The 72089-nt window shown below is 38.0% G+C and overlaps 2 protein-coding genes and 2 pseudogenes across 3 annotated transcripts; 2 read left to right on the plus strand and 2 right to left on the minus strand.

The window, feature by feature from the left end:
* Nucleotides 1–2311: 2311 nt before the first annotated feature.
* LOC127652619 (chromobox protein homolog 1-like) lies at nucleotides 2312–16663 on the plus strand. Its single transcript, XM_052138864.1, has 6 exons — nucleotides 2312–2522; nucleotides 6501–6603; nucleotides 11953–12112; nucleotides 13163–13334; nucleotides 13432–13526; nucleotides 15196–16663. Exons 2-6 carry the CDS (start codon nucleotides 6546–6548, stop codon nucleotides 15338–15340), a joined length of 630 nt encoding a protein of 209 aa, XP_051994824.1. The 5' UTR covers nucleotides 2312–2522; nucleotides 6501–6545; the 3' UTR covers nucleotides 15341–16663.
* A 171-nt stretch (nucleotides 16664–16834) lies between these two features.
* Nucleotides 16835–23533, minus strand: LOC127652603 (piggyBac transposable element-derived protein 4-like; annotated as a pseudogene).
* A 4181-nt stretch (nucleotides 23534–27714) lies between these two features.
* On the minus strand, nucleotides 27715–34331 carry LOC127652600 (endoplasmic reticulum membrane sensor NFE2L1-like; annotated as a pseudogene).
* A 5485-nt stretch (nucleotides 34332–39816) lies between these two features.
* On the plus strand, nucleotides 39817–59633 carry LOC127652621 (coatomer subunit zeta-1-like). 2 transcript variants are annotated; one of them, XM_052138865.1, is made up of 10 exons: nucleotides 39817–39905; nucleotides 41970–42038; nucleotides 44011–44095; nucleotides 48132–48223; nucleotides 50952–51007; nucleotides 53335–53412; nucleotides 55617–55668; nucleotides 56889–56927; nucleotides 58076–58108; nucleotides 58859–59633. In XM_052138865.1, the coding sequence occupies exons 1-10, from the start codon at nucleotides 39888–39890 to the stop codon at nucleotides 58904–58906; spliced, it is 570 nt and encodes a 189-aa protein (XP_051994825.1). In that variant the 5' UTR covers nucleotides 39817–39887; the 3' UTR covers nucleotides 58907–59633. The 2 variants fall into 2 exon arrangements, with proteins under 2 accessions (XP_051994825.1, XP_051994826.1); XM_052138866.1 differs by lacking the exon at nucleotides 58076–58108.
* Nucleotides 59634–72089: the final 12456 nt, after the last annotated feature.

A 72089-nucleotide genomic window follows, 5' to 3' on the forward strand; every position in this document is an offset into this window, starting at 1 on the left:
TGTTTATCATTAATGTATTCTGTTTTCTAATTAGCAGAATGTTGCATTGTTAACATGGAGGGCCACCGCATTGCTGAGGGCATCTCCGATTCTGTGTTTGTTATTGTCCTCAATTTGCATGTGTTTATAAAGGTTTTTGAAGAGAAAGGATACAAGCACAGACTCGTAATTTCAAACACCCACCATTGCAGCCTCTGCATATGACAATATAAATATCACCCTCAGTTTGTGGACGGTGTGGCTGGTTTGTTTGAGTAATGGGGTAATTAACTCAATCATGACACTCAGACAGATGATGAATTTTGTTAATGCTTCTCCTTTGTTCTCCACTCATTTCTGAGCAGGTCTTTTTCCTCTACATTAACCCGACATGTGCACACACACACAAACTGCATCTTCTGCCACACTATTTTTGGTGTGCTAGGATGCATGGATGCAAATGGACCAATCAGCCTCCAGAGAGATGAGCCCCTTTGCTATGGAAGAACTGCAACAGGGGAACATGAGACAAAACAGAGGCAGTTTCCGATTCTCTGTGCTTGCAAGGTCAACATGCTCTTGTTCAGTTGGGCAAAGTGCACCATTGCAAAACAGTCTGGGGCTCAATTCTCTGACAGTATTTAAAGGAATATTCCAGGTTCAACACAAGTTAGCTCATACACTCAATGACTAGGGTTGTTGATAGTTTTTTCTGTAGCTGACACTGGAGGATACTACAGTTAGAATGGCTAAGTTTTGTAGTATAACAGTGGCCTCTAAAGGTGAAATAAAAACAATCACTGACTGACAATATAGAGCTATTCAGCTTGATGTCCAAATACCCGGAAGAGAATTTGCCACGGTTTCCCTAAAGATTTTCCTATGGGTTTTTATAACATGTTTTTGAACTTATGTGGAAACATATACTCTGTGGTAAACAATACTTGATACGTGGACCTTTTGTTCTACAGCTTAAATTACACCCTGTCATACATCAAACGTGTCTTTTGAAGCCGCATTGGATTACATACTTCTTTTTTAATCACACAGCGGCTTCAAAATTCAGTTAAGACTGTGTGTAATTTATGTTGTAGAAAAAAACGTCCATATATCGTCAAGTAATGTTTACCACAGACCTTATGTTTATAATAAATTCAAAAACCCAAAACCCATAGGAAAATCCAGAGGGAACCCATGGCAAATTAGACTTCCGGATTCAAATCAGCTCTATTCATCCATATTTTTATCCTCACTTCAGTGCAAATTTGGTTATTTTGATTAGATAAATCAAGTGTTCTAAATTGATGAATAGAACGTTTTGACTGTTTGAAAATGTGCCACACTTAAATTTAGAGTATTGTAACAAAGCCAAGTCATAACAAATTAAGTGTCCCAAAATAAGTCAGTGTATTTCAGGCTTGTTACTAGTCCTGTGTTATTCTCCAAAACTTCATGGGTACTATTGGTATTTGACAAACTGCATAATGGGTTTTATTTATTTAAAACTGTTGTAACCTCTGTGTCTCTTCTGTCATAGTAAAGAAAAGTAAGAACATTTTGAAACATTCTACAAATCGATTTTAAAAACTATCAGCCGATTAATCAGTTATAAGCCTTTTCATCCACTTCATTATCAGCATCGGCTAAATCTACTATTGGTCGACCTCTAATTTTAAGTATTACCCACAGTACTTATCCCTAAAAGGGGCCATACAAAATAATTTATTGCTATTTTCCAAAAGATTAGGACCCAATTGTCATGTTTTTCTTAAAAATATTGCTTTTATTTGAAATGTTACAGCTTGTAGAAATCAACCTGTGAAGAAAATAACATTGCAAAGATAGGAACATTTGCCTCAAGGTCAGCTGCCATGTATACTTTTATATAAAATTGTGAGTTGATGCTATCAAGCTACTAAATCACATGTCCTCAGTATTTGCAGGAACCCCCTATTCAATATTTTTCACAGATATTTGATGGACTCATTCTTTGTCCCTGAGTCTCAAATGTTTGTAAAACCTTTTTAGGGTTAAAGCAAACGGGGAAGTGAATGTGGCCAGTCCATAAACATTAAAATACACATAGTTTCAAAAAATGTATCCACAAGCCGTAAACATTATACATTTTAACAAGATTTTAGTGTGAGAAAATCACTTCCTAATCTTATCTGTGTAAAGTTATATCCAGGTTTAAAGGTAAAATCTTAGATCAAGATTGATTTAGTCCTGATCAAAGTAAGCTCTCTAAGACCCTTCGACCACCCTCCCGTAGGTGAACAGCACTGCGAAACTACAGCTCCCACGATGCACTACCCATGTACGTACCCGGGCACGTTCGGTCGGAATTGGCGGGTTGCTTACAGGGGCACTTGCATATCTTACCTTTTGTCTGACCATCCGAGGAAACTCGGGGCGGTAAAATATTAGTAAACGTTTTTTTTTAAAGTTTACATAGTTCAAGCGTTAAGCGACAGTTATAGCTGATTTAGCAGTATTTTCCACCCAAACTGGTGTTATCCCGTCCCTGACTCGTTATTTCACAGGTAAGCGGCGCTGCGCGCGGACTGTGAAAATAACTGATTGAGCGTGTTTGCATTAAGGAATGTGCTTTTGATTTACTGCAGGCGAATGTTATGATCATACATTTCAATCTAACAGGCAAATGCTTGGAGTGTTTTAGGCAACTTCGTGCTCTTGAGATCTCTGTCGGATATTCTTGCAGTTTGTTGTAGTTTTCAGTTCTGAACCAGGTCAACATGGAGAAGTGAGCTACCATGCTTCTGTAACATTAGCCACGAAGGCTAGTCGGTGCCTTGTGTGTAAGGGGTCTATATTAGCCCTATAAATGTCCATTTAATATGTATAAACGCGCTTTAATTTCGTGAAAGCATCAAATGCATTTTTTTCTTTGTCACTTTTTATGATGTTTTGGTACCTTTTATAGCCAAGATTATGCTGGCTTTGGTCAGTCCAGCCTATCAACTTCGCGCGAGACAGAAACGCCTTCCTCATACACTCGGGGCGCGCATGTGTCGTTAAGACTCTTGTGTTTTCCTTTTTAAGATGTACTTTACAACTGCATTACTGAGCTAAGATACATCGTAAAACATTACGTTTCGTCGTTGTTGTTTGTATGTTTTAGTATTTTTTTTTGTTTAGTTGTTTTTGGCAGTAAACCACGGCTGCAGAAAAGTGTCGAACGTTCTAGCGAAGCATCTGCGCGTGCGCGCTTGCCCTTTTCATATAATGTGCTTCAATTCAGCAATTAAATAAGACGATGCGTCTGTATTTAATATCGCATCGATTTCACATGTTAGTTTGCGTAAAGTTGATGGTGGCCCTTTGGTTTTGGTACTTTAAAGCAGTGTTCAAGGTTCAATACAAGTTAAAGTCAATATACAGCATCTGTGGCATAATGTTAATTACCACAAAAATAATTTGGACTCGTCTCGCGGTAACAGTGAGGCACTTACAATGGAAGTGAGTGGGGCCAGTCTATAAACCTTAAAATGCACTTTGTTTCAAAAGTATAGCTATAAGACGTAAGTATTAAATGTCATAACATTATGTTAGTGTCAACTTAGGGATTTAATTGCGTTAGGGCATTTACCAAATTACAGGGTTTACCTGTGTTATTGTCATGACCGTTTTAATATTGGGTATAACTGTACACAGATAGGGAAAATAAATAATATTATCACACGAAAAAAATCATTTGACTTGTAGTGCCTGTCTGTAACAGATTTTTGCTTTATGTAAAATAAATGAGGGAAAAAATATTATGCCACGAATTTGTATTGAACCTGGGCGAGTTTTCACATATAATAAGGGGATTTAATAGTTTTCATACGTTTCGGTGTGGACAAACAACTTTTAGAAAACGATTGAAAAAGCAAAAATGCCATTTTCAAATGTATTTGGATTAATGTGAAAGTAACTTAATCAAGAACATCAAGCCAATTATTAATTTATTTTCAGTTAACATTTAAAACATGCTACACGTTATGTATGGATATTTTTTGTGTATATTTTTATATAGGCTATTCATATTTTTTTTTTTTTGAGAACTTGTAACTCTTTGTCTATGAAAATTATGTTTTTTTTATTTATTTATTTTTTCAGTCTAAAATTAGCTTTATTAATCAGCTTGTTTCGAGCCTTTCACAAACAGATTATTTTTGTGAAAATGAATCAAAGATCATCTCTTGCATAAATGGCCAGGAAAAACAACCAAAAATTTCATTTTACTAGTAGCATAGTGGAGTTCTCATGAGAACATTTCCATTATTTGATAGTCTGACCATTTATGGGCCTACTTAACTGAAGTATAATTTAGAATAATGCCCTGCAGTGTCGTTAGATTAACTGACAAATCGAAAAAATGATTGTTAGATTAATCGATAAAAAATAATCGTTAGGTACAGCCCTACTGTAGAACCATCAAGGAAAAGTGGAAGTGGTTCGACCAAATGGACGCTATCTAGACCGGAGAGCAATGAGAGGGAGAGTGCCCTGGACTCCCTACACTGTTGGTAGGTCCAGTGGTAGCCTTGTGCGGCCAAGAGCTGAGACACTTCTTGAAATACTTTTTCGTTTTGCTCATCACTGACAAGAGGAATGTCTGCACCTCGTTTATTGACCACGGTGTGGTTTTGCGCACAGCTATTTCTTTTTAAAATTCAAAAGTCGCGTGAACAAATGATACTGCTATCGCTGTTGCTAACTTTAAAACTAGCAGGTTGATGTCCTGTGTCGAAAATATATATTTTTTTTATTATCACACATACACATTTATTATCAACTCGGCTGGCTTGGAACCTCCACCGAGGTGGTTCTTAAAAAGTACCAGGTACTATCCACAGTGGAAAACCCCCAAAAGCGAGCAGAGTGGAGTGGAGTTGTACTGTGCAGTGGAAAAGCCCCATAAAAATGTTCAAACACAAATACTGGACTGTTGTCATTCAGCTTCAAAATTAATAGTTGATTTTATCATTTAATATTTATTACAAAGTGCTCTCAATTGATGAACTCACTGAAATATTTTAATCTTTTGATCAGGGCTGTCGATTTAACGTGTTAATTCAGTGCGATTTAATTTTATAAAAAATAACACGCTAAAAAAAATTATGCAATAAATGGCAATGCCCCCGGACCGTAATAAGGAAGATTCCTGAGAAATGCAAGCTTGTAGTACCACCTGTTTACTCCAGAGGGCAGTAAGTGAAACTTCAGCTCTGTAACAATACACAGTTTATACAGTGAAGAAAACACTTCAGTAGGCAGAACAACACAAACATGCGTTACGTTCTTGCGTTCAAAACACTTGGAGTGCAAATCCGAACTAACAGATCTCAAGATGTGTTCTAAGTAATAAACTTGGTATTAAACAAGTTAATATTTAACTTGACACAGTAAACTAAAACATTTATGTTTATGACGCAACTCACCCGAGACGCTACACAAGCAGCTGTCTGACGCAGGTGTACATTGACGGGTTCTTAAACAAGCCCTCATAATAAATATTGGCTGATTGTCAAATTCACTTGCTGTGAACTGTATGCCAATGATTGATCAATTATGATTGAACTTATGATCAATAATATGGTAGTAAACAATACATTGTATTCTAAAGCCACTTTTTGTATTGTCTTATCAATGATTAACTCTTCTGCTACAAGAATGTAATGCATTTTAATTATCTGAATATATATATATTTAAAGATAACTATGTATAATTATTTCATCATTATATATTGAATTATTGTTATGAGGGGCTCTCAGCAAATATTTGTATTTGCGATTAATTAATCGGGACACCATGTAATTCGATTAAAAAATGTAATCGATTGACAGCCGTACTTTTGATAGAATATTCCCCAAACCCCATTACTTCGGAATTGTTTCTGTAGCCCCAATGTTCTAATCCTTGCCCAGTTTTAAAGAGACTGTTAAGACTTTTTGTTTTTTTATTATGTTTTTCTTCTTTTACAAAGTACTTTTACAGCCAACTTGGAAATGTACAATTAGGCCTACTATTAAAAGAAAAAAAAGAGCATTCCGTATGTCATTTCATAGCTATACTGACCACTAACACCATGTTAGTTATTGTCCGGACCTTTGCTGAGAAGGAAATCTAGAGACCAACCCTCTTGGAACTTGAAATGAATACCCCTGATTTAGATTTAGTCTATATATTTTTTTTAAATCATATCAAATTTTTGCAATGAACTTAGTATTCTTATCATTATATAGCTGATACGGTGTGCTTCTGACAGTTTAATGCATTATATTTTAAATGGGCTTATCTGTCATTAATCGGCATGGCTGTTGTGAGCAAATAAAAGGGAGCCTTGCACCATAAATGTTGTTTTTGTTTGAGCCACCAAACATTTATTTTCAGTGCTGTATAGTCTAATATTACCTCTGCCATTGTATTTCCTTCTTTGTGTTATTCTTTTCCCTGATATTACCTGATTCATGATCCCCTCCTCCCCTCTAATCCACACCTTTACTCTATTCAGCACTGTTGACGTTGACAAGGAACTGGAAGGTTCCACAGAGCCCCAATGATGAGCATGAGCCAACCTACAGACACGGCTAGTGATGCTCCCAGCGTCACCGAAGGTGTCTCACAACTTTCTCCTTCGCTCCTCTTCTGTACTCTCTTTGAAATGTGTGTGGTGGAGAGTTTTCCTTTTGCTGTTCAAACGCTCAGATCACCCTAACATATTGCTGTCTTATTACTAGGCCTTGAAATTGTGTCTACTGAATTACAGTTTGTTGGATAATTTTCTATTTAATCTATTTCTGTTTCATCTGCCATGTGGTCTATTGTCTGTCAGTATATGTTAGAAGTGGTTCTGCTGTTGATGATTATGTAAGGTCTGTGATTTGGTTGTGATCTGATGCTAAAAACACAATTTTAAATACAGAATTTGCCGTTTGTCTATTAGTGTTAAACTTATGTGATCAGTAGTAGGCAACATCATACTTTGTTGTTGTAGACCAGGGCCCGTATACACAAAAAAATCTTAAGGCTAAAAGTAGCTCCTAATATAGAAATTTAGGAGCAAAACATAAAAATCGGGGCCATGTAACTCCTAATTTTAGGACTCATAAAATATTCATCTAAGAGTAATTATGAGTCATTTTAATGCTAAAAGTAGCTCCCAAACTCACGACAGCTTAGAAGTCCCCCTGTGGACATCTAAATCCCTAAGAGTGACTCACAACAATCCTAAGCATGGCTGCCGTTGTCAATCCCCATTAAAAACAATATATTAGATATTATGACATATAATAATATTGTAATGTTGATATTGACCTTTAAAAAGGGTATCGCCTGAATCGCGAGGGTATTTTCATTATTGTAAGTTAGACACAGTTACCTCTCCCACAAACTAAACAACCCAATTACACAGGAGATAAAGGTTTTGACAACTCTGCGCTTCCTGGCTACATCAAAATGCAACTGCAATGCGTGGATGAATTGAGAATTTCTGTCATCCATCATACCCGGTGTTTTGATGCTGTTGACGGGATGCATGCTCATTTCATTACATCAGTACAGGATTGAGAAACGTTCATCGACCAAAAAAAATATCAATCCCTAAATATATTATTACCTAAACTAAAATTAGAGGGTTTTGGTAGATATTGGAACTAGCGGTGCATGTTTATCATCAGATGTCTGTAATCTCAAAATAACAAATATCTTGCAATTAATCAGTCAATCACAAATCTAGAGAGCTTATAGTTTTGTTTTGATGGGTTGTGATGGTTCTGGGCCAAACTGGTATCTGCCTAGCTTAAAATGTGATTTGACTCTTTAGGAATTAGGCCTTATGTTTAAACATCTTGTGTTCCGCTGTTGTATAATAGTATTTGTAGTAAGTAGTTTGAGTCTAAAGCTTAAAACCTGGATACATTTTTATTTTTATTACAGAAGCTGATTGAATGTCATCATTATGTGTGGTTTAGTATGTGCTAAAACAGGTTAAAAGTTCATGCAAAAATGAAATTTGTCACCATTTACTCACCCTCATGCCATTCCAAATTCATATGACTTCTGTGGAACACAGTAGGAGATGTTAACCAGAATATAAACTTCAATCACAATTAGGCCTAGATATTGATACAGATTTCAGTACAGATTTGATTTCAATGCACAAGCCATCCATCCATCTTCAACCGCTTATCCGAAGTCGGGTCGCGGGGGCAGCAGCTCCAGCAGGGGGCCCCAAACTTCCCTATCTCTAGCCACATTAACCAGCTCTGACTGGGGGACGCCGAGGCGTTCCCAGGCCAGTGCAGAGCTGTAATCTCTCCACCTAGTCCTGGGTTTTCCCCGAGGCCTCCTCCCAGCTGGACGTGCCTGAAACACCTCCCTATGGAGGCGCCCAGGGGGCATCCTTACCAGTTCCCAAACCACCTCAACTGACTCCTTTCGACGCAAAGGAGCAGCGGCTCTACTCCGAGCTCCTCACCCTATCTCTAAGGGAGAAGCCCGCCACCCTTCTAAGGAAGCCCATTTCGGCCACTTGTACTCGCGACCTAGTTCTTTCGGTCATGACCCAGCCTTCATAACCATAGGGGCGGGTAGGAACGGAAATTGACTGGTAGATCGAGAGCTTTGCCTTTCGGCTAAGCTCTCTCTTCATGACAACGGTGCGATAGAGCTAGTGCAATACCGCCCCCGCTGCCCCGATTCTCCGGCCAACCTCACGCTCCATTGTCCCCTCACTTGTGAACAAGACCCCGAGGTACTTGAACTCCTTCATTTTGGGCAATACCGCCTTCCCTACCTATCGGTTTCCTGCTGAGAACCATGGCCTCAGATTTAGAGGTGCTAATTCTCATCCCAGCCAGTTCACACTCGACTGCCAAGCGATCCAATGAGAGCTTCAGGTCATGGACCGATGATGACATGAAGACTACATCATCTGCAAAAAGCAGCGATGAGATCCCCAGGCCACCGAACTGCACACCTTCCCTACCCCGACTACGCCTATATCCTGTCCATGAATATCACAAACAGGATTGGTGGCAATGCGCAGCCCTGGCGGAGACCAACCCCCACATGGAATGAAGTCGAGTCCAATTCACAAGCTCTCAATTAAATTCCGATTTGAATTCAATATCCTTTCATATGGGTGTATTTCAGTTATAATGTCCATTTTGCTTGAATACATTTTTTTTCAATCTCCCAGTTTACACACCAGTTTACTCCGTTTACATCCATGATAATTTTGCGAGACGAACGTCTAACAGAGTCCGTAAAAAAATTAAACAAAACTATTTCACTCCTGTACAGTAGGCGGTGCTGTTGTTATACCAGTCTCCTGTCCTGATCCCTTCAATCCCTGAATGCTGTTAGTTATCTGTTTTGGCATAACTGTTTCGCTGTGTTCTTTCAATGATGTTGATGCATTTAGAAGAGTATATAATCTGTGTTTTTTATGCGAGTGAGATGAGTAAAGAGCTTAGTCTTTTGCTACAAGTAGGTCTATATTCCAGACTCCTAAACTCAACTTCTATTTTCATAATGCCTAGATTAATGCTGGGATGATATAACACAAGTTACTGTCATATAAATACACGTGAAATAATGTACATTGACAATATCAGGTATAGTATAATATATGATGCGCATATTAAAAGAAATATAAAAGAAAACACTGCTCACTCTTTCTTTATTTAAATTATTATAGCATTGTGGTTCTGCAATTCATTTGTCTAAAACGTTGCATGTAACAACTTTTTATGGGGTAGTTTACAATGAGCTAAGTACAAATTAACTTGCCAAACCTCGCTGCTATTTGAAAGCCATAAGAATATACAGGGACAAAATACAATTGTGAATAGTGTTTAAAAAGAAGTCATTAAATGATTATTCTATTTATAACACCAGTGAGCAAGCTGACGTCGACTGTGGCAAGGAACACAAAACTCCATAAGATGTTGGTTAATGGAGAAAAATAACCTTGGGAGAAACCAGACTCACTGTGGGGCCAGTTCCCCTCTGGCTAACATCATGAATATAATGCCAGTGTTACTTATGTGTAGTGCAAGTCATGGTTTAAATTATGTTATGTTAAGTGTTAAGGGTCAGTGTTTAATCAAAGATTTTATAAGAACTGTAAGATTAATGTCTAATGTCTTTGAAGTTCATCCTGGATTATCTGCATAAGTTCACATACAGTCCTTTGTCCAATTGTCCTTGTTAATTGGCAGATGAAGGCTTTTGTTGGCAATTGATAGTCTATGTATTCCATTATAAGAGTATAATCCATCATGAGACCAAGATGATGCAGGCAGAGATCAGTGAGTTGCATGCACAAAAAGCTAATTTCTCATTGGTCAGTCAGTTTTCATCACAGTCCGAAGAAAAAAAAATAGGACCACTCTCCATAAAAAAAAAAAAACCTTAAGATTGTCGGCGGACAATATGTCGTACACCCTGTGAACAGCGCCATAGGAATCTATTGTTGCCGTTCAAAAGCTCATTCGGAAAGAACAATCGCACCTAAAAAAAAATGTGTTTGGTACTATGAGCAGGCCTTAATGCTCTTAATTACAAAGGAACCTTCTTGGCAACCCTTCTAGGTACGATCCATAAATATGAATTTTAGAAATTATATTTTATCATTTAGATTTTAATCAAATTGGTCACATTTTAGCATTTGAAAATGTTTCAAATTGAGTCTATTCCATCAATTGTCTTGAAATTGCATATAGATATATATATATTTGCTGCAATTTTATTGTTTACTTTTTACTAGTATTTATATTGATATGTAGAACACGTGCTTAATCAGTCTCTTTTAGATTTGCGGCATCAGCGAGTAAGTGCATATAATGAGAGGAGACATGCGTCATTTGTTTTACCATGTTAGATTATTAGAATTAAATGTTTTTTGTTGTTGTTTTTAGTCAACAACTTAATGTAAAAAAACAGAAAGGGTTTTAAAAGAGACATTATTCAATGAAATGGATCCATGAATCTCATCTTTTGACACACAGAATGAGTTAAACAAAACTTGTACTCTCAACCTAAAGGACAACAGTGCTTAATAATTTCGTTATACTACTCAATCACTGGTGAGTGAAATCTGAACATTAACTTGCCAGAGGCTAATGATAGACATTTAAGTCTCATTGCATGAGATTTGGCTGCACATGTGAGTGACTTGAATTATAAAGGGTTGCAACATGGAGTGAAAGATCGATCTTGGGATTTAAGAATCAATATTGTTCAAACAAAGATCAGGATGCATTAGAAAATCAATATTTTTGTCCGGCCCTAGTCACAATTCACTTTCCATACAGTGAAAGTAAATGATGACTGTGGCTAGCATTCTGTCTAACTACTTTTGTGCTCCACAGTCAAATGAAAATCAAATAGGTTTGGAAAACATGATGGTACTTTTATTTGTAAAAAATTTGCCTAACGCCCTGTTTACACCAGACACAAGCGGTGTCGACCGTTAACTGATGTCCAGTTCTATTTTGCGCTGCCGCTCCCACCAACAAGACAAACTATTTAGATTGTTCACTTTGACACGTCAGCTGTGTAGACAGCCTCAAGCCGTTGTGTCAATGGATGTGCCCGGTGTAGACAATATGTAACCATTTAAGTGTTGGACAAGAACTTGATGCCCTCACATTTAACTTTCTTGATGATGATTTGAAGCTTTGTCTGAACCGTTTTCAAAAGTAAAAATCATCATTTAGCACAGTGGTTTTGTGGTAAAATTTTCACACACTGCTCATTACAGCAAAAACACACATGGAAATGTGTCATCTGTTGGCTGACAGACTGGCCTATCTACCTACCTTTTCAAATAAACCCCAAAAATTACTTTTCCTTTTCACACATGGCCCCCTGCAAAAGAGGTATCACTGTTTGAATACTGAATGTTGATATTTTTTTTCTCTCTTGGTGAAACTGAGCCCTCTTACTCTCCCCCACAGACGTCAAGCTGGCGGCCACCGCAGGAAAGAAGCAGAACAAGAAAAAGGTGGAAGAGGTTGCAGAGGAAGAGGAGGAAGAATATGTGGTGGAGAAGGTTCTAGACAGAAGGGTGGTGAAGGGCAGAGTGGAGTTTCTGCTTAAATGGAAGGGCTTCTCAAAGTAAGTATTAAAGAGTTAATAAGTAGCAGCATATATGTCAAATAGTTATTTTTGCTGAAAATATATACATATGATGTATAAATAGGAAATAATTAAAAAAAATATTTTGGTGCAGCCCCCTCCAGAGAAAGAGATTCCAATCATATGTTTAAAGGGGCTGGGCGATATTTAAAAAATGTTTTTGCGATAATTGCTTTAAAAAATATTGCGATATCCGATTGCATCATCAACCCCCCTGCAGAGGGTCGGTAAATGTTTTTTGCTTTATTGATTTTGGTTTAAAAATGTAATTCAGTTATTGAAACACAGAAAAACATAAATAAAAAATACATTTCTAAATTCAAATGGCACTTTAAACAAAACGAAAAAAGCAGTAAAATAGCGAAGTGATCAAAAAATCTTAACCACCTCCCCAAATTCAAACATTTACCATCTGAAACGGCTCTGTTTGCTTTATGTAGGAATCTACAATGCATGCCAACCGCGAGGAAATAAAGTGCATTAAACTCGCAGCTCCTCCCTATATGATCTGAGATCATTTGCCGCATTCTCATTGACGACATTATCCTTGCAAACAGTTTTCAGACAAAGGAAACAGAAAAAAAAAGTGAAAACTCTTATATTCGCTTTTTCCATGAGACAGGCTCGTGCTGCATTCCTCTGAACAAACAGTGAATCAGACAAAGCATTAATGGCTTTTCTGTTGTTTGTTCTTAAAAATATAATAAAGTGTGTTTCTTCAAGCGCACGTCTTTGTGACTAACAGAATTTCTTGCAAAATGACTCGCGCATGAAATACATTTGCTTGTGAACTGGATTCAGCCTTGTTGTATTTTGCGGGTGGCGGATGCTAGTTTCACACCCTGGCCACTGTTTAATATACTGGCGACTTCCAAGATCCATGGTTTTGCCATTTCCTGATATTATCATCATGTGTTTGCAGTCAGCACTGGGATCTTTGTAAGAAATCGTCGATATCCGATTACATCGTCCTATCGCCCAGCCCTAATGTTTAGTTATGTGATTGTGAATGTATGTGCTTTTCCTCAGTGAAGACAACACATGGGAGCCAGAGGACAACCTGGACTGCCCTGATCTCATCGCTGAATATCTGCAGACTCATAAGACAAATGATGACAAGAAAGAATCTAGTGGAAAGAGGAAAGGGGAGTCTGACACTGATGGTGGAGAAGACAGTCGCTCCAAAAAGAGGAAAGATGAGGTTAGACTTGAGATCATTCCCAAGGTGCTGGGGGGGATCTTTAGAGATTGCGGTCTGTAAGTAATAAAATCTTGCATCCTTTCTTAATATTTTACAGCAAGACAAGCCAAGGGGCTTTGCACGAGGGTTAGAACCAGAACGCATCATTGGAGCCACAGATTCCAGTGGCGAGCTCATGTTTCTAATGAAGTGGTATGTAAAACTTAGTTATCAAGACAGTTGGGTGGTCAGTCCAGACTCTGAAACTACCCAAACATCTCTAAAAGCTATGTGCGGACACTAGGTCAGTCCTAAAGATTGGATTCGAAAAAGCTAATTGGAATTGTGTGCAGTGTGAACACAGCCAGTTTCATAATGTCTGACGCTAAACTTTCCTGTAACTTAACTGGTAGAGCATGACACTAGCAAAAGCACATAATGAGAGAAAATGGCAATTTATCTGCAGAAAGTGACTTTGAAAAAAGATAAAAGATATTGAATTTCCGGGCCAATACATTTAACCGCTAATTCACAGTTCATTGTGGTCATTACCAACAAACGATCATTTAAAATTTTGCCTTAACCCTTTAAACTTGAACCTCTTTCTAAATTAACTGAATACTAATCACTAAAAAAAAGCATGGAATCTAGACTTTTTAATCTGACCAACTCTTAACTGCTGCTATTAGGTGATGTAATGTGAACTAACAGTGTGTCTATATTACAGATGTATGCTGATTTGAATGAGAAATAAATGACATTACACTTGCATGAATTGTATGATGCCATTTAACAAGTAACAAGTACTACTCCGTAACAAGTTATCGGCGAAAATATCAGTTCAATAATATTTAGATTTTCCCAGGTTATCGGACAGTATTATATTGTGCACTACTAACAATATGGTATTTTCTTCTGCTAATTTTTCATGAAGTAATAATTGAAAACATGACAAAAAAACATATGTAAGTTACTTGAGGACAATCATTGCTGTGTTTAGGCTTATTACGTCACCCTTCTCTTCATTGAACTGCACTTGCTGCCAATGGTTGCTTGCATCAAACCTTGATGCTTGCATATAGAACAGCCACTGGCTCTGCACCCCCTATATAGACTCACTACATCAACTCTATGTGCCCTCCAGATGCAGGTGAGCGGCGCCTCATGGTGCCAACTCATAGAGGCACAAAATTCACTTCCACCGTTCCTCCCTGGTGGAATGACCTTCCAAACTCAACCCGAGTAGCAGATTCTCTAGCTACTTTCAAGAAACATCTAAAGACACATCTTTTCCGTGAGATCTTGACCCAATCCTACTAATGTATTAATGTCATCTTTCTTCTACCACTGTCTCTCACCTTCTCTACTTGTACTTCGCAATTTAAAACTTTGTATTGCAGCATTTCTCATATTACTGTCTCTTTAGCATATATCGGTTTTGCTGTATTACTCATTTGTATGTCGCTTTGGATAAAGGCATCTGCTAAATGAATAAACGTAAATGTAAAAATATAAATGAAAACTAGCTTGGCTTAACCGTTCTGTCATCAGCTTTGTGCACACACGCACTGATAATTGAGACTGTGTGTCAAGGGAGAGAAGCCACAAGCAGTTACAGATTCTCTGCCGCAAGCAAATAAACCATTATTTTCCCAAATATCAGCGATAATTCCACTATCTGTGTGAATTGATATTTAGATTTTTCCAGTTATTGGCCAATAATATATCACCTGCCGATATATCGCGCATCCCTAGATAAAAGCGTTTGCCAATTGCATTAATGTTAATGTACTTACCAAATGTGATAGGTTGGACTTATTCATTACATTATATTATGTTATTACGTTACTTTATTGTACTCCCTTCTGCCTTTGGTCTACAGGAGAAACTCTGATGAGGCAGATCTCGTCCCAGCCAAAGAGGCCAATGTAAAGTGTCCACAGGTAGTCATTTCATTCTACGAAGAACGACTAACATGGCACTCTTACCCCTCTGAGGAAGAAGAGAAGAAAGATGATAAGAACTAGCCGTGTGAGGGTGGAGGGGTTGACCAGCTGCGGTGGGGCTTGGGAGGGTATTTTGGACATGGTGATGATCAAGGTGGGCAGTTTAAAGATGGGGCAACAAAAGCCCAAAAGCTTTCTTTCACTTTCATAGATCGTAGAAAGCATGCACATCCAAACAAAGTTTTGAATCAAGGTGCACAATCAAAAAATATACATTGGCAGCCAAAAGTTTGGAATAATGTCCAGATTTTGCTCTTATGGAAAGAAGTTGGTACTTTAATTCTCATCAAAAAATCCTCCACGTGCAGCAATGACAGCTTTGCAGATTCTTGTCATTCTAGCTGTTAGTTTGTTCAGATATTCAGGTGACATTTCACCCCACACTTCCTGTAGCACTTGCCATAGATGTGTCTGTCTTGTCGGGCACTTCTCACGCACCTTACAGACTAGCTGATCCCACAAAAGCTAAATGGGGTTAAGAAATATTACACACATGTGTTTCTTTGCCCACTCTAACCTTTTTGTTTTTCTGTCAGTTGAGGACATGTGAGGCATCTATTTCTCAAACTAGAGACTCTGATGTACTTATCCTCTTGTTTAGTTGTACATCTGGCCTTCCACATCTCTTTCTGTCCTTGTTAGAGCCAGTTGTCCTTTGTCTTTGAAGTCTGTTGTGTTTGTATGAAATCTTCAGCTTTTGGCAATTTCAAGCATTGTATTGCCTTCATTCCTCAAAATAATGATTCTAGTTTCTAGAGAGAGCTGTTTCTTTTTTGTCATTTTTGCCAACCCTCCGGGGTCGACAGACGCGCCAGCGCGTCCTGCTGGATTTTTTCGTCATTACAGCAGAATCTGTAATGCTGGATTTTTTTCGTCATTACAGCGGAAACAGTCAATTTGGGGCATACAGATAAGTGTAAGATATCATTAGAGACTATAAAGGGTCTACATTTATTTGTGTACACTCACAATAACAAAACCTTGTGCTTATGTAAAATAAAGAAAATAAAAAAGGTGAGCTGTAAGTAGTCTCTGGGTTCACAAGCATATTTTTGAAACACGTCACAAAAATGAACTGAAACTCTGTGAATACTTATCACACAAACATGAAACATGTCTAAAGAAAGCTTAAGAGTTCCACTTTTAAATAAAACAAATATTCTCCTGCAATGTAATCTGTATGAAACAGCGACGTACAGTTTTTACTGGTTCATCTAATTATCCCTAATGTGATCACACCCACCAGCAGAGCGCGCCATTCAAACGCTATTGTGCTGAGGCGATCAAATCAAATAGTAAACGCCCCCGACTGTGCCTTAAAAAAAACAAAGTCATTCACTTTTCTGCGCGTTTGAAAGACAGCACGATACACAAGTGAGAAAACTCCTGGATAGTGACGAAGAGTTAACATTTTCCTCAGAAGAAGAGCGGGACTCCGATGAACATTTGTATTTTGAAGAGAGGCTTGATCCAGCTGAGAATACAATTTCGGACGAGTAAGTCATTTAGTTTTCATTAGTTGACATGCTATTTTATATAAACATGTACATATTTTACTAGTGGGACTGTTTACAGACTTGCCAGCCAGGATTCAGAGTATTGAAATATGAAATATGTCCTAATAAGCAAGTTTTTATTTACATTTAAATGTATTTAAATTGTATGCTATATGATATGTAATATGATATTAAAATAATATGAATGTTTAGATTATATTTTATCTAGTGTTTATGCTGCCTCATTATCATCAACAATGCTTGTGCTTGCAAATATCTGTTGAGGTTAAATTAGTAAAATGCACTTTAAATATGCCCATATTAGAAAATCAGCATATAATGATTTCTGAAGGATCATGTGACACTGTTCAGTAACGATGCTGAAAATTCAGCTTTGATCACAAATTGCATTTTACAATATATTCAAATAGAAAACTGTCCTTTTAATTGTGCCTTGTTATATATTTAACACAGTTGAGTGTGTTAAGGGACAAATATGTCCACATATTAAACATTGCCTAAAATATTATATATTATTATTATTTTCCACAAATACTGAGTTAAATCTTTTAACCAGCATCAGTCCTCATCATAACTACCAAATATTTATTTAATTTCAGGATTTTAACCCTTTAAATACCAGTTTTGGTGGTGATACCATCAATTTGTATTAGAGGAAAAAACACAAAAATGTAATTATTTTCCATATACTAAATGCAAAGTGAAAACTTTAGCTTTGGATTATCACAGTCATGAATATGTCAAAGATTAGCAGCAACATTATTTTTGGTGCATTTTTATTTTTTGTGCCATGTCAGATTAAAAAAAAAAAACCCAGTTGAGTGTGTTAAGGACAAATTTGGTCCTATTTGAACCCATTAAAATATCAATTTTTGAACCCACTGTCATAATATCATAAAATCATAATTTCTATTCAAATACCCTGTCATTACCAAGCCTTGGGGTAAAATATTTACTTTTTACTGTTTTACACCAGTTGGTACCATTTCTCATATAATTGACATACTGCAAACATCTGTAGTACTGCAAACATTTTCCTTATTTCTATAGGTGAATACAACCTGTGCCTGTCACTAAACAACAAAATTTGCTCTAGAAAGGAAGCAAAACTATACAAGATCACCATGAACATGAATTTTTATTAACTATAAAATTTCTATAAACATAAAACATATTAAAACTTCAATACAATATGGGGTCATTCTACAGCTCATTTGCAGGAGCTGCAGAATTGCAATGCATGCTCCTTACATATGTAAACGCCACATTTTGAGCAGGTGGTGGACACGTTTCTTTTTTTTGTGGGGCAGAAACTGCACCCCTTCCTCCTCTTGTCATGGGTGTCTGCAGACCCACTTGCCTCTGAATTTTCTGCTCTCTGCTGCGATTGAACCATGGCTGCTGCGGATGGTGTGCGGGGCAGGCGCTCTCTCCTCTCCATCTGGGGATACACCAACGTCCTCCCCAGCTCCTCCAGGAACAGCCTCCTTTTGTATATTTGAAAGCAGAGACATCAATTAGATTATAGAAGAGCACCATCGGCCACCGACTTGTCTTCCTTTTGCAGCTGTATGCGCCAACAGCCTGCAAAATAAAAAAAGGTCAAGGAAAAATGGATAACATGTATCTATTTTTGGCCCAAGTTATAAGAGAAAAAAAATGCATGATAAACTTAGAACTAAATATGCCTAGATTTTAGAAAACCACAAAGATATGTATATAAAACAAAAGAGTTACTGTTGCTAATAGCACATACCTGATCCAGGCAGTCGACAGCTCCTTTGCACCGGTTGTAGTCCATTATTATAACAGGCTTCTGGTGCTCCTCTCCACTCACAGCGGGATCGCGGTGCTTGGTGCTCAGCAAAAGCACATTTTTCCCCCGTTTTGGCACATACGACACGGCCGTTGTGGTCTTCCTGAACGCAAATACGGAGGATCTGGGTGGTCGCTCTCTGGTTTGGAGTAGGTGTGGAGGAAGCTCTCGTTTGTTCCTCCGTATCGTTCCAACCAGAGCAATTTTTTTCTTCAGCAGCTCCTCTGCCAGCGCATAAGAGGTGAAGAAATTGTCTGTGGTAACAGTGTGTCCCTCCAGCCCGTCAGTCATGTCCCGCACAACCCTCTGTCCCTGGTTTACCTCGGGAGCGCATCCTGCGGGTTTTCTGCCATAAATCTGCATTTTCCATGCATAAGACGTGGAAACATCACTTGTGACCCAGATCTTAATGCCATATTTTGCCGGTTTGCTGGGCATATACTGCCGGAAACTGCAGCGGCCTTTGAATCCAACAAGCTGCTCATCCACACAGACGTCCACCCCTGGGTTAAAGAGAAGGGGGAGGTGGTGCAGCCACTTATCCCAGATCGGCCTGAACGCCGCCGGCTTGTCATCCCGGTGACGTCCAGGTCGGGTTAGCCTGTCATCAAATCTTACATTTGAACTGAACTTCTGGAAAATGCAGTGGGGCATTGTGGCCCTGAAGATGGGCCGCCTGTATGGTCATCCCACAGGCTCCGGGTGGACTCATTTCTGGACCTGTAGACTCCAGCCAGAATTAGCACCCCAAGGTAAGCCTCGACGTCTTTTGCATCCACATTAATCCAATCGGTCTTTGACTGTCTCCCCTGGAGATTTGTTTGGTCCACAATTAATTTGACCATGTCCTCCGTGAACAGTAGCTGGAATGCAGACCTAGGGTCCACGATGCGAGCTGTTGCGTAATGTGTCAGTCCGGGTGTCATTGTCTTGGGTGGCACGAAGCGGAGCGTCTCGGCGTTAGTGGGTGACCAGTGAAGTCCATTTTGTGATGTCCACATAGGATCGGGTGTCTCCTGTGTGTGATCCAGTTCCTCACTCTGAGCTGGGTCAGATGAGGAGTCAGAATCCGATGTCAGCTGAAACTCCACATCATCTTCTGACGCGCTCTCCGTTTCACTGCCATCAGACTCCGGCTCGCTGTCTGTTGGTTCAGTAACGTAGTCCACTGCTTCATTGATCGTGTATCTTTTCTTCATCTTGTCGAGTTTGAAATTACCGCACCAAAGATGTGCACAGCTTTATATCTTTTGCATCAAACGCACTTGTATGATTTCTCAACTAGTCAAAACAAAAACAAAGGCAGACTTTGTTTTGGAAAGCTCATAGCTACATCTTTGTGTTGCCGCAAGATGAAAGGCGTTATTATTGTCTAAGGACTGACTGCATGGCTGTGTTTGTGCCTCTACGTATGTGGGAAATTATCAATTAACTTTGAAATATAGACTGCTAAAAAAAAACGAAGCTGTGTCAGAGTCTGTGCGTAAAATACGCATGAATCAAACCGAAAGAAAACAATGCAGTAAGAAGTGCTTTCTCTTGCTAAATGCACACGCACACACACACACACACACACACACATACAGAGAGAGAGAGAGATTAAACAGAAATGGAAAAATATGACCTAATGAGAATATTGTGATTTGTCACTCGCCTAAACATCATGTATTATATTTAGGCCCTACACACACACACACACACACTTTTGTCAACGCAGATGCACATTGCTCTCAGACATCCACACATAATTATAAATATAATATTAGATCGATTAGCCATTAAAATGCTTCATAACACAGTCAATAGTGCCCCTAGTGGAAACCAGGAATATAACATGCATTTCTACCCATAGGGAATACCTATGTAGTGACGCCATCTGGTGGAATACACTATATACTGCAAACAGGACCCTTTTGCTTCAAAATGAAACGATGTTTCGACAGAAATCATTATGCATGTATTAATGATGGCCCCGGCTTTAAACGAGGTTTTAATGGGTTTCAATGGGCCATTTTTGGTCTTTATGGTACTGAATGGTGCTATTTGTTTCTACACAGTGTGTGTTATACATATTTTGCAAAATGGGATCAAATTTTTTTAATTTATCCAAAAAGTCACAATTTTGCCAAATACATACCATTTGCATTAAAACAGCCAAAATGGTCAAAGAAATTAAACTGCAAATGACCAAAAATGTCCCTAACAAGGCACAAGGGTTACATTATAAGAAGAGTTCACAAATATCACTGTTTTACTGTATTTTGTATCAAATAAATGCAGTCTTGGTGAGCAGAAGAGACTTCTTTTAAACGGTAGTGTAGGTCTAAAATTAAGTAAAGTCTTTATGTAAAGAAAATATATAGTCAGATTACTTATTTTAAATTAAAACTTTTAAGATGATTTAGATCATTAAGTCTCCTCACATTCATTCTCTTTCTGTCACATTCCTCATTGATAGTCCCAGGGGGCGGTCTTTGTCTCCTCAGGTGTGAATTACCTCAATATTCATGATAGTTCACGCCTCCTCGCATATTACATTTCTAACACTAAAAGTGTCTTACAAAAGTTCAATTAGTATATTGTTTTTTATGAATGATTGATCAGGATGGTTTTCATGTTTAGTGTGTGTTATATGGCCTTATTTCAATGACTTCAAAATTTAGTTTTTTTAAAAGCCACACATAAACGTTATTTTCTCAAAAATACAAACCTGTACATACATGTTGCTCACATATTATTGTAGCCCAGTTTGTGCTGAATACAGTGTTATCAGACTTTAGCCATTAATGTGTTTCTAAGCTACTGAAAAAAGCACAAATGTCAAGGCATCTCAAAACTTCTCCAAGGCCAAAAACACCCTCAGACCCCAGGGTTAAGTCATGCCAGTCTATTGAATACTGTGGCAACTCAAAAACAATGTCAATGTTAAGCTTAATTTAACAAACCAAATATCTATGAACTGGATGATATAATGGCAAGCAACTTTCTAGTAGCAAATTAGCAATTTAGCATGCTTACTCAAGGATAAGGTGTTGGATTGATCAAAAAAATGACTTTTTTCAAATAGTGATGGTGAGTTTTTTTACATCAGTAATGTCCTGACTGTATTTTGTGATCAGTTGAATGACACTTTGGTGTATTAAAGTACTAATTTCCTTCTTAAACTGTTAAATCTGGACATTATTCCTTTATACATTTTGACCACCAGTGTATATCCATAAAAACTAACAACGAAGTCGGCTCACTGTTGCTCCCAAATAAATGTAATGAGCTCACCAAAGAAAAAGCAAACGTGACGTTTTGAGCAACATGCTCTTCATCAAACTAAAATGAAACTTACAAACACACCCATATATGTATACCTGTGTGCATCAATCAAGAAATCGCATGACAGCTTCACATGTCCATATCAAATAGTTTTGATTGTATATACACATTTATTTTTGTCTTCACTTTCATACCATAAAACTCAGACTCTGTTTAGAGCATGATATGCAAAAGTGGAGTCGTCTTCAGTGGACAAGAATGAATGTTTGTCAGAATGCTAACCACCGCAATGAAAAACATGGAAATACTGTATTTTCTCTTTGCTTCTTTTTCTGTTGTTGGATTATGGGAAATGGAGTGCAGTGTGTGTAAATCTTAGTAAACAGACAACCTAATCATACCCAAGGCTCAAACTTTTCCTGTAGATCTGTGAAGACTTGTTCTTTAATTACTTGACAATAATTTTGTGTCCAAACTTTTTTGTCACCTTATTTTAGTAAGGATATTGCTTTTGTATTGCATTCTTGTTTCAGTATTTCAGAATTTATACATTCAATATAGATACAGTATTCTCAAGGTCATATCTTTTGTTCATCACTGATATATATTGCTTATGGAAATATATATATATATATATATATATATGGAAATAACTGACAATTGTTTTGACATGTATTTTTAGTCAGCTGAGTAAACTACATTTCCCATATTAGACTTTTTTATTTACTTCTCGCTGTCGGTGTATATTATCAGTTGTATTACCTTGTGAAGGGGAGATATGCTTTTCTGAATCCAGCTTCACTTGCAGATATTTATGTTGTTTTAGGCTAATCACTGTATGCTGGATCTGGTACATACATATTCATCTGTGATTTCAAATTGTCAAGTTTTAGACCAGGATGTTAGCTTTTTTTCTAACATACCATTTTCCCCTCTTTATTCAGAGGTGTACATGTGCACAGAACAGAATGTACTACACGCTTTAAGGCTTTAATCTTTTTAAATGTTTATCATTATCAAGAATTAATCATTTGTAATGTCTAATGAAGAAAAGTGAATAGGTTTCATTTCAAACTGCAATGTTGGGCTAACATCACTAAACGCAGGGTTCACATGGCCATTGAAAACCTGGAAATATCTAGGCTTGTGGTAAAAATCATGGAAATTGAAGTGGTGAAATAACTACAAAAATGTTTATTCAATCACTATAAAATGTGAAAGTCATAAGGAGTTCCCTGTATACCGTACCGTAGATCAGATCTCAGTAGGATAACGTGGTGTATACATTTAATAAACCCCCTGTAATGTCACGGTTTTAAAATGGAACAAATTACTTGCCATTATTATTTTTATTATTATTAAAATAGTGCTTGGATCACTGTTTGAATGCAGATTTTAGTAAAATATTGTATTAATAGTGGCATTCTATTCTGGTGCACATTGAAAGAGCCTTAAGTACTGTTTGTTGTACTCACTATCTATAATGTGACTGCATTATTATAATCTATGTCTATGTCTTTTTCTTTCTCTCAAAGTGTATCAATTGAAGCATGCTACTTTTTCAATTTCACATTTTCCAGGGGGGAAAATGTTTATTTCATTTTAAAAGCAAATAAAGCCTTTTTTATTCTGTTATAACCCTTTTTTCTTTTTACAAAAAAAAATTACATTAAAGAATTTATGCATTGGAAAACAATAATATACATCTTTTAGTGAAAACAGAAGAGAACAATACCAGCTTGTCCTATTGTAAATTCACTACAAAATATTTAACACGAGGTGCATAAGCAATTGAATATAAAAATGTTTACATTATTTTATGGGAAAAAAACTCTCAACAAAGTCAGCACACTGTTGCTCCCAACTAAATTTAACGAGTTTACCACAGAAAAAGCAAACGTGATGTTTCAATCTACATGCTTTTCATCAGACTAAAACACTTACAAACACACTTAAGAAATCACATGACCATATCAACTACTAAAGCAAGTCTTTAGGGAGTGATCACTATTAATGATGAGAGTACTGTATATAACAACTAACCCTAGTTTCTGTTGATTTTGAAGTTATTTTGTTGAGGCACTCAAGTTGGGACATATGATGAAAACTATTAGCTGATTACACAATCCACTCTACAGCATAAGACCTCCAACTAAACTGCTGTGTAAGTTCGGAAGCTTGCATTTTATAATCATGACCTGAACTACAGATCCTTCGAATTTGATTGAACAGAGACAGGAAGTGACTGTTTTAGATGGACAGGATAAGAAGTCCCATGCAGAATAGAATTTCTGTCTGTAAGTGTTCAATATAGACTAGTCATAAGTCTACTTTGGCCTGCAATCACATAAACATCCAAAAATTCATCTTCTGTTGGTCAAACTCCATTGTGAACTACTGTTAGCATTCATAAATGAGTGAAATTCCAACAGTTGTGACCAAAAATATCATCAATATACATTTGACACACCCTAATGAAATGGAAAAAGGGATGATATTAGTGATTGAATTAAATTTTCTGTTTAAACAAGCCACGAAACGAGGCAAAACTCTGAGCCATCTTGGAACCCATACGAACTCCAGATACTTGTAAATAAATGGTCTGCACTTATATAGTGCTTTTTTTAACCTTAGCTGTGTTCAAAGCCAAAATGTTTCACTGTGATTCATTCACACACACCAATGACAGCAGAGCTGCCATGCAAGGCGCTAGCCTGCCATTTGGAGCACCTTGGGGTTCAGTGTCTTGCCCAAGGACACTTCAGCATGTGGAGTCATGTGGGCCGGGAAACGAACACCAACCCTGTGATTAGTAGCCAACCCGCTCTACCACCTGAGCCACAGCCACCCCAATAAAATTCAGAATCAAAAAGAAAATAGTTGTGTCAAAACCGAATACAAGGTACATTGTTACTGTGCTGATCTAAAAAAGACGCTGATTTAAGACCATCCTCAAATGGCACATTAGTGTATAGGGATTCAATGTCCCTGGTAACCAAAATAAAGGGTAAAGGAGAAGGTTGAATGGACTGTATATTGTTAAAATCCATAGTATCTCTGGTATATGATAGGAGAGATGTTACAAGAGGTTGAAGAAAATAATCAGCATAAGCATAGATTTTTTTCAGTTAGAGAACCAATGGCAGCGACAACTGGCCTGCCCGGAGGTGTATCATTGTAAGTCATGTATTTTGGGGAGCGTATATATAACTAGTGTTACAGGATGCTCAACACTCATAAAACTTTATTCAGACTTGATAATTTCACCTAGATCTAAGAAATGTTTCAGAGTTTGATGGACATGATGTTTAAACTAATTTATAGGACTACTGCTCAATTTCTGGTAAAACGTGGTGTTACTGAATTGTCTCTTAATCTCTTTATCATAGACAGTATGGTCAAGAATTACCAAGGCTCCCCCTTTGTTAGCACTCTGAATTACTTTAGATGTATCAGATTTAAGAGCCTCAAGTTCCAATCGTTGGACTTTAGTTAAATTATTTGTATAGCCTCTTTTGTTTAACAAGTGATGTAAAGTCTTGTTCCACCAATCTACAATAAGTATCAAGGGAAGCATTTCCATATTTAGGTGGAATAAATTAAGATTTGCCCCTGAAAGGAGTAATAGTGTGTGTATTTTGACTTACAGAGAGTCCCGGACTTCTGGAGGTATCTGTAGCAAGAAAGTCTGCTTGATGATCTGGATCCACTGAAGACTGACTAGTGCCTACCAATGTCCGAACACAAAATAATTTTTTGAGTCTTAAATTTGGAAAGAACTTGTGTAAAGGTGTTGATTCATTACAATGTCTAGTTAGTACAAAAGACAAACCTTTACCAAAGGCAGATAAACCAACATCCGAGATGGGTTTACTCAAATTGATGACATTCAACTCTTCTTCATTCTGCAAGCTTGTATATGGTTCTCTTCTTGGAGCTCCTCTTATGTCCTACATTAAATTATTTTACAAAACATTTCACATTGTAAATAAAGTTGCATAACCTATATTTTGTACACATGTACAACAATACATTACAGTAATGCAATCTATTCAAGTGGTTCTTAACTAGGGGGCCTCAACAAAATCTGACAATTATTGAAACCTCTGGAATCATGCAATTGTGATAAACTATTATAATTTATCATCACTCCTAGTTGTGGGTTTTGAAAATGATCTTGGACAGTGGTGGACCTTGGAGTCCAGACAAACAGCTCTATTTCTCTTTTATGGTGGGTCAGAAATCCTTGAAATTCACAACCTTGTTTCTCAAGGATGATTAAGCCAACATTTATCTAAGTCAATGTTAAATGCACATGGTATGAAGGTGTTCCCTATTATGATGTTGCAAACCCTGCACAATTTTAATAGACATGAGTGACATTTCTTGAAGGGCTCTGTGGAATTTACAGTTGTTTATGGCAAAAGGCCATTGTTCTGAAACTGTAAGTTAAGTATTGGATATTTATGGTTTTCATGTGAAGTGAGGCCATGCCAGTAAGCAGTTTTAAAGATACATTAAAACTAGGATTTCAAGGAATTCCTGAGAATTCTCCCATGTATCATAATTTGCTATTTGCTGCTCTTATTGGCCTTATTTGGGTCCATTTTTAACACCCAGTCCCTGTTCCAATTGATGCCATAGCCCATGCAGACCTCCTCAAAGTCCACACTTTGGCAACAAAATGCCACGTAGACTGTCGAGTCCACTCTGGAGTGTGCAATGGCAAGTCCACATCAAGTTAGAGGTCTGCAACCTGACCCGAGCCTGACAGGAACCGAGAACCCGATGGGTTTCGGGCCGGGTTCGGGCCAGTATTTCAAGTAGGGGTTTGGGTTTGTAATTAATGAAAAAATAAACAGGCCTACCGAATTTGCTACACGCACACTTTCTCATGCATGAACGGACGAGATTGGGCTGTTCACACCAAACGTGTTTTTCCCACTGTTTTCCTACCTAAACACATGTTGGACGAATGTATTTTACTGTTGTGCAGTGTCTCGCAGCATCTAGCACAGGACCGGCACTGTTTAAACACTGTGTCAAGTTAAAAAGAACTTCAAATTTTCTTGTCAAGACACCTGCGCTCTGTTTCATTCTTTGTGCTGCGTTTAAATTGTTTTTAGCACAGGTGTCACTAAGGTTAAACGTTCTGAGCAAGTTCAGGCTGTAAAGAGGGAACAGTTACATTGTTTCATATTATTCCAGATTGCTCTGCACCAAGAAAAGTTTCAGCACACAAACGATAAGTCAATGTTTTTTTCCGTTCTGCTACTGTTACAAATGTTGCCTTTATGCTTACATAAAATATAACCTATTGCAACAGTACATGTTAAGAGAAGAAATTATAAAGATAGTGAGTGATTTCGGATTGGGTTTGGGCTTATAATCTCTCCATATCTTTTGGGCCAGGTCTGGGTTTCATTTTAAGGCCTGTGCAGACCTCTACATCAAGTCCATGATTTGGGAAAAGGCTTAATTTTTTGTAGCCCAGTCTGTATTTCCCTCCTCTCCATGTATTTCTTTGCTTAATATGACTTGCCATTCAACTCTGGATCTTGAAATGAACATTATCGTCTCTATGGAACTTCAGGTTCTTGCAAGTTGTGTTACATGGATGATCCCTTGGGTTAAAACCCCTGCCTGTTGCACAGTTCCTTTGAACCATGGAAAACCAGCAGGTAGACTTCACAGCAGAGAGCATTTCTCCAGAGCCTGTTTTCACTGGGCCTTGTAATCTCATTGTCGAGCCTGCAAAACAAATGAACATTAGCTCATCATCTTAGTTCTCCATTTCACTTCTTGTCTTTTTGTCTCTTGCCAAGTTTGTGTTTGGAGTGTAAAACCGATCTGCGTTGTGAGTGAAGCAGTCCCTGTTCTTCTCTTAGTCTCTCATACACCTCTTGATACAGGCTGTTAATACATCGCTTTATTTCCCTGAGTGAGCGTGAGATCTCAGATTTTTCCCTGAGCGGTCTGACATGGTGGCGTTGCAGACCGTCTACGCTATGTTCCAATCCCTGTAAGTTATCTAGCTTCCTTCGTCGACAGTTTTGAGCGGCCATTTTGTTTTTACCCCTGCGGCGTATATCTCTGATAAGCGTGAGCTGAGCCTCATTGAGATACTCATTAAACTCATCAACAGGTAAATTTATGATACATTCACTGGGGAATGGAATGTTCATGGCACGAGCATGTTTCTCATCCCGACTTGACAGATGCTCCGGCACTTTCTCCACAAAAGGGTCATCGGATGGCTGTTTTGGAGATTTCTTCTGGCTGAAAGATTGAGGTTGGTTGTAGGTATGATCATGCCCAATGTGATCCAAATAACTTGTGTAACACATTTTGGTTTGTTCTGGCATGTAGCCACCTACAGCTCCTTCCTCTTCCTTGATATGGGTGTAGCCCACAGCCCCTTCCTCGGGCATCAAACCAGCGGATGGGCTGGAAGGTGATGAAGAACATGAGGACAATGATGAGGAAATAGAAGACATTGATCCACTTGGAAAAGTTGGGCTTTGGCTATAGTCCATGGATAAAACAGAGTCAGAATATGCTTGGTTTTGTTCCTCAAATTGGGAAAGATGTGCCTGGCTAAATCTTTCCAGAGCTAAATCCATTAGGCCAATTTCATCAACCATGGCTTCTTCCAAAAGAGGATCTAAAGGGCTTGATAGGCTTTGTTGCTCATACAAGGTAGGTATATAGGTACTGTTAATTGAACTATTAGTCCCAGGGGTCCGAAGGAGGTCTATGATATCAGAGCTCTCAAAAGCTATGTTTACATTAGAAGATGTTTCTAAAAGGTTAATGTTTTGCATGGAGTTTTCATCCATGATGCTGTTTGTACTGGGACCTTCAGAGGATCTTGACAGTGTGGCTTGATGAAGGCTAACATCCTGATGAATAAAGTTTTCCAAGGATCCAATATTTCTGTCTGACTCACTCATATTGAGGGCAGAATTGCCCATTGATTTAGCTGTATTCATGTCCTGTAAATACAAAGAAGTTAAAACTCAGATAAATAAATCATCGAAACGCTAAAAAAAAGGTTTCAAAACGCTAGTGAACTTGAAGATGGTTGCCATTGTTTACCTGTGACTCCATAATGGCCAAAACATCTTGCCATTGTTGCTCTTGGCTGAATGTGGATTCCTGTTCAGGCAACAACGGCTAAATGAAGGGCCTCTGGAACTGAAGTGTATGTTCCTCTACATTCTGAACATCGGGACCTGTCAGCTGAAAAAACCAAGACATGAGGAAAATGCTGAGCCCTTACATTTCCCATCAGGGATCCATAAACTGTCCTTTCACCCATTTCATGGCGAATGGTTGACCACTCGCTGGGCAAACTGACACAAATTCCTGTTAGGGTTTTTCAACAGGTTCTCCCATTCAGTGATGCACCCACTGAGAATCCTGGATACTTTTTTAAGGTAAGTGGAAAGAGAAACTCAAGCCACCATTATCCAATGTGTTTCAGGGGCAAGAGCGTCTGACATCAGACCAAAGTTAAAAGTGCTGGCTAATGCTAAAGATTGTTATTCACGTTGGCACTAATGATGTCCGGCTTTGCCAGTCGGAAATCAATGTAGATAATGTTAAAGAGGTGTGTGAACTTGCAAAAGCGATGTCAGGCAGTGTAATATGCTCTGGCCCCCTCCCTGCTTATCGCAGTGAAGAGATACATAGTAGATTATTGTCACTGAATGGCTGGATGTCTAAATGTTGGGAGAGGAGCATAGGCTTCATAGACAGTTAAATTAGTTTGTTTGTGTAGACCTGAACTGCTAAAGAGAGACAGACTTCATGCCTTCAGGGAAGACATTACTCTCCTCTCTAGTAAATTGTCTCATAATCTTAATAGTGTTAGTGCTAACCAGGGCCTAGGTCAGAAAGCAGACAGACTGGCTAAATCGACCATCTTCTAGCTTCACACAGGTCATATAAACTACAACACATAGAAACGGTATCACCTAGATATCATAAAGAGACTGTGTCTGTTCCCTGAACTACTAAACACAATGCCTTTAAGTCCTAAAAAATTTGTTTGATGTCAAACATGAAAATTACCACACACACACACACACAAAAAAAGATTTTCATCTAATAAAGTTTGTGATAATATCAGATCTCTTTCATCCAAAACATTAATCTTAAATGAAATTACTACAGATCATAGTTTCGATTCACTCTGTTTGACAGAAACCTGGCTTTAATCAGAATCTACTATCTCAGGTTATTGTTATAAACATGAGCTTTTCCTGAAGGGTCGGGGAAGAGGTATTGGTACAATTTACACTGATGTTCTTGGTGTTACAGTTCTTAAATGTGACATTGTTTGATAAAAGTTGAAAATCCCTGTCATATTTTGCTCTTGGCCCTATACAGACTTCCTTAGAGAATTTGCAGATTTATCTGTAAGATCTAATAGTTACTGTGGATAGAGCTTTATTAACTGGTGACTTCAATATTCACATAGATAATGAAAATTATACATTGGGATTAGCATATATTGATATCCTCAAATCTGTTGTGGTCAGACAAAGTGTGACAGGACCAACTCAATGTCATAATCATACGCTAGATTTTATTCTGTCTGGAGTTGATTTTGATAAATAGCAATTTTGTCACAGAGCGATGACATCTCGGATCATTACCTCTTGCATGTTGCGCTTAGCTGTGGTCAATAAATCTACAACACGTTATCGATCTGGTTGAAAGCATTCTTTCGACCCCTAAAGATAGCTTCACTTATAATGTTCAAGATTTGTCTCAAATAAGCATGCCAAAAAGTTCAGAAGAACTTGATATAGTCACAGAAAATATGTACACAGTCTTCTCTAGGACTGTATATAGTGCCACCCCCTTTTGAATAAAGAACGTTTTAAAGAAAAGCCCTGCCCCGTGTTTCAACGATCTTTCTCATGATCTAAAAAGAGCAGCTCGGACAATGGAATGCCATTGGAAGAGTATGGAATTAGAGGTGTTTCGCAGTGCATTGAAGGAAACTGTCTCTAGCGACAAACAGGCTCTAAAAGCTGCAAGGTCTGCATATTTTGGCAAATTTAGAAAATAACCGCAAATTTACTAATTTTTTACTAATCAAAATGAGACCATTTTGATTAGTAAAAAAGAAAATTGGATTTATGCAACCGTCTGCCACAGCACCTTAGATTAGAGTATTCCCTTACAAGCAACTTCATTCCTTCACTCTTAAAGGACAGGAAGAGCTAACAAAACTTATTAAAGTAACAAACGCAACAACATGTACAGTATGCCAGACCTTAGACCCACTAAACTACTGAAAGAAGTGTTTCCTGTAATCTCAGAACCTCTTCTCAATATAATTAACTCCTTGTATTTTTTGTGTCCAGCCTGATGTCCCAGCCCCACCGCTATGTGTTGCTGAGCGATCACTACTAACTGCAGTCTGTACCAACAAGACAGAAAGGGGCACTTTGATGATAACAGTCTGCATTACTTTAATATATTATGATGGACTTCACATATGATAAACTGCTGCCAATTCCAAACAAACAACAAGGGTAACTTCCCTGGCCACTGTCTGCACCTTGGACTTAGGATGGACTTCCCTGAAAATGAACTGCCACAAACTTCCAGCTGGACTGCAAGGCACACCTAAATGACCTTTGCTGGCATCATCTATTTCTTAGGATAGACTACACTATACATAGACAATTAATTAATGCCAACTGTAGCGTTCATTAGACAAATAAAAAAAGGATACTTCATCTATGTGCACTTCCACAGTTAATGTGGGATGGACATCAAAAACACTTAATTGTTAATCTCACAGTTCAATCAATATCTTTTAGTTGTACACATTACCCACCAGCTGGGATAGGCTCCAGCCCCCCGCGACCCTGTACACAGGATAAGCGGTTGACGATGGATGGATGGATGGACATTACCCATCAACTTGGACTTGTGGAGTGGTGGTGGTGTAGTGGTCTAAGCACATAACTGGTAATCAGAAGAACACTGGTTTGAGCCCCATAGCCACCACCATTGTGTCCTTGAGCAAGGCACTTAACTCCAGGTTGCTCCAGGGGGATTGTCCCTGCGTCTGCCAAATGCATAAATGTAAAATGTATCAGCCTGGTTTTCCCAAGGTTTGTTTTCTCCATTAACTAACATTTTATGAAGTTTTGGGATCCTTTGCCACAGTCGCCTTTGACTTGCTCACTCAATTTAAACTATTCAATGAGGACTTTAAGATATTACAGCATCATTTTCCATAAAGTTGCTTTGAAAATATGTGTGTTATGAAAAACACTATGCAAATAAAAGTGACTTGACTTTCTTCCTCTAACGTATATGTGCTGTAGGTTTTTACCTCTGGATTCTGTTCTGAGGTGAAGTTTACATTGATGAGATGCTAGCACTCTTCAATGGAAAGTGGAGTGTCCTCCCTTCCACCATACAACTAAAAGAGGAGCAAGTGAACTTTAAGAAAAGCTTTAATAAATCTCAAATCACAATGTTATCTGTCAAGGTCAGACAAAGGTGCCAATTTTGCACTGCTTTGAAATGTGGAAAGTCTTCATCAAGGTCAGCAGCAAACAGATAACTTTCATATTTATGACAGCCTATGAAGCAGCCAATAAAAGTCCACAGCAAAGCATTCAGTGCCAAGATCTACATTATACACCTTTTTATGTGGACTCAAATAGGTATTTTTGCACATTTTAAGTCCAATTCATGCCTTCACAAATTTAACACTTTGCTACAGTAAGTCTGTAAATATACTGTAACTTAACATAGTTTGCAAATCTTTATTAGATTGCAAAGTTTGTCAAAGACCTAATCGAAGAAGTCCAAAGCATTTCTATGTAGTAAAGATTCACAAGCCACGACAGTGTCCAGGGATTTTTCTATAGTATTGAATGCCTCCCTACAACCATCCAAGTGTCAAAGGGGTTTTATTTAAGTAAATATAAATGGATAAAAAATGAATATAAATATTTAACAATTATACTAATATTATATTATATTATTGTAGGTATATTCACTTGAAACATGAAGCTACCATACCTGTACATCCTCTCCAACGATTTGGTTGCAAAATGGATTTGTATTTCTCCAGCCATCCACCATAAACTCATCTTCCTCATCATCATCATCATCATCATCAAACAAGGTGAGAGGTTGGATTCCTACATTTTGCAATTGGTCCTGGTGGATGTTTTGCTGAGGTCCCTGTTCCCACAGGGAAGACGTATCATCCCCGTCCTGCAAATGCAAATTAAAGAGCAAGTCTAGTCTTTCTGACTTTCTGTCTCATGAACGTCTCACGGTCAGTAAACACAACAACATGCAACAGTTAAATAACAAATGGAGTGGAAACCCAGCCAAGTTTAATTATTTTATCCACAAGTCGTATCAAATGTTGGAAGTTGCTTAACACCCAGCTGTGCAGCAAAACGAACCGTGCCTGAGGGTGAAGATAGGGACACACACCTCCGTCCAACTCAGTACAAAATCAGAGAGCACATCCAGACAAGACATTTCTGGTATTGGGCAAGTTGTTGGGTGTGTGTTTTCAGAAATGGAATTTATATATATTGTGTAAACTCAAAAAGCACTTCATGATGGATTAAGATTGACCCATTTCAGTTTCACAACAACATTTAATATCATATAAAATAAAAAACGAAATATTGTCAAATGCCATTAAAAGCTCTAATAAATAAATCACTAATGAGAATCAACCACCCCTTGCATTGAGGGTGTTGCTAGCACCAACGTCTCAAATATTTACTTGGAACTATTATGCAAGAAACTGCAAAACAGATTTAACATGGGCAAAAATTGGTCAACCTTATCCAAAAATGTTAAATACTTTTGGCTTCATTACCTCTTTAATTAGGTCATCAAGGTCTGAAAGGTTGAGGCCTCTTGACATTTGCCCCAATGTTTCAAGGGTTTCATCAACAGCTAAGGCATATCCCAATTCTCCTCCACTTCCCAACCTCATGCTTAACTCTGAGGTATCCTCCACATTCTCAAGTTCACCATCCTCCTCAAGGAGCCTTATCTGGGCTGGAATGGACACTCCATTCTCAGGCTCACTGTGGACCAACCAGGCTTCTAACTCTGCTGCTGGCACCTGTAGACGATCAAGAGATCGTACCCAACTCAAGAGCCTGTGGGCTGTAAAGAACCCATCTATGTCTATGCTCTTTGGATGTACGTTGTATCCATCAAGGATGTTTCGAAGATTGCAGAATTGGGTCTGAGTTATAGCTAAACTTGGGCCCTGAATAATTTCGCAGAGAGGGGGCAGGTAAGGATCCACGTCCACACGCATCCCGGCCAAACTGAGAAGGATAGCCACTTGGATCAGGCCTTCGGTGAAGTACTTCTTCAGGTCCAGCATGGCCCAAACCAATGCCAAGAGCAAAAAATTCACCTAGGCTGTCTCACCTGCGATGTGACAGTGTCCTTATGTCAGAGTTTCAGAACTCTCCATAAATACACCATTTTTTCCCCAAAATCTGTAGCACAAATTCCTGAAACAGAAAAGAGTAATGTAATGTAGGAGTAATATCAAAATGTATTTAACAATTAGAACATACGAGGCAATTCCTTGGATTAATAGATACACCAAAACCTTCCAAACATGAATGAAAGCTTTTAAGTACGTTCTAATTTAAGTTTCAAGTACAAATATCAGTTTACCAAAGAATCAAAGAAAACAAAGTGTCAAAGTGTAGTTTTTTATTTATTTTAGTTTATGATAGGATGCGACAACACTCAAGAATGTGCAGGGACCGTTCATCAAAACACCACTGACTTTCTTAAATATTTCTAAACACCAGGGCTGTGGGCTATTTGAGTTATTTTATGATGTAATCAAAACTTTCCCCATGAAATAACGTTTATAAAGCAATAAAACCTACAAAGATTTTTCTTTCATTTTCTAGAATGTCACTGTCACGAACCCCGCTCCTCTGCCCCATCCCCGCATCGTCGCACACACACTCACTCCCTCGACCTCACTCCCTCGCTCCGCCCCCTCAAGCTTTTCACGCTCTTTTTGCTCGCTCGAGCCCTCACGCCCACTTTGCGCCTACTCGCTCACATGCTCGTAGGTTATCTCCCTTCCTCGAGTTTCTCACGCGCTTCCAATCCTCCTGCACATTAGTTTCACCTGCACTCGTCTCATCACCTTTCATTGTTTACACCTGCACCTTCCCCTATATATATCACCACCCTTTCGCTGCACGGGTGTTGGTTATTGTATTTAGATTCCCGTGTCTTTGCCCCCCGCTAGTCTCGTCTAGTTTTGACCCCCCTGTGATTCGTTACCCCTTAGCTTGCTAGCTCTCTTGTTCCCCTAGCTCCCCTGTTTAGTCCTTCCCGCTACTCTATTCTGATTACCCCGGCTTTGACCCTCGCTTCCCTCGACCATTCTCATTGGATTTGCCCCTTGTTGATACTTTGATTCCCCGGCTTTTGACCCTACGCTTCCCTCGACAACTCTTCACTGGATTTGCCCTTTGTACTTTCGCCTGCACTGCTTTCTTTTAATAAAGCAGTTTCTTCCGACATTGTGACTGTCTCATCTTGTGTGTGTGTTCGCTACAGTCACACACACACACACTATATGTAGTGTTTCCATGTTTTATGGGGACTTTCCATAGACATAATGGTTTTTATACTGTACAAACTTTATATTCTATCCCCTAAACCCAACCCTACCCCTAAACCTAACCCTCACAGAAAACTTTCTGCATTTTTACATTTTCAAAAAACATAATTTAGTATGATTTATAAGCTGTTTTCCTCATGGGGACCGACAAAATGTCCCCACAAGGTCAAAAATTTCGGGTTGTACTATCCTTATGGGGACATTTGGTCCCCACAAAGTGATAAATACACACTCACACACACACACACACACACACACGGGACAATACACTAACGTTAGCTTTTCCAAACATATTGTTCTGTCGTAACACAGGTGACACAATGGATTATCAGTGATGCAGACGTACACATTGAGCGGCACAGTCTTTCTGGCCACTCACAGCAAATTAAATATGGTAAAATATCTTAATCAGACATTTAAGTATTATAGTTTTTATATTAACTAAATGCGGTTAGTAGCATTCCTACTAGTGATGCATTTAAAACAGCTCGCGCATGAACTCACAATATCTGTTTTATTATTATTTATCGATCATTTAGTTAATAAAACATTACGTTACCTTGTCCGTGGGAGAGGGTGTAGTCATAAGAAGTGAGGGCAGATTATGCTGACTCAGAGAACTGTACTGTGCGCGTGTATTTATGTGATATGAGTAAGTGGTGGAAGACCTCATCTCTTCATGACGTGATTAGGCTTTCGGTTTTCAGCAAGACACACAGTTTGGAGGAAGCGTGTGCTATTTTTTCCAATGTTACCACATCACATGGTATTTATGTTCATTTTTGTGGAGGAGGGATCTTACCCTTTATTTCTCTCTCTCTGTCTGGTCATGGGACAAGCGCCACGGGATAACTGACATTGATCTAAACGATCCAGTTAAAAAAAGAATAAATGTATTATTATAAGTATTCTTATTCTTATTAGTATCATTATTATTACAGTCAGTAGCAGTAGTCGTCGTCAGGAATGAATATGTGTGCAAATAATGACAAAGAATTATATATATCAGAGCAAACCTATAAATCTATGTATATTATGTCAGTACAAAAAGTGTTGACACCAAAATAGTGGGGGGAAAAACATGTTCTTGGCTGTACTTTTCGTTTAAAGGTTCCAGAGATGAAAATGGACACCACATTCAATTATTTAGTTTGTTTTGCTTTTTCTTTTTGTAGATCATAATTATGAGATCCTAAGTTTTTTTTATGAGATTAAAAAGTCAGAATTTTGAGATAAAGTCAGAATTACCCCAGATAACATCTTCAAGATGTCTGTTTAAGAGTGTTTCATCTGAATTAACTGCATTCTAATGAACATCTGCCAAACATCTTAAAAAGATCAGATTTACAAACATTCTAAATAATAAACATCTCAAAGACATCTGCTGAATGTCTTATTTTTATTTTTTATCCCCTTTTCTTCCTTTTTGAACTGCCCTATTCCCACTACTTAGTAGGTCAGTGTGGTGGCACAGTTATCACCTTAAACCGGGTGGCGGATGCTACTCTCTGCGATCCACGCACAATTTACCACTCGCCCCATTGAGAGCGAGAACCCTAGTTGTGACAACAAGGAGGTTACCCCATGTGACTCTACCCTCCCTAGCAACCAGGCCAATTTGGTTGCTTAGAAGACCTGGCTGGAGTCACTCAGCACACCCTGAATTTGAACTCGTAACTCCAGAGATGGAAGTCTCGCTGAGCTACCCAGGCCCCCTGCTGAATGTCTTATTGACATCAGAGAGGAAACGTCTTATCAGAGGTGCAAACATCTTGTCAGAGGCGTCCTGTTGCTCTGACCCCCATAATCAGGAAATGCTTTGAGAGACTAATCAGAGATTACATCTGCTCTGTGCTGCCCACCTCACTGGACTCACTGCAGTTTGCATATCGCAACAATCACTCCACTGATGCCATTGCATCTACAATATACACTGCTCTTTCCCACCTGGAAAAAAGGAACACATGTGAGAATGTTTTTTGTAGACTACAGCTCAGCATTCAACACCATAGTGTCCTCCAAGCTTACTGAGAAACTCCAGGCTCTGGGCTTAAACAGCTCACTGTACAGCTGGATCCTGGACTTCCTGTCAAGCAGACGCCAGGTGGTCAGAATGGGCAGCAACTTCTCCTCATCACTGACCCTCAAAACTGGAGCAACGCAGGGCTGTGTTCTCAGCCCACTCCTGTATTCACTGTACTCACATGACTGTGTGGCAACACATAGCTTCAATGCCATCATTAAGTTTGCTGATGATACGACAGGTCTGATCACTGACAATGATGAAACAGCCTACAGAGAAGAGGTGCACACTCTGACATGCTGGTGTCAGGATCACAACCTCTCCCTCAACGTCAGTAAGACCAAGACCAAGGAGCTTGTGGTGGACTTCAGGAAAAAAGACAGAGAATACAGCCCCATCAACATCAATGGAGAGAGCCAGCAGCTTCAAGTTCCTCGGTGTCCACATCACTGAGGAACTCACATGGTCCGTCCACACTGAGGCCATTGTGAAGAATGCTCACCAGCGCCTCTTCTTCCTGAGATGGCTGAGGAAGTTTGGAATGAACCACCACATCCTCACACGGTTCTACACCAGTACTGTAGAAAGCATCCTGACTGACTGCATCACTGCCTGGTACAGCAATAGCACTGCACTCAACCGCAAAGCCCTGCAAAGGGTGGTGCAAACTACCAGACACTTCATCGGAGGTGAGCTTCCCTCCCTCCAGGACATATATACTAGGATTTTTATTGTATACAGTCTTCTCATTTTGGGTATACTGTATATTATTTTTTGTATACATTTATTTATTGTATGTATTTTGTACATATTGGAATATTTTGCAATAAACTGAAAATATACTGTTTCTTTGCTTATAATCAACAACCTAAAATCAATAGATTTATATATTTCCATAATTTTTATTCAATGACATCATTCACAATGCTTCATGGGGCGGCATTCACAGGGCGGCTGTGGCTCAGTTGGTAGAGTGGGTCGGCCACTAATTGCAGGATTGGTGGTTTGAATCCTGGCCCACATGACTCCACATGCCGAAGTGTCCTTGGGCAAGACACTGAACCCCAAGTTGCTCCCAATGGCAGGGTAGCACCTTGCATGGCAGCTCTGCTGCCATTGGTGTATGAATGTGTGTATGAATGGGTGAATGTGTCACAGTGTAAAGTGCTTTGAATACCGTTAAGGTTAAAAAGGTGCTATATAAGTGCAGACCATTTACCATTCATGGGACTGTAGTCCATGCCCTTGTGAAAGACAGTCTTGTACCTTTGTCTTTTTGTTGTAATTTACATCTGAGCTTGTTGGTTTGATTCATGGCTTACAAATCTTTTATGAAGGATTTTATGAAAACCCTATTCAAAACTATTTATAAAAAATACTTTCGAAAACCCAGACGGCAGAAAAAGTGTCAGGGCACTGTTGCGCTGTATTGCAGATGAGCAAACAACCTAAAAAGTACCATTTCAAAAGTAACCCTCCCAACCCTGGCTAAACATGGTAAGGGTAAATCACATTTTAGTTTAATATGAGGTAAAGAAGCACAGTTTATGATACCGGTTTGTTTTGTTTTTTTTCCTTCAGATTTTGCTGCTTAAAATATGCTCTTTACTCATAATCTTGACCAACTGTTTTTGAGATTTCAAGCTGCACTTTCATGAATGGAAATAGCCTCCCAAGAGCATTACAAAGATGGCCAAAATTGGTTTGACTTGCTAGAGAGATATTGTTATGACATAGTATCTCATAATTATGACTTTTTATAGCAAAATTATAACTTCCAATTAAAATGTATTTACAGCAAGCTGTTCACCCCTAGTAGCCCTAAACCTCTTCAGCTGTCACGCAGGCAAGAGGTGACATTACATAATTAATTTGTCTTCTACAACAACCTCTCTATTCATTGCATAACCTGCTGGCTCGGGTACATCACGTCCATGTCAGGCACACGTAATAAAATTGTATCTGCAAAAACGGTTAACTCAGTAGGCATGCCGCCACAAAAAAGTTTCACCCCATTCCCAAGTCTGATTTAAACAAACTCGACACTTTAAAGAGGGCAGCAGATAAGGCAAGCGAGCGTATAATCAAGGCCGCCATTGTGGCTCCAGTATAGAAACAGCGTAGAAGAGTAACTCTTCAGTGTGTTCGAGCCAACATGGCGGCTGCAGTGACGTAGTTTACCCGCCCCCTGTGAGTCAGAGTGTTTCAGGAGCGCTACTGTAATGACAGCTCAAAGCTGTCCACGTCAACACTGATCTACCACCATGGACTCGGAGGCTCTGGTAGGATATGTGTGCCATTTAATCGCTATTTTTTTTAATTCTGTAACTCATTGTCACGTTGAAACAGTATACCGTTTGGTTTCGGCAGCTAGTGCACAGTTTATGTCTTTGATTCTATGAAGAAAGAAGCATTTTAACAACTATTTGCTCTTTATGTTATTGTACGACTTAGCGAGCAGTATTTTAAGACACTCCAGTTTAAACTCCTGGAAATGTGTTGAATTGTGGCGTGTTACAAATGCACGTGCATGCATTTTGTCTTGCAAAAGCAAACATTTTTGTTGCCAGAAACCGATCCGGTTTTTTGGCCGAGCGAACGCAAATTTATGGGAGCAAACCATAACATATTATTTTTAATGGCGTGATACATAGTTGCGATCGTACGCGAATATTGTGTTTGATTCTTGAGATTTGACGGGCTTATTCTTTGTTCAGTTTTCTTGAAAAGTTTATCCGTCTAGTAGTCCACGATGTGGGTTTTCAGTGTGGGACGTGGATGCCACGTCCTCGATACGTCTCCAAATCCGCCGGAGCGGAGCACGCGCTGCCTGGATGGTGTGCGTGATTGGTTCCACAGGTGGATACTTGGAGCAGTACAGTGTTTTTGCTTGCCATGGCCATTGTAATAGTCTTACGAGTTGACCTATATGTACAGCACCTATTCTAAGTGCTAAAGTTTGTAGCAGCATCACTACTTAGATTGCAAAGGGGCCGTTCACCTCTCAAGTATTCTTAAAGGAATATTCCGGGTTCAATAATTTCAGCTCAATCGACTGTATTTGTGAAGTAATGTTGATTACCACAAAAAGTTATTTCGACTTGTCCCTCTTTTTCGTAAAAAAAAAAAAAAAACATATATCGCTATCAATCGAGGTTACAGTGAGGCACTTACAAAGAAAGAGGTGTCCAATTTTAAGGTAGAAATGTGAAGCTTTTAATTGTATAAAAGCATTTACATGAATTCTTCTGTTAAAACTCATGTATTAGTTGAGCTGTAAAGTTATGTACATTTATTGTTTTTGCGGTCATTTTAGGGGTTTAGGGTTCATGGGTTAAGTCGCCATGGCAACGAACTTGTAAAATTGGATATAATATTACACTGAAAGAGTTAGAATGTGACGCGATCACACTAATATCATGTTAAAATGCATATTGTTTACATCTTGTGTATATAAGTTGAAACAGTGAGTATTTAAACGTTTACAGATTGGCACCCATTCACTTCCATTGTAAGCGTCTCACTGAAACCTCGACTTTTGCTTTTTTTTTTTTTTTTAAAGAAGCGGTGTGGCACTAGTCAAAATAATTTTTTGTGGCAATCAGTATTATGCTGTAAATGCTTTAGATTGAGCTTAACTTGTATTGAACCTGGAATGTTTCTTTAAAAAATCTTGATGCAATGCCACAAAAGCAGGTTTCTTGATAAAAGTTTGAAAGACACTGCCCATTGTGCTGCACCTCACTGTTTTTTCAAAGACATCCGTCTAGCGCATGTTTACCCCGGAAAATCAATTGGAAAACGGCACGGATTGATGCAAAATCACTTTAGGTGTGAACGGCCCCTTATGCTGCATTTATATTTTATTTTATATTAAACACAGCTTATAGTAGTTAATGAGTCCTTGAGTAACATTTTTATAGATGGATTTGCATATTACAGTTAACCAAGGGCGGAGTTACCTTGCCCTCAAGGTCCGTTTCTGATAAACCATGCACAATGACAAACAGGATCCTCTTCCCTAGTCTGCAACCAGATGAATGAATAAGACATTTTTCCTTTTGTTCACCTGGCTTAAGTTCTGTGATACACTCAGACTTTGAATCAACAGTAGTCAGTGCATGACAGAACTTTGGCCCGGATGGACACAGTCGGTAGTCTTGTCTGGCTAGACTTTTCTCTTTTTATACTCTTGTCTGCCTTGTCTGATTGGATTCCTTTTGTGACATGAATTACTTTTTAGGGGACATGAAGTATTTTTGAAGACTGTTTCTTACACCTGTGATCTAAAAACTTTGTAATGATTGAGGCTAAATGATCACTTACATTTTTGTATTTTCAATCAGGAACCATCGCTATACACAGTGAAGGCCGTCTTCATCTTAGACAATGATGGAAACAGACTGCTTTCAAAGGTGCATTGAGCTTTGGCTTTATTCTTTTCCAATATTGTCATTCTGATTTATTTTCAAAATAATGTGGAAATGTGAGGAAAAGTGTTTCAAAAAAAAATTTCAAACTACATCAAATCAGAGAGACGTCTGCAGTGTTCAGTACAAAATGATTGTAAATATGCAATTTGTCAGTGCTAATAAACATTAAAAAAACTATTCTCTCATCATTTACTCGCCATCATGCCATCTCAGATGTGTATGGCTTTCTTTTTTCTGCTGAATTCAGTAGAATTCTAATTTTAGTAGAATATCTCAGCTCTGTAGGTCCATATAATGCAAGTGAATGGTGTTCAACATTTTGAAGCACCAAAAAGCACATAAAGGCAGCATAAAAAAGTAATCCATATGACTCCAGTGGTTTAAGCCACATCTTCTGAAATGACCCAGTTGATTTTGGGTGAGAACAGACCTTTTACACTTTAAATCTTGACAGTGTCTTAAGCGATCTAATTGATTTTGGGTGGGAACAGACCAAAATGTAACTCCTTTTACACTGTATATCCTGTCATTGCAGTCTCTAGGTATGATCATTATTTCAAGTATTACACTTCCCAGGATGAGTAAATTATGAGTCAATGTTCATTTTTGGGTGAACTATTCTTTTAATGCCCCAGTATACACATGGATTCTTCATTCTTCGCTCGGAGCCAAAAGGAAGTTCGAAACAGCTGAGCAATGGTATACTATTTGCGAACATACAAACACAGGCCACGCCGCTGTGGTAGGCATTTAGAGGAGCATTCAAATATGAGGATGCACAAGACTACATGTAAAACCTTAACTAATGTTACATTAAAATGTGTTATCAATGCGTCAATCTATGAGTATAATTCACATGAGATCAGAAAATATTCTTTTTGTTTTTGTTCTTAAGCAACCAAATTGGCCCGGTTGCTAGGGAGGGTAGAGTCACATGGGGTAACCTTCTCGCGGTCGCGATTTAGTGGTTCTCGCTCTCAAAGGGGCACATGGTAAGTTGTGCGTGGATCGCAGAGAGTAGCATGAGCCGCCACATGATGTGAGTCTCCGCGGTGTCATGCGCAATGAGTCACGTGATGAGATGCGCTGATTGACTGTCTCAGAAGCGAAGGCAACTGAGAGTTGTCCTTCACCACCTCGATTAAGGTAAGTAACCACCATGAGGACCATTAAATCCTTTTGTAGACGAATTATGGAGTGGTGGTGGTGTAGTGGTCTAAGCACATAACTGGTAATCTGGTAATCAGAAGGATGCTGGTTTGAGCCCCACAGCCACCACCATTGTGTCCTTGAGCAAGGCACTTAACTCCAGGTTGCTCCTGTAATAAGGGCTCTGTAAGTCGCTGGATAAAAGCGTCTGCCAAATGCATAAATGTAAATGTAAATGAATTAAATTAAACAAAAATCGCATGACACGGTCTTTGAAAATGTCTCTATGCGAACGATCCTACAGATGTAGGTTAGTTTGCACCAGCTGACTAATAACTCTGCATGCTGGTGGGTTCATGTTGACCGATCTTGATTGAGTGAACAACGTAAACGGAATTATTTGTTGGCTTGAAAGTAGTTGGACCTCCAGGTTACACCTACCGATGATGTGAACCAATAGCAGTAAGAAGGTGTTAAGCAGCTGGTACAAAGTTTTCCTAAAGGTTAGCCCTGTCAAGCTGTTACGAACCACCGAAACTAACTTGACACCTTCTTTTTGGCCAGATTTAGTTCGAAATTACGTCACCTTCGTTCTTCGATTTCATATTAAGTATGCTGTGGCCTTGTGAACCAGTCAGACAAAGATTAAACTCTGCAAAAAAGCCTAATTTCCTGGAGCAAGATTAAGTGAACAGAAAAACACAGACATGAAGCATATGTTCAGTCAAGAAATTATGGAAGTTTGAGTTATGCATTATGAATTACCATTAATGTGCAGTAACAAATGATTACTCTGCAATTTCAGTACTATGATCCCGAGCTCTACCCCTTCATGAAGGAGCAGAAGAATTTTGAAAAGAACGTCTTCAACAAAACACATAATGCTGACAGTAAGTTTGTTATTTAGCATCCCAAAAATGGCACTTTACTAACCAACAATGCAAAATGTATTGCTTTCAGTAACAAGACCCGATTAGTTGCTTTGTTTGATCTCTCAAGATTTTCTCCTCTGTTTGGATCTCTAATCCCTACTAATTCAGGGGAGCATGCAGAGCTTTTATTGTGCTGATTGGGACCAGCTTCTCCTAAATCTCATCTATTATTAAAAAAGGAGCATCCCAAACTAAGTTCCAGATTGGAATCGAGCTCCAAAACTAAACCTGCACCTTGTATTTGCAAGGTTTCTCTGGGGCATGTAGGTCAGATTACTAGATAACAGGGTGGGAGAACCTGTTTTAGCATTCACTGCTTATTTTATCTGTTCTGTCACTTGCCCTGTGGGGTGAAGGAGTATGAAACACCCTTATCATTTCACCTGTTTAGGTGTTAACTGTTTTAAGGTGGTCAATACACACCAGTTTTTGTCTTTTAAAGGTTAAACCGGTGAAACTGTTTGCCTTGTTTAAGTTTCTTTGAGTTATTCTTGACTCTGTTTTCATTTCATTCTTCTGTGAGATAGTCTCAAGGACAAATATATTGCTGTTTGTGTAGGTCAAAAAAGGCACATTTGTTTTCCGATCTACAGATGTTTTGTGCTTCAAATGAAACTTCCAGTAATCAGACACTTGGGCCTTTTGAGCACAGCGTCTCAAAATAAAACACTGAACTCGGATCAGATTCCTTAGTTCATATTTAACAGAATAAAACTGAAACTGATCCTTTATTAGCACTCATACGTTTCATGCGAACAGCACTCTACCATTGTATTGAGCTGTATATTGCACTATGGTCTCAGTGCACTTATAAACTTTTTGTGGTACTACATGGCTTTTTTTTTGTTGTCTTTTTTGGATGTGGTTACATGATAATACTGTTGTTTTTTTTTTTTTTTCCATGTACCATGGTAATATCAAGGTATTTAAGTATGTGGAGTAACTTCTAAAAACCATATGGTAATCATTGAGTACATATCATTGAGTATATATCAAAGTACAATTATATTATCATTTTATACCATCACTGTACATACTGTCACATACTTGTTTGTAAGGGAGGTTTCTGCCACTGTCATGTAGTCAGTATAATAATTTAATATAATAATATAGAAGATTATAAAATTGGAAAGGTAATATCCCACTATGGGCCAGTCTGTTCACATTTATTATTATTTTAGCAGATATTCTTTTTGTACTAAAGCTCTGATATTCCTGTAACTCATAAGTCTTTATATATAAATGTATTAGAGGTGTGAATCTTCACTGGCCTCACGATTCGATTACGATTCAAAGGGTAACGATTAGATTATAAAACGATTCTTGATGCATCACGATGCATCTTGTCCTTCAATATATTTCTTTTTTCAGTTACTTCAAAATGTATTTTTTATTTAACAGCTGACAAACAGCTGTCTTTGGCACGCTCCACTGCTCTGCCATGATTTAAACTGAACACAAAATCTGTTCTTTTGATCATCGATTTAGTATGAATTGCGATGCATCGCTGAAACTATTTTTTCCAACAGCTCTACAGTGTGTATACAGTTGAAGTCAGAAGTTTACAAATACATTTAAACTCAGTTTTTCACATTTCCTGACATTTAATCGTAGAAAATATTCTCTGTCTTAGGTCAGTTAGGATCACTACTTTATTTTAAGGATGTGAAATGTCAGAATAATAGTAGAGTGATTGATTTCAGCTTTTATTTTTTTTACCTTTAAATTGCTTAACTTTGGCCAAACTTTTGGGTAGCCTTCCACAAGCTTCTCACAATAAGTTGCTGGAATTTTGGCCCATTGTTCTAGACAGAACCGGTGTAACTGAGTCAGGTTTGTAGGCCTCCTTGCTCGCACACGCTTTTTCAATTCTGCCCACAAATTTTCTATCGGATTGAGGTCAGGACTTTGTGATGGCCACTCCAATACATTGATTTTGTTGTCCGTAAGCCATTTTGCCACAACTTTGGAGGCATGCATGTGGTTATTCTCCATTTGGAAGGCCCATTTGCGACAGAGATTAACTTCCTGGCTGATGTCTTGAGGTGTTGGTTCAATATATCTACATAATTGTCCGTCCTCATGATGCCATCTATTTTGTGAAGTGCACCAGTCCCTCCTGCAGCAAAGCACCTCCACAACATGATGCTGCCATCCCCATGCTTCACGGTTGGGATTGTGTTTTTCTGCTTGCAAGCCTCACCCTTTTTCCTCCACATATAACAATGGTCATTATGGCCAAACAGTTACATTTTTGTTTCATTAGACCAGAGGACAAAAAAAATATTTTTGTCCATATGTGCACTAGCAAACTGTGGTCTGGCTTTTTCATGGCAGTTTTGGAGCAGTGGCTTCTTCCTTGCTTAGCAGCCTTTCAGGTTATTTCAATGTAGGACTTATTTTACTGTGGATATAGATACTTGTTTACCTGTTTCCCTCAGCATCTTCACAAGGTCCTTTGCTGTTGTTCTGTGATTAATTTGCACTTTTCGCACCAAACTATGTTAATCTCTAGGAGACATAATCCGTCTCCTTCCTGAGCATTATGATGGCTGTGTGGTCCCATGGTGTTTATACTTGCGTACTATTGTTTGTACAGATGAATGTAATACCTTCAGGTGTCTGGAAATTGCTCCTAAGGATAAAAGCAGACTTGTGGTGGTCCACAATTTTTTTTTTCTGAGGTCTTGGATGATTTCTTTTGATTTACCCATGATGTCAAGCAAAGAGTCACTGAGTTTGAAGGTAGGCCTTAAAATACCCCACAGGTATACCTCCAATTCAGTTCACCTCCAATCAGAAGCTAATTGTCTAAAGGATTTACATAATTTTCTGGAATTTTCCAAGCTGCTTAAAGGCACAGTTAACTTGTGTACATAAGTAAACTTCTGACCCACTGGAATTGTGATATAGTCAATTAAATTTGAAACGGTCTGTCTTTAAAAAATAGTTGGAAAAACTTAATCTGTGGCATTCAACTGATCACAATGTTTAGTCAGGACATTAATAATGTGAAATATTACTATTACAATTTGAAAAAAAGGTTCAGAACTTTTTAAACTACTACAAAGAGTTCTCATCAAAAAAGTCCTCCACGTGCAGCAATGACAGCTTTGCAGATCCTTTGGTAATCTAGCTGTTAGTTTGTCCAGATACACCCCACGCTTCCTGTAGCACTTGCCATACATGTGGCTGTCTTGTCGGGCACTTCTCACACACCTTACAGTCTAGCTGATCCCACAAATCTCAATGGGGTTAAGATCCATAACACTCTTTTCCAATTATCTGTTGTCCAGTGTCTGTGTTTCTTTGCCTACTCTAACCTTTTATTTTGGTTTTTCTGTTTCAAAAGTGGCTTGTAGTTGTAAGTTTAGTGGTATCTTGGCCTTCCACATCTCTTTCGGTCCTTGTTAGAGCCAGTTGTCTTTTGACTTTGAAGACTGCAGTGTACACCTTTGTATGAAATCTTCAGCTTTTTAGGCAATATCACACACTGTATAGATTTCATTCCTCAAAACAATGATTGACCGTTGAGTTTCTAGAGAAAGCTGTTTATTTATTTTTTTGCCATTTTTGACCTAATATATTGACCTTAAGACATGTCAGTCTATTGCATGCTGTCGAAACTCAAAAACAAACACAAATACAATGAACCAAATAGCTTTCAACTGTGTTTGATATAATGGCAAGTGATTTTCTAGTACCAAATTAGCAATTTAGCATGATTACTCAATGATAAGGTGTTGGAGTAATGGCTGCTTGAAATGGGCAGACTTTTTTTAAAATAGTGATGCTGATGTTTTTTATATCAGTAATGTCCTGACTATACTTTGTGATCAGTTGAAGACACTTTGGTGAATGAAAGTAGCAATTTCCTTCCAAAACAGCAAAATCTGTACATTGTTCCAAACGTTTGGTAGGCAGTGTGTAAATATATAAGAAAAATTGTAAATCTCATGAATTTTGAAACTAAATGTCCTTTCTCTGTGTGCAGATGAAATTGCCTTCATAGAGGGAATGACGATAGTTTACAAGAGCAGCATAGACTTGTTCTTCTATGTAGTTGGCAGCACTCAGGAGAATGAGGTAAGACATCTATACAGATGAGCTGTCCTGTGATTGGTTGAAATGTTGTCCATACTCCATAAAAAAACTAAAAATGGTGTTTTCCAGGCCTGGAAAAATCATGGAAATTAATGAAATATTTAATCGGCTGGATATTGCTTTTGTGTACTGTAAAACTTACAAGCTATAGTTATGTATTTTTTTCAGTGAATTAGTCTAAATGATTGGAAAATCTGTAAACCCGTAGAGGAGTCCAATCCGGCAGAAAAAATATAATTTCACCCGAGTTGTGAGCTTGCTGTCAAAATCGAATGTGGTGACTTAAAAAGAGTGTTTACCATAAAATAACGGCAAATTAACACGTCTGTTTGTTATATGGCTCTGGCTGCTCTCATCAACAAACACGGCATGACTGGTGTAGTTCAATGCATGAACAAATATCAGAATCTCAATCAGAATGAGCTTTATTGCCAAGTATGCTTACACATACAAGGAATTTGTCTTTGTGACAGAAGCTTCCAGTGCACAAACAATACAACAACAAGGCCGAAATAACAAAATAGATTAAAAATAAAAAGCAAATTGAAAATATAAGTGTATATATAGAAATACACAATAAGACTATCTATCTATATATATATATACACACACTCACCTAAAGGATTATTAGGAACACCTGTTCAATTTCTCATTAATGCAATTATCTAATCAACCAATCACATGGCAGTTGCTTCAATGCATTTAGGGGTGTGGTCCTGGTCAAGACAATCTCCTGAACTCCAAACTGAATGTCAGAATGGGAAAGAAAGGTGATTTAAGCAATTTGGAGCGTGGCATGGTTGTTGGTGCCAGACGGGCCGGTCTGAGTATTTCACAATCTGCTCAGTTACTGGGATTTTCACGCACAACCATTTCTAGGGTTTACAAAGAATGGTGTGAAAAGGAAAAACATCCAGTATGCAGCAGTCCTGTGGGCTAAAAATGCCTTGTTGATGCTAGAGGTCAGAGGAGAATGGGCCGACTGATTCAAGCTGATAGAAGAGCAACTTTGCCTGAAATAACCACTCGTTACAACCGAGGTATGCAGCAAAGCATTTGTGAAGCCACAACACGCACAACCTTGAGGCGGATGGGCTACAACAGCAGAAGACCCCACCGGGTACCACTCATCTCCACTACAAATAGGAAAAAGAGGCTACAATTTGCAAGAGCTCACCAAAATTGGACAGTTGAAGACTGGAAAAATGTTGCCTGGTCTGATGAGTCTCGATTTCTGTTGAGACATTCAGATGGTAGAGTCAGAATTTGGCGTAAACAGAATGAGAACATGGATCCATCATGCCTTGTTACCACTGTGCAGGCTGGTGGTGGTGGTGTAATGTGGTGGAACGGGAGCTTCGTGCCCTGGATGTGCATCCCACAAATCTCCATCAACTGCAAGATGCTATCCTATCAATATGGGCCAACATTTCTAAAGAATGCTTTCAGCACCTTGTTGAATCAATGCCACGTAGAATTAAGGCAGTTCTGAAGGCAAAAGGGGGTCAAACACAGTATTAGTATGGTGTTCCTAATAATCCTTTAGGTGAGTGTGTATGTATATATATATATATATACACAAATCTGTTATATACAGTGCAAGGAATGTAATGGCAGAAGAGGTAGGATATGTTGGATAAATATAAATAGACTTTTATAGTTTATGAGATGGATAGCCTGAGGGGAAAAACTGTTCCTGTGCCTGACGGTTCTGGTGCTCAGAGCTCTGTAGTGCCTGCCAGTAGGCAACAGTTCAAAGAGGTAATGGGCTGGGTGAGTGGGTTCCAGAATGATTTTTCCAGCCCTTTTACTCACTCTGGAAGTGTACATTTCTTTAAGGGGGGGGGGCAATAATCTGCTCAGCAGTCCGAACTGTCCTTTTGAAGTCTTCTGATGTCTGATTTCGTAGCTGAACCAAACCAGACAGATATTGAAGTGCAGAGGACAGACTCAATGACTGCTGAGTAGAACTGTATCCGCAGCGCCTGTGGCAGGTTGAACTTCCTCAACCTCTGCTGGGCCTTTTTCACAATGCAGTCAATGTGGGTCTCCCACTTCAGGTCATGTGAGATGGTAGTACCCAGGAACCTGAATGACTCCACTGCTGCCACAGTGCTGTTCAGAATGGTGATCGGGGTCAATGTTGGGGTGTTCCTCCTAAAGTCCACAATCATCTCCACCGTTTTGAGCGTGTTAAGCTCAAGATGGTTATGACTGCACCAGACAGCCAGCTGTTGAACCTCCTTTCTATATGCAGACTCATCGTCATCTCGGATAAGGCCGATGACAGTAGTGTCATCTGCATACTTCAAGAGCTTGACAGAGGGGTCCTTGGGTCCTTGGCTGTAATTTGTGTACAGGGAGAAGAGTAGTGGGGAGAGCACACATCCCTGGGGGGCACCAGTGCTGATCAAATAACAAATTGCCCTAAATGACTCCCATTTTATGGGTTTGAATCAGTCTGACAAATTCCGTACTGAATGAAATCGCTGAATCCGTAAGAGCAGCTGTTTTAATATCTAATTTACTTACTGAACCGCAAGTCTTTGCTTTAAAGTATGTAATTTCTGCGCCATCAAACGGAATATAAAAAAATATTTTTTTTTTCAAACAGCTTTCTGAATTTTTTGGTTGCATATTAACATGCAGATATAACAATAATATGACTTTCTCGCTGTTTCTCTCTCTTTCCATATTTTTTTGACCCCAGCTCATGCTGATGACAGTGCTTAACTGCTTGTTTGAGTCTCTCAGTCAGATGCTGAGGTATGTTCATGCTATAATATCTGGAGAATTTAAGATCATATTCATTAACAGTGAGGTCATTTAAAAAGAGTAGTTCCATTGACATCATTACCAATATTTCACCCTTGTGATTTACACACCCTCATGTTGTTCCAAACTTGTATGACTTTCTTTCTTCTATGAAACACTAAAAAAGATGTAAGGCACAAAGCTAGCCTCAGTCACCAATCACTTTCATTGAATCTTTTTTTCCATACAATAAAAGTGAATGGTTATTAGGGTTGCAAAATTCCGGGAATTTTGGAAACTTTCCATGGGAATTAACGGGATTATACTGGTATTAACGGGAATATATGGTAATAAACAGGAAATTTGCTAAATTACAGGTTAGCCTATAACAGGGAACTTAAATGTAGTTGGGAAAAAAAACATCTTTCAGCATAATCTTGGTTAAAACAACCAGATTTAATGCAAATTAATTTGCATTATTACCCTGCTCATTCCTCAAACACATTCACGTAGCACACTACTTACTGCAGGCCACTTACTACAGCAGGACTATTGAAGCCTTACTACTGCATTTGAGCACAAGGTCCACATCCAGTCAAGCAAGTTTTAAAGATATTACTAGGATAAATATATTTGATCTATGGTATTAAAATTGAACAAGCAAATACTAAATCAAAATGTGTTTATACAGTAGCTAGCCAGCCAGTAAATCAGATATGCTAAATGTAAGCTAGCTAACACCATTTCATTGTCATTTTAAGAGGCTAGCTATCATGGTGCTAGCTAGCTCAACTGTGATGCTGTTTCTTCTACCTTCTGCTAGCCAGTTTTCTGTTATCATTCAAGAACGTAGGTTATAGTTTGATCTAGCATGCTGATTGAGGAGTGTTCACTGAGTGCAACTGAGATCATTAATTGTAAAATATTTTTACCGTTCCAGAATATTCCAGTTGTTTAGCTAACTATTATATATCTGTGCATGGCATTGCATCAGTTTTTTTTACAAGCTTGTTTTATAATCTTATTCAACAGAACAATGTGGATACATTTCACCTCAGCCAATGTAGAAGGAAAGGCTGTGTACATATACAAATACTGTGAAAAGTGTTTAGACATGTTTACATGTTAAGAATGCCACAAAGATGCATCCGCATATAGCCAAGTGCCCAAAGTTTTTTTTTCCCAATATTTCTAAAATTCCCCAGTTTAACTTCACATGGAAAGTTTCCAAAAATGTACTGGAAATTGTTCCACCCCTTTGCAACCCTATAATGGCGCTTGAGACTAACATTCTACCTAACACCTCCTTTTGTGTTCCACTGAAGAAAGAAATGTATAAAGTTTCAAACAAATTAGAATTGTTTATTTTTGGTTAAACTGTCTATCGCTTTAAAGGGATAATTTTAATTCTCATAATTTACTCGCCCTCGTGCCATTCCAGACTTTTTTCTTCTGCTGAAAACAAAGATTCTGTAGGTCCATTCAATGCAAGTGAATAGACACCAACATTTTTAAGCTCCAAAAACACATAAAGACAGCATAAAAGTAATCCATATGACTCCAGTGTTTTAATCATTGTCTTCTGAAGCGGTCCAGTTGGTTTTGGGTGAGAACAGACCAAAAATATAGCTCCTTTTTCACTGTACATTTTGCCATTGCAGTCTCTAGGCATGATCATGATATCAAGCTCGATTACACTTCCTAGTCTAAATGGTGCTGTAAGATGGAAGTGTAATCGAGCTTGAAATGATGATCGCCAAGTTGACTGTTGTCAAGATGTACAGTTCCTTCAGAAGAGATTGATTAAACCAATGGAGTCTTATGGATTGTTTATGCTGATTTTATCTCCTTTTTGAATGGTAAATGGTCTGTACTTTATATAGCACTTTTTTAACCTTAGAGGTTACCTCTGTGCTTTACACTGTGTCCCAATCACCCATCCACACACAAATGGCAGCAGAGCTGCCATGCAAGGTGCTAGCCTGCAATTGGGAGCAACTTGGGGTTCAGTGTCTTGCCCAAGGACACTTCGGCATGTGGAGTTGTGTGGGCCAGGAATTGAACCTCCAACCCTGCGACCTGCTCTACCACCTGAGCCACAGCCGCCCTCCTTTTTGGAGCATTTGGAGGTCTGGTCACCATTCACTTGCATTGTATGAAGATACAGAGCTGAGATATTCTTCTAGAAATTCTCATTTGTGTTCTACAGAAGAAAGGTCATACACATCTGGGATGGCATGAGAGTGAGTGAATGAGAATGTTTATTTTTGGTTGAACTATTCCTTTAAGTAGACTGAATCACCATTTTAAAAGAGATATTCCTGGTTCTCATCTAATAGGAAAAATGTGGAAAAGAGAACTCTGCTGGATAATATGGATGGGGTGTTCCAGGTGGTGGATGAGATCATCGATGGAGGGTAAATAGACACTTATCCACCTTGAATCACACATACGTCATGTACTCTATTTCACATGTAGCAACGTGTACTGTCTGGATAATGTAATAACTGCATCTCTGTTCTCAGAAATAGTATTATAAATGGTGCTGTCAGTTGATTAAAATTTTTAATCGTGTTTAATTGCATATTTTTCGTAGTTAATTGCGATTTAATCGCAGATTTTGAAAGTGCTGAAATTGTACTTTCTATGTATACTTCTTTTGCTGTCAAAATGCCCTTATTTCCTTGTTAGTAAAGAAAACAAAACAATATGTGAAAATAATTTTCCAAATATTCCAAACAAAGCCTGTCACTAAAATGCACTAAAATATCACCAATTCAAGTAACATTAAACGTTTCGCAAAGAGGAAGTGGGAGGTTGACTAACTGAATCAACTTATCCATTGCAATGGGCATTAAATCTCTTAAACTCTTATCCTTCACAGACTGTGGCTATCCACTTTTCTAGAGCAGTCGTGAAGCCGCATTTATGATTCGCGTCAGTGCATCAATGCCAGCATCAAGCGACACTTTAAACTCCACATGAAAAGCGCTTGCAAACAACCGCTCATTATGCATTAAGTCTTGGCGGCCTTCTGTGGTAATTAAATTGACCCTTAAAGATGCTGCAAAGTACTTTATTTCTATCACAGTTCTGATTATAGAACAAATATTTCCAGTCCTTGATGCTGAATGTTGCTAAAATACACAAAGCTATGTATAAAGTATGACATCAAACAACTAGCTACTGTGTATACACTAACCTAAAGGATTATTAGGAACACCTGTTCAATTTCTCATTAATGCAATTATCTAATCAACCAATCACATGGCAGTTGCTTCAATGCATTTAGGGGTGTGGTCCTGGTTAAGACAATCTCCTGAACTCCAAACTGAATGTCAGAATGGGAAAGAAAGGTGATTTAAGCAATTTTGAGCATGGCATGGTTGTTGGTGCCAGACGGGCAGGTCTGAGTATTTCACAATCTGCTCAGTTACTGGGATTTTCACGCACAACCATTTCTAGGGTTTACAAAGAATGGTGTGAAAAGGAAAAACATCCAGTATGCGGCAGTCCTGTGGGCTAAAAATGCCTTGTTGATGCTAGAGGTCATAGGAGAATGGGCCGACTGATTCAAGCTGATAGAAGAGCAACTTTGCCTGAAATAACCACTCGTTACAACCGAGGTATGCAGCGAAGCATTTGTGAAGCCACAACACGCACAACCTTGAGGCGGATGGGCTACAACAGTAGAAGACCCCACCGGGTACCACTCATCCCACTACAAATAGGAAAAAGAGGCTACAATTTGCAAGAGCTCACCAAAATTGGACAGTTGAAGACTGGAAAAATGTTGCCTGGTCTGATGAGTCTCGATTTCTGTTGAGACATTCAGATGGTAGAGTCAGAATTTGGCGTAAACAGAATGAGAACATGGATACATCATGCCTTGTTACCACTGTGCAGGCTGGTGGTGGTGGTGTAATGATGTGGGGGATGTTTTGTTGGCACACTTTAGGCCCCTTAGTGCCAATTGGGCATCGTTTAAATGCCACGGCCTACCTGAGCATTGTTTCTGACCATGTCCATCCCTTTATGGCCACCATGTACCCATCCTCTGATGGCTACTTCCAGCAGGATAATGCACCATGTCACAAAGCTCGAATCATTTCAAATTGGTTTCTTGAACATGACAATGAGTTCACTGTACTAAAATGGCCCCCACAGTCACCAGATCTCAACCCAATAGAGCATCTTTGGGATGTGGTGGAACGGGAGCTTCGTGCCCTGGATGTGCATCCCACAAATCTCCATCAACTGCAAGATGCTATCCTATCAATATGGGCCAACATTTCTAAAGAATGCTTTCAGCACCTTGTTGAATCAATGCCACGTAGAATTAAGGCAGTTCTGAAGGCGAAAGGGGGTCAAACACAGTATTAGTATGGTGTTCCTAATAATCCTTTAGGTGAGTGTATATATCCTCGCATCACCCATAGAGGCCAACTATTAACCTACGTTATGCCTTTTTTGTGACTATAATTAGAATATTGCAAGGCCTCTCTAACCTTATTGTTTGAATCTGATTGGAGATCATTATGATTCAGTGGTGGCATTATTAAGTATTGACTAAATTCATGGCTTTCTACAATCATATGTTGCTTTCTTACTTGTTTTGCAGGGTGATACTAGAGTGTGATGCCCAACAGGTCATTGAGAAGGTCAACTACAAAGTAAGATACTGAATATAAGAGAAAAAAAAAATAGAATAATGAACTGCTTGATTTGTATATCTAGGTATTTTGCTTCAGAATGCTGTATTAGCATATTTTTGATGCATAGGAAAAGATAGAACAATTGCATTGTTAGGCAGAGCCACTATTTCTGCATATTATTTAAGCCTGACAGGAAGTTGCTCTTTTTCTTATAACTGTGCCCAGTTTGTGGTTCCAGTTTTAAATTGGGATAGAATGTAGAAGATACATAGAAGAATCCGTTTATTCTGTTCTATTGGGTTCTTTTTGATTTCAATTAAACTGTCAAATTCATTTGAAAGTAATCTACCATAAATGAAAATTCTGTAATTATTTGCTCACCCTTATGTTGTTCCTGTATGACTTTCTTTCGTGGAACTCTAAATGAGATTTTAGGCGGAATGTACAGTCTCAGTCACCATTCACTTTCATTGTACATTCTGCCTGACATCTCCCATTGTGTTCAACGGAAGAAAGTCATTCGGGTTTGGAACACATGAGTGTGAGCAAATGATGACATTATTTTCATTTTTGGGTGAACTATCCCTTTAAATTAGCATCACGTTAGCTTGTTTCCAACACTAATTTGTCCCTTTCACACATAGACTAAATGTCCTCTCTCTTGCTCTGTCAGTGTGTGTCAGAGCAGGCATATGCCTTCGTCCTTTTCGATTACATCACTGGTAACGTGGAGGGCCAAGGAGAGAAGCCACTGCTCTTGTAGTTCTCCTTCAGTGATATTCATGTAGTCTCTCCACTCCATTTAGTGATGGGTCAACAGAGAGAGAAAAGGTTGAGGGTGAGAGAGTGGGCAGGTAACTGCATGGCATGCACAAGCGTGTTTAAACCTCAAAAGAGGAACAGCTGTATCCGACGCAGCCAATAAATATCAAGAAAACGTCTCTCAATGCTCCCTGACAACTGACCATAAAACTTTTGCTGTGGAGTGAAGGACATATCTCTGAGTTATATTCGCTTAAACATACTTAATTGATGACTGGGCATGAGATCAGTGTAACCTGTTTCAGTCCAGACTTCTGACTTATGGTTTATGCTGTTCAGTTGCACGTTTTTTTGTACTCCAGTGTAGAAAGAGCTTGAAGGATTTTGCACGATATGTCTGGCTTGGTTGGCTGCAGAGTGTGTTAGTTCAGTTCTTTGTAATTTATGTCTCTACTTTTTGAATTTTGTTTTTACAGGTAGATGACAATCCGTTATCAGAACAGAGTGTGGCACAGGTACAGAACTAAAATACATATATTTACACAGGTAGAAGTAGAAATCTTTGTTTATCTGTCTGGTGGGGGATACATGAATACGTTGTTTTGGACTGAATTCTCTTGGGAATAGATTTCAACATCAGAACACACACAAACGCATGCAAATATACAAACACAGTAATTCTGTGTTCTTTCAACCTCTTGTAAGGACAGTTCTCCCAACAAAAAATAAAATACATTTTTTTTATTATTTACTAACCCTGATGTTGTTCCAAACCAATATGACTTTTTAGACAGAATGCAAGCATCAGCCACCATTCACTTTCAATGTATGGAAAAAAGGATGCAGTGAAAGAAGGGACTAAAAATGGTTCAAGGAACTAATATTGTATTTCAGAGCATAACCAAAAACATGAACAAAGTCCCTTTCGATTTTTCCGGAGTGACAATGTTATTTTAAAATGCAGCATTACACATTTCTTTGCCTGATTGCATGTTCTGGATGTGGCTTCTGTGAAATGCTGAAGACCTTTTTGGCATCTATATATAATAGCTGCAAATACATGCCTGATTAATCCAAATGCAAGGGAAAATATCAAGGTAAAGTAAATTTCTCAGTTGTTTCCAAGTCTTCACTGAATTATTGTTAGGTATGATGCATTAATACAGATTTGATTCTGCCGCGTTTTGACTGAGAAGAAGATTTGTAATCAAAACAAAATAATTACTCAATTATTGAATAATTAAAATAATTTGCATAAGATGAATTTAGAAGTTTAGTGTGTGCATGTATGCAGGAGAGAGCGATTTTAGGCTATTAATTTATTTAAGATGGCCAGATGTAGTAAATTTGAAAAACTTTGGGGATACATTTAATATTAAAAACACATTTATTGAATAGACATTATTTTATATAGGCTACTGTATACTATGCTTGCTATGATTTCTATGTTGTTAATTCCCCCACATACTGGTTTGAAACAACACCTGGGAGAAATTTTTATCATTTTTAGGTGTGAATTATCTTTTTTAACATCTTAGAACCTAGTAAAACTTTTTTAAGCTCACAGTCCTAAATTCTCCCATTTCTGCTTCTAACTACCCTAACACCTGCTCTGATTTCACTGCCTCACTCTGACCTTTGCCACTAACTCTCACCTTGACAGCACATCTCTGAGAAACTGGCTCTTACCACTAATGTAAGTGCATTAGCACACACTAAAATCAACATGAACATACATACACATCTATGCTGATCCATGCATGAATGCAAATTATTTAAATTGTTTTAACTTTTATTAGATTTGTTTTAGCTTGTATTTACACTTTGGGTAATTTTTTAAATATTTAAGTTAATGTGAAATTTAAATCTGTAGTCCCATAGATGTGGTAATGAAACAAACGTGTAATGGAGTAACTGGTGTGTTAGTAGCATTATATTGTGGTCTCCATGCGCCCCCTGGTGGACATAATATTAAATTATCAGTGTGCTTGGGAACGTTTTATCTATATGCACCTGCTCTAATTATTGCTCTGGAAACGTAACATATTAAATATATATATATATATTGCATATAATAATAAAAAAATGCATATTTTATTTAGTTTAACAAATACTGTATAGCCTAAGAAATTTAATTAATATATGCTGTATGTAGAAAAGTAGATTTCATTTGAACTAGGGTACTTTTATTTCTTTTCACTTCATTCATAAAATAGGTCCCTCACAATATAGGTATATCAATTCCAAAAATATATATTTTATTAATTTGTTAATAAATCAGTTGTTGTAATTTCACCTAACAGGACCCATTGAATTTCAATTACACAGTAGTTTTATTATTATTACGTTTGAGCTGTGTTATAGTTTTTTTGGCCTGTCGTCATTACAAGGATGCTGCTAATCTCAGAATCCACTTTTATAACAAAAATATTATTTTATTTTTCAGGTGTTCCAGTCAGCAAAGGAGCAGATCAAATGGTCAATTCTGAAATAGGCCAAATACTCTTCATGAAGGAATCTGTAAATTATTGGGGGGAGAATTTGGAAGAAATTTCATTTGAATTTTAACGAGTTATTGGTTCGATTAATTATAAAAATGATTTGGGGGAGGTGCAGCTCATGTTTAGTGTTCCAGTATGTATATTTATATTTTTTGTTACATTATTTTATGTCAATTTTCTCTCTTTTTTTTTTTTTTTTTTTTGTCATATGAACTGTAGAAATGTATTTGCCAATCAAATTCTGAATGAAACATCAGTTCTGCAATGCACAAACATTTGTCTATTTCCAAAGCAGTTTTAAAGCAACTTTTTTTTTGGTTTTAAGCAAACTTCTGCATATATTGTCTACAGACAGTCTTTTTTCTTTTACACTGTTGCAGATCAAATGATGTAACCTGTCTAAAATTACTTTCGTCTTTTCTGTCATTGTTATTATTATTAGTCACAATTGTACAACATTTTTGCAAAAAGATGCAGTTACACTACACCTGTAATCAGGCCTATTTTGATATTTGTTTATTTTTTTAAATGAGAGGCAATATTATGCGATTAAAAAAAAAAAAAAAAGGAAAGAAAGAAAATGTTCGTTTTTATTGCCTATTTATGTAAACCCATTGTCCCCTTTACCCAGAATTTGTTGAATTTATTTTAACCATGTTTGAAATAATTATGCACTAACGTGCATCATGTCTCTGACAACTAATACATATTGTTTTGATAGCATTTATTGGGTCCTTTCTGTTTTCCTGGGTCTGTCAAAAGCACGGCATTGATCCTGTTTCTCCATTGGTGAAAGAGGATGTCATGTAGACCAATCAGATTTGGTTAAACATGAATATACAGCATAAACGCGCACCTCATTAATATTAATAAAAAAAGAAGGTGTGGCCTGCGCCGCTATTGGATGCCACAGGCCAATGGAAATCGCTACTTCGAATCTCCGCCTACATCAGTAAACCAATGGCGTGTCGTATGTGGAATCCTTAAAATATGATTGGACGCAGTTAATGAAGGAGGGTGTTGACCTTTGAAAGTAGCAAAATCCAACAGCCAATCACATTTTACTCATTTTATTCGACTGTGCATTTAATGTAAGAATAGACAACCGATACCTCTCGAATTAGTGCTGTTAGCGATAAACGAATCCTAGTTTCTGTAATTATATTTATTTGCTTATTTTATAATTTCTAACACGGTTTATGTTTTGGTAATATAGTGTTAGTTAAATAAATTAGCCGACTCTTTTGCCGCGCATAATATGATTGATACACGTAAAGCTGAGAGAGGTAATAATAATAAAATATATATATATGTAATAATATATTATTATATACACAGGCCTATATTATATGTGTATTTATTACCTCTCTCTCTCTATCTATCAATTCAATGGTCTTTATTGGCATGAAAGTTTCAAAAACAATGTTGCCAAAGCATCATATAGAATAAATAAAATAAGAGCAAAATACATTTTGTCCAATCACTTGGACAGTAGGCTATGTAATATAATTATTAGTAATATTAAATAACAGCAATATATAAATTATTATTATTTATTTGATCACATCACCTCTCTCTCTCTCTCTCTCTCTCTCTCTCTCTCTCTCTCTCTCTCTCTCTCTATATATATATATAAAATAGGTCTAAATAAATAGATAAAACATACCATTGAACAAATTGTAGAATGGTAATATCACTGGCTGCAGGAAAAGACAAAATTCTTGAGCTATTCATCTGAAAACATAAAGTGGAAATTATTTTTCGCATAATACCAAAACCATTTGCTATAACATAAAAATCGGCTAGTGCTTATAGAATACATCATATTTGTATATAGATGCATTTTTATGTTGTAACTAAATTAATAGTGTGACTATATATAAAAAAAATAGATCCACAAGGCGAATAAAAGTTAATGAAATATAAAACAGGTTCATGGATCAAATACATCGGTGGCTGACAATTAACAATTTTTACATTTTTAATATAAATTTAAAATGTAATTTGTTTTAAAATATAATATATTATATAAATGTATAAGGGAAAGTAGCTAAATCTTTGGTATTGTCCGGTAATAATTTAAGCCTCCATTTTTAATTAACCATTATTTTTTCAATTTGCCTTTATTTATTATTTGCAGTGTGACGAATGAATTCCATTAAATTAATTATTAATATAAGGTCATAAAACGTTCTACAATACATTTAACATAGTGAAATAAAAATATAGATAGACAAAAAATTGCGCTTGGCAACATCTAAATTTACTGGTTTTAAAAAATATTATTTAATCTTACTGAATCAACCTGAATATATTAAGTTACAGCAGCAAATCTAAAGTGAAACGAGACATTGATGTGGCCTACATTCAAGAACTGTATATAAATAAGTGCAACATATGCAATATTGTTATTCTGTTATCTAACAGGCAACAGTATAAAAAAATAAACATCAAGAATGCAAATAATCTGCTATTTATTGAATCAGCAGTAATATCACAGGGTCCATGAATGAGAAAGACTGTACATCTGCATTGTTCGCTTTCATGACTGGTGATACAGTAATACAATGTAAATGAATGCTGTTTGTCATTAACGCCATCTGGTGGACAAACATAAATCTACACATAATGCAAATCATTAGTAATTAAACTTTTACAATAATTTTGCAGCACATTTTCTTTCAAAAATTTAAGGGACATATTTTTACCCTGAGTAGAAATCCATCAATTATGACGTCTGTTTCCTGAATGTAATTACAGAGGTGTAATGCAACGAAAGACTGACACACGTGTCACTGCATCTTCACATCCTGAGGAAATGTGTTTTTAAGTGAGTTGTGTGTGTTAATAGATTTCATATCGTTTGCAGCTGCTCTCACGAAGCGCTTCAAAGTAAGGAAGCGACATATGAAATGACGTCACATAATAGTCTTCATGCAATATAGACACGCACAACGCTGTGGACATGCCACAAGGACACAACTACACGCTTATTTCCTCAAGGACTTAACCTTCGTGAGATTTGCCCACATATTTATCACTTTGTACCGTGTGAAAACTGGCCTCGTTTCCCCAGTGCTGAGTGGTTTGTTGACATGACAAAAGATAGTCGTCCACAATGGCATAGTTTTATTTATATAGCTGAACAAATCCTTCCATGCAGGTTATACTGGGGCAGTGGTGGCTCAGCGGTTAAGGCTCTGGGTTACTGACCAGAAGGGGGTTCAATCCAACCAAGACACCACAGTTGGGCCCTTGAGCAAGGCCTTTGACCCTATCATATCATGGCTGACCCTGCACTCTGACCCCAGCTTTGGTGGGATATTTCACTGTATATATGCAAAAAAATTACATATCATTTGTGACAATAGATCAATTATTTACTTCATCATTCAAGCATGGAGGCAGAACAGCTCCATTAACATGTGGATTCAGAACCACGGACAGTGCCAGTTGTGAGTGACAGCTGTCGGTCAAGTGATTTTAGCACCGTGGTCAGTGACATTCTTCTGCTAGTGTCAGGTTGACACAATTAAACCCAAACAATAAACACTACAAATATTTTTCCAGCTACAGATATAAAAATAAGTTTAATTACATGGACAGTTATAAATATATTCTGAATACATGCTAATCTGTAGTACACCTATATGTACCTGGATAAGCAGACTTTGCAACATATGTTTCCCTCAGGCTGTCAATGCACTGACTGAGACAAATGAACAATAATAAGACATCACTTCTGCACTACTTTCAGTCCTTTGCACGTTATCATAATTATTACATGCTACATTTGTATTATTCCCAATGTAAATTAGTATCCCTGACTATTGTTTTGATGTATTTGGGTGTTTCTTCAACCCAAGCTTGGATTTGTATTAAAACTAATAGATTTCTTTCTGCTATATAAAGGTCACCTTAAAACTAAAAGAGAAATTTTTTACCAAAGCTTCATCATTTATTTTGGTACATTTCAAATGACTGTTGTGCATAGATTTGAATGTTAGCCTCATCCCAGACCTAGACTTTTAACAATAAACTATGTTTTTTGTTCAAAAGTTAGTTCACTTGTTAACCATTCGATTAAAGTTTGATTGAAGAGGATGCTTGACATAAAATATAAGACAAGTAAAGTCTGAAGAAAACTAAGAAACATTTAAGAAGGTAAATATCAGAATATTTTTATTGGGCATCATTTCAATCAAGCTGCGATTTTGCCAAATTATGCAGAAAGTGTGAAAATATTATTAAATTGTGTGTTTAGGATACATAACATGTTAGCTATGAAATCAGCCTTTATTTCAAAAATTTTAAAAATGTTATTTCTATCACTTATTTCAACCACAAGATGTAGTGGAAATGACACGGTGGTGGGAATTTCCATTACTTTAAGGAAAAATTACAAAACTGACATAAATCTCCTGCGATGCATGTACATACACTGTTGGACATTGTTTGTAAACAATTTAACCTAGTGAGAGAGTGAACATTTTTTAAACAAGCAGAAAGTTTCCAGACATTCACAGGGCTGAGTGCCAGAAACACCCATTTATGTATTATTTCCCGTGTGTATTGTGTATGTACTGTTTGTAATATACACTCAGTGAGCACTTTATTAGCAACACCCTTTCACCTACATATTCATGGGATTATCTAATCAGTCAATCATGTGGCAGCAGTGCAATGCATAAAACCACGAGCATCAGTTATTGTTCACATTAACCATCAGAAAGGGGAAATATGTGATCTCAGTGATTTAAATCATGGCATGATTGTTGGTGCCAGACGGGCAGGTTTGAGTATTTCTGTAACTGCTGATCTGCTGGGATTTTCACACACAACAGTCACTAGAGTTTACTCAGAATAGTGCCAAAAATAAAAAACATCTTGTGAGCAGCAGTTCTGAGGACAGAAATGCCTTGTTGAAACGAGGAATGGCCAGACTGGTTCAAGCTGACAGAAAGACTATGGCAACTCAGATACCCACTCTGTATAATTGTAGTGAGCAGAATGGCATCTCAGAATGCACAACATGTCGAACCTTGAGGTGGATGGGCTACAACAGCAGAAGGCACATCAATCACTTTATTAGGACCATAGTGTTCATAATAAAGTGCTCAGTGAGTGTATATGGCTAGAATGACAATAAACTTGAAGTAAAATTATCTTATGAAGGAACGGATTAGGTCAATTTATAGAGGCTTGCCATTATGACTTGATGCTAACATTAATATGGACCTATTGAACTGAGCTAGTTTTGGATATGAATTAGGTGAATCTGCAAATTAAGCATACAATCGTAATACAACCATCTAAATAAAGTTAAGCTTTTTTTATATTTTAGGGCATCCTATCCTTGAAGAAAGACAGGAGCACATAATATTGATCAAAATGTAATTGACTCAGTGACTTGTCAAAGGGTTTAGTTCTGAAACACAGTGACGGGTCAAATGCTCAGCCATAATGGGCATAAATGGCATCTGGGAAGTACAGGCAACAATCTGGATGTCACTTTGTTTTCTTTACATCATAGAGCCACTTGGCATATGGTGAGACCTTTGACCTCTTCCTCATATTTCACTCGCTGGCATAGCTTCAAGCTTGACATGGAAATACTCCCATCCCACTGCTGGCCTGTTTGGAATAGCTGATGGAGTGAGTGTAAGACCGAGAGAGCAATAAAAAGTAAAAGAAAGGAAGAGAGAGAACATAAAAATGAGATAGTGTAAGATCAGTTTAACCTGTTTAGACGTGACGTGAGGTGTTTAAATGAGAGATATATTACACAGAAATTCTGCTTTTCAGACATATGCTCTCTTTCACAGGGTGTATGTGTAATTGTGACATTACTTTTGTAAACTGTTAAAATCAGACAGTTGCGAATAGCCACATAAGAGTTTTCAGTATTCTGAAAAAAACCTTTCGGTTGCGGAAGTTATGATCCAAAATCACCAGTACAAATCATTAAAGTGCAATGTCTTTTGTGTCTTAAGCATGAGCAGTGTTACACAAACACAGCAAGGGGTGCCTTATTATATAGGAGATGGAGTGAATAAGTTGAGTGTGATTGGCTGGCAGCTGCTTAACATATTCTACCTGATTGGTGAAAGAGCAGACATTGATGGATTGGTTCTTTACTGGTTGGTTCCTCTAAAAATGACGTTGTATTAACAGGGCAGGGCTAAATTTAAAGGGAGTGGCTAACTTAATGTGTGCTGTCAATCATCACATGGCTCCCTCCCACACAAAAAAAATTAAATAAAGTGTTATAACAGGTTTAACGGCCAACATTTTTGTTTAAAACACGCATACTTGGACATGGACTTTAGACCCAACACATGTGAAGAGAAGTATTTATCTGTAATAATAGAGACACCTAAATATCTATACTCCACATCCACAACACTCTATTACTGCAATTCTTTACACATTTATACATCAAGTGTTCGTGACATTCAAGATCCTGGCTAGTTTCTCTTATGACAGAATATTAACGATTACTCAAACCGCGGAAAGAAAGACCCTATATGACGTGAAATTAGGTCGTTAAATAGTGCGTTTCATCAAGATAATGCATCATACCAAATTACACCGTGCTGTCATATGGCTTAAAAATCATATATACATGGGTGTTGTGCTGAACCTCAAAAATGCTCATGAAATTATTCTATCCATAAAGCCAGGCGCTTTCAACCCGACTCAACGCTGTATGGAAGGCCTGAGAGGGCGGCCCGCCCGCCATTTTTGTCCTGTTTCTCGTCAGAGAGCTCATGTCGCCTGCCAACTCCGCGTCTCCCAATCAGGGCCCACAGAGGAACACATGGTTCGCGGGGGCTTCTCTGTACCCTCGCGTGCCGTACGCACGATTTCAAATAAACACCCGGGTCCATTTGGCTCAGCGAGACCCAAAACATCTGCCCAAACAGAGCACGTGGAAATAAATGCCGCTCTCCCAAACAAATAAACCTTCGCGCCATTCAGAACGTTCGACGTTGAAGAGCGGGAACGGAAAAAACATGATTTATCCTCGCGAAGGGTAAACACGGCGACAGGTCTTTGAATATATGTGTAGACGGGTGGAGAGGTTTTACAGAGTACATAGTCAACAGAAAAGTAAAAGAGGTCGTTTGCAGAAATAAATGGTTCCACAGAAACCGCGGCTCCAGATATATATATATGTGTGTGTGTGTGAAAAAATATAGGAGGAGGCCTCTGTAAATCAAGTAGCCATTATTTTAACGGATTATAAAAAATTGACTGGTTGTTACTGAATAATTAATTAATAACGTAGTTTAATAAGACATAATAATTTATCTAGCAAATGTAGTTAACGTGAAAACGCAAACTTTAAATGAATACTCCAGGTTCAATGCAAGTTAAGCTCATTGGACAGCATGTGAAATAATGGCGATTACCACAAAAAGTAATTTTGACTTTGACCTTTGACTTCTCTTTAAAAAAAAGAAGCAAAAACCAGGGTTGCGGTGAGACCCATACAATGGAAGTGAATGGGGCCAATCTGTAAAAGTTAAAATAGTCACTGTTTTAAAATTATAGCCACAAGACTTCAACAATATGTGTGTCAACATGGTTTTAGTGTTATAAAATTGCTTACTAACCTTTTCTGTGTAAAGTTATAGCCAATTTTACAACTTCGTTGCCAGGACAGAGTAACATCAACAAACCCATGAATGACTAAAAATGACGATATAAACAACTTTACAGCTCAAATAATACATGATTTTTAACAGAAGAATTAATGTAAGTGCTTTTATAAAATTATAAGCTTCACAGTTCTGCCTTTAAACCCTCCAAAAATTGGCCTCATTTACTTCCATTGTAAATGCCTCATTATAACTTTTATTTTATTTTTGTTTTTAAGAAAAGGAGGGATGCGTCAAAATATGTTTTTGGTGATAATCAACATTGTGCCACAGATCCTGTCGATTGAGCTGAACTTGTATTTAACCCAGAATATTCCTTTAACAATTTTTTAAAATTGTAGGCTATTTATTTATTGCAGTAATGGTGGCAGCACTTTGAAAACAACAAGTTCAATTTGTCAATATCTTACAATAATTTTATTTTTTTTCTCAGTAAAAGATCAGCAATAATGTTGTTGTGTTGTTTCTACAGCAAACACCAACAAACAACTAGCTGCATTTAAATTAAGGATTGGAGTTGAATCCGTGTTTCATTCGTTTATTTCATATTAAATTAGGATTTCAAAATCGGAAAAACAAAAACGACTTATTTTATTAATAGTTTACAAAACCAATATTAAAAACAAATAATGACGTGTCTTTCGTAACTTTGATTTAATCACACAAGTTAAATATAGGACATTTTAAAAATAAACCACGGGACACTGTGTGTTCTGATTATGTGATTTCACTAATATACTGCTTGAATATTTGATCCGCACATATGGGCGGGCCTGAAACGCCCCTTTCTTCTGATTGGTCAACCTGCACCGTCGTCTTCCTCAATGCTGTGAGACAGAATAAAAGTTCCCTGCTGTTTAATTGTTCAGATGAATTCGTACCAGTTAATATTCAATTTTTGAGCATTTATTCTCCAAAACTCGCCACTTTTATTGCAGCTGAGCTATCTCTCTAATTAAATAGTCAGACACAGTGCCTACACACAAATAAAATGTGCACTGAAAGCAGACAGGGTTTCGCCTTCATGCGATTTCAGCATTAAGACAATCATTGTCTCGTGAATCAATAGACACAAACACACACGCACGCGCGCGCAATATTAAGTGTTTATTAAGATTAATTTATAAGTGGTATTTAGTACATGGAAGCGAGGAGTATTAATTTCAAGCTCAGATCATTCCGACATCCATGTTTTTGTTTGGGAATATGGGTGGCCTTTACCAACTGGGTAGTAGCCTATACGCGGCAGTTTTGTGTGCCTTTTTTATCGGACCAATGTGAAGGCTATCTGTAAATGCTGATTTTAAATTCACTGGCCGAGCTTTTGAGAGACAAGCATTCATGAACCTCTTTTAGCATAATTTTCACGATAACCAAGTCCCTCACACCTAAAGTTAGTTTTAGGATAAATAGTAAAGAATTGAATATTAACTGAGGCGAATTAATCTGAACAATTAAACAGCAGGGAACTTTTATTCTGTCTCACAGCACTGAGGAAGACGACGGTGCAGGTTATCTTATCAGAGCCCTTTTTGTTGTCAGTTATGGAAATGCTCATAAAGACAAAATAGGCCTAATAACTGATGTCAGTTAAATTAATTACCATGAAATTCATTTTCATTTTTATCAATAGGATTTTGACTTACAGGGAGAGACTAACTGACTGTTGACGTTATAGATTCAACAAACATGATTTAGTTTATGCTACTTTATAAATGTCTGTGTTTTTTTCACTGCGTGCATGTCTACATTTGAGCCAGCAGAGAGCAATAGAGCATCAAAAAGCAGTTATGCTAAACGGGCTCTAAAAGGAGGCCTTTCCCAAATTATCTGAGTTAAACATAACATACAGTGACAGTATGACCCCAAAGTGAGACAGGTAAAGAAAATGCTTTTGTTTTGCATTTTTTTTTGTTTCTCTTTTCTTTTTCAAATTATAAATGATTTTATAAGAAATAAATTAGAGTGAAAAGTTGGATTGAAAAATGAACATGCACTTAAGCTGACATGGACTTCTGGCATGTGATCCCAGCATGATTTGAAATGTTTGCTTCAATGAAAGTGAGTTAACATGGTCAATATTAAAACATTTTCTTATTTGACTAGTCACATGGAAGTTTTTTTATTGACAGTTTTAAATTAGATCTCAGATTTTTGTACTCCACTGTGTGTAGGACAGAAGTGCTCCTGTATCTCGCCTTGCCCCATGTTTTATTTAGATCATCCAGGATTTATGACATATTTATAGGTACAAAGCTGTGAAATTCTTCATTTCTCACTTTCTTGATACTTGTTTTATATGCTGGATTTTCTTACAGTTTGAAGTTTTGTAGCTCAGCTAGTAAGAGCATGGAGCTAGCAATGTCAAGATCATGGGTTCGATTTCCAGGGAACACACAAACGTAAAAAAATGTATACCTTGAAAGCACTGTTAGACGCTTTGGATATAAGCGTCTGACAAAATGCATAAATGCAAATGTAAGGTTTAGTGGCAGTATTGCACTAAATATAGCATTTATTCAAAAACACAATCTGCTGCGTGAATGAAAGAGTAAGAGATTGATTTGTGAAGCTATATGGTCTCTCTCTCTCTCTCTCTCTCTCTCTCTGGGCGGAGAATGAAGTGATTGTCCATTTTTGCGTTCCATTGGACATCAGGCATGGCTGTCACAGAGAGCTGTCCTTTTAGTGCCATAATTGAGGCGGGCAGGATGGCATGTGTGGGCGTGATAGGGCGATTGAGTCAGAGAAAGCAAGATTGACAGGAGTGACAGCTCCATTTATTGGCTGCTAGAGTCTAGTCAGCAAAAGGGCATTCAGGGCCATTGGCTGGCTTTGCTGGCAGCCTGCGCAGTTGGTGCCTGGTGAGTAAGCATTTAGACAGCAGCCCTCTCCACTGCAATGCATTGGAGAAATATCTCTGTCAGCACTGGCTGTGATCTTTGACGGTGCTTCTAGATGAAGGTCATACATATGAATGCAATTGCTGTCACTCTCTCTCTCTCTCTCTCTCTCTCTCTCTCTCTCTCTCTCACACACACACACACACACTCGCAAAACCAAGCCCAACATAAATTGCACATAATGTGATGTTGTCAAACTCCATTGGCACAAAGATTCAGCATTAAATACCCTTGAAAAAAGGTTCAAAGCCCTCACCCTGGAAACATGCCATTGTGATTTTCTCAGCACAGCATATATTGGATGTTTTCTTTGTGAAAAGATCATAGTTCTAACACATTGGCTATAATAGTTTCATTTTTGGTGTTTTACATTAAAATACTTACAGGAAAGTCTTCATTACATGAAGGTTAGCAATTATCTTTAAATCCCATCTGTGATAACCAGCATTTTTTTTTTAAATGTCATATGCTCTGTAAATATGGGGATTTGTTGTCCCATGTGCAGCCACTTGATCTATTAAAATCACACATTAACTTGTCAAAAAAGGTAAAAAAACAAGAATGGTTTGTTAGATTTTAAACAACATAACCCTGAAACATGCAGTGAAGCACCTCCTTTACAATAATTACCATTGCTGACAGTGCTGTGTGTGTAAGATTCATTTAATCTTTTCTAGTAACTCTTTGTCTATTTCCAGTGAAGCATGAAGAGCCTGGAGTCATGGTAAAGAGCATTTCTGGTGCCTCCAGGAATTTTATCCAACATGGAGGATGAAGAGATTTCTCCTGGTGAGTTCTGGGAACACTGTGTATGTGATTTCTGATAAAATAATCCTGCAGTTTGTTCAAAAGTCCCCTATTATTGTTGTACTTGGCTAATGGATGTCTATGACAACATTTAACTCAGAAATTTGGCTTCTTTGTGCGCGCATAAACATCCACACTTGCACACAAAAGTGCACACATCAAACAAAAATCTTTCTTTTATATATGTTTGCGTAACCTTTCCGTCAAGCAAAGGTGAAAGAAAATCAACACTCTCCAGAGGAAATGTCCTGCTAAAGGAAACATGCTCACTTGCTGTTTAAGCATGTTTTGGTACTAAAATATTTGTGTTCCAGATTAATTTCCCCAAAGCTATTTAGAAACATTGATGTCCGGAGGGTTGCAACCTCAAAAGGGACAAAAAAAAAAAAAAAAGAATACTAAAAAGCAACGTTATTAAAGCCTCAAACAGGAAAGGTTTTTATTTTATTCCAACAGGCTTGATCAATTGGAAAGGTGTCACACCATCAGTCCCAAGAAGGAGTAGCAATGTCCTTCAGACTCGTTAAAGCCAACAATTCAAGTGGTTCGAAAATGTCCACAGAAGGTACCACCTAATATCCTAAAGCTGACATGCTCAGAGAATCACTTAATAAGGCACATAATTGTAAGAGGTGGCCAAGACCTCAGATGACACTAAATCAATTGGCAGATGGTAACTCCTCAGGCGGGCCGCTGTACCTAAGCTCTGAGTTATGACTTTCGGGGTGCCCCAAGGCTCAGTAATCGGTCCGCTCACACTTCTCTCCACCCCAACTTTACCCTCTGGACTTATTTCATTTTTCTCTAGCTGGATCTGACAGGTTTGCGTGTTATTTGGCACCTTTTAAGTCACTAGGCCTGTGGTATGATTAAGGGACATGGAAGAGGATTCAAGGAAAAATACAGGAACAGTGTGAGGATCGGTTTGCTCCCCAATAAGAAGAGCCTTGTGCTAATTCTTAACATGGTGTTTGTTTCTGGCTAGGAAAGATAAAAGGTTATATGTCTCATGAAACCATAAGTATGTCAGAAGGGTCCCTCTAAAGTGTTTGATCGATTCAGGCTTATATTGAAACCTTTGTTGTTTGCAAAGGAAATTGAAATTATGGTACTGCATAACCAAGCTATTTGCTAAGGAGGTCTCACTTAATCATTTCCATAGCTCATGTTGTCTTTGGTGTCAGCAACCATCTGCAGATGATACCGCTAACGGACGGATGGTAATCAGATGTTAGTTGTCTTTTAACAGAGCTGGAGAGCATTTCATACAGTAATCATGAGAAAATACTACAGAAAGAATTGCTTTACTGCAGAGGACACTTAATCCCTGTCACTTCTTCACCGACATGCATATCATTGGCAAGGCATTGTTCATTTGTGCTCATCCCAATAAGAAGACGTTAAGTGCCAGCTGAGGTTTTCCAGGTTAGCTTCCCACATTCTCCTCGCTGATCAAGAGTCACCGAGCAATAATGATAAATCTCTCGTTTTGACGTGCAGCATAAAGAAAGCAAACAGGCCTCGGTTTGATTACCCATACTCAACGTTAACAGACGGGCATTTGAATGGCTCTGCTATTTATCAACCTGGATCTCTCTTCCTCTCAATCTCTCCAGCACTCAAAAAAAACGCAGTCACTGATTGCATTTAATGTCTAACACATGGCCTGGCCAAGCATTCCCACTGCTGCCCGGGGAGGTGTTTGGACTGATTAAGAGAACTGTGTTTGCAGCCGAAGACTTGTGTTTTTGAAAAGGAAAGGTTTTGGCAATGGGGCAGAATTTTGAGCGCAGCTCCGGGGA

The sequence above is a fragment of the Xyrauchen texanus genome, chromosome 12 (genome assembly GCF_025860055.1).
Source record: "Xyrauchen texanus isolate HMW12.3.18 chromosome 12, RBS_HiC_50CHRs, whole genome shotgun sequence".
In the NCBI taxonomy this organism is placed as follows: Eukaryota; Metazoa; Chordata; class Actinopteri; order Cypriniformes; family Catostomidae; genus Xyrauchen; species Xyrauchen texanus.

Excerpts from the sequence above, each read along its gene's own strand:
- LOC127652621 (XM_052138865.1), top strand. Across the intron at positions 44,096-48,131 it reads CAAAACACATAATGCTGACA|ATGAAATTGCCTTCATAGAG; the intron begins GTAAGTTTGTTA and ends CTCTGTGTGCAG. Across the intron at positions 48,224-50,951 it reads GCAGCACTCAGGAGAATGAG|CTCATGCTGATGACAGTGCT; the intron begins GTAAGACATCTA and ends TTTTGACCCCAG.
- LOC127652619 (XM_052138864.1), top strand. The coding sequence starts at position 6,546 with ATGATGAGCATGAGCCAACCTACAGACACGGCTAGTGATGCTCCCAGC. Across the intron at positions 6,604-11,952 it reads TGCTCCCAGCGTCACCGAAG|ACGTCAAGCTGGCGGCCACC; the intron begins GTGTCTCACAAC and ends TCTCCCCCACAG. Across the intron at positions 12,113-13,162 it reads AAATGGAAGGGCTTCTCAAA|TGAAGACAACACATGGGAGC; the intron begins GTAAGTATTAAA and ends GCTTTTCCTCAG.